At 43.7% G+C, this 71,344-nt stretch overlaps 2 protein-coding genes across 4 annotated transcripts; both read left to right on the plus strand.

The window, feature by feature from the left end:
• The first annotated feature begins 6,934 nt into the window (after positions 1 to 6,934).
• LOC130478092 (putative lysosomal acid lipase/cholesteryl ester hydrolase) lies at positions 6,935 to 26,089 on the plus strand. The gene is made up of 9 exons (XM_056850212.1): positions 6,935 to 6,958; positions 9,355 to 9,472; positions 11,806 to 12,004; positions 12,776 to 12,885; positions 14,268 to 14,404; positions 17,932 to 18,078; positions 20,145 to 20,216; positions 23,800 to 23,871; positions 25,853 to 26,089. Exons 1-9 carry the CDS (start codon positions 6,950 to 6,952, stop codon positions 26,084 to 26,086), a joined length of 1,098 nt encoding a protein of 365 aa, XP_056706190.1. The 5' UTR covers positions 6,935 to 6,949; the 3' UTR covers positions 26,087 to 26,089.
• A 12,290-nt stretch (positions 26,090 to 38,379) lies between these two features.
• On the plus strand, positions 38,380 to 59,811 carry LOC130478091 (putative lysosomal acid lipase/cholesteryl ester hydrolase). 3 transcript variants are annotated; one of them, XM_056850209.1, is made up of 9 exons: positions 38,380 to 38,481; positions 43,669 to 43,794; positions 45,290 to 45,480; positions 46,394 to 46,503; positions 50,906 to 51,042; positions 53,375 to 53,521; positions 54,771 to 54,842; positions 56,913 to 56,984; positions 59,556 to 59,811. In XM_056850209.1, the coding sequence occupies exons 1-9, from the start codon at positions 38,380 to 38,382 to the stop codon at positions 59,787 to 59,789; spliced, it is 1,191 nt and encodes a 396-aa protein (XP_056706187.1). In that variant the 3' UTR covers positions 59,790 to 59,811. The 3 variants fall into 3 exon arrangements, with proteins under 3 accessions (XP_056706187.1, XP_056706186.1, XP_056706188.1); XM_056850208.1 differs by having other exon boundaries at positions 43,669 to 43,786; positions 45,282 to 45,480; positions 50,906 to 51,046; positions 53,379 to 53,521; XM_056850210.1 differs by having other exon boundaries at positions 43,669 to 43,783; positions 45,378 to 45,480.
• The last annotated feature ends 11,533 nt before the right edge of the window (positions 59,812 to 71,344 follow it).

A 71,344-nucleotide genomic window follows, 5' to 3' on the forward strand; every position in this document is an offset into this window, starting at 1 on the left:
GCTGCCCTTCGTCTGGACCGGCCCGATCCTGCTCGAAAGACCTTGCAAAAGGGGGAGGCGTGGAGAACTTAACTGTGAAACGCAATTTTTAATAGGGTCATTTAAAGGATGTTCTTTGGTTTAATTCCCTATGTATATCTTGTATTATGGCTATGTTAAGGTATTGAATTAACAATGTTAGACAAGATAAGTATACACCAATCAAATAAGATGGGGGTTAGTTTTGTTAGCAAAAGTATATACAATTTAAATTGAGGTGGAAGAGAGTGAGGGGGAAGTCATTTTATGTTCTAATTACTATAATTATTTCCTTTTTATTACCTTATCAGACTTTAAATAATTGATGTTTTATATATGTTAATGAAATGAAGAAAACAATAAAAAAATTATTATAAAAAAAAAGAAAGACCTTGCAAAAGGGGTGGGAAGGGTAGCTTTGCAGGTTTGCTGTCAAGTGCGGGTGGGGGGGAGAGAAGAGGGGTAGAATAGCGCTGAACGAGAGATGGATTATAGTAGCCAATAGAAAGACATCTGGAAAAAAAATTACGGTTATCAACCTGTCTTGAATGCTGGGGTTCGTCCTCTGCTCCCCCCTTTACCGCCTTTCCCCCTCCTTTAATTTCTGCCTGGCAGAATTGGGAGCAAGGCTGTAGTTGCCCTTAGTATGGTAGTAACTTCAGAATCTTTATTCTTTATGGCTTTGCTTTCTGGGATCATTTCTAACCTGTTCTTCACACAGTGTTCACGTTGCTGGGGACCATGCTTTTTGCAGAGGTCCAGCCGCACAAAAGAGTATATGTACCGGTACTATGCATATAAGGAAGAAAAAAAAAGGGGGGGGCAGACAACTGTAACAAAGATCAAACCCAAGAAATAAGAAGTTGCAGAGAAATAGTATGTACGCACATAAGGCTCCAGGCAGATGTGCAGAAGTTGTGTTCCTCTCTCTGTGCACTTAATGTGCTCATGACAGAATATTTGCACAGGGCTACAGCAGAATTGTGAGTTAAGTAGAATTGCTTACAGTTCTCTGTCCTGCACCTTTTAAACACACCAGGTATTTTCCACGTGTGGATAGGCATGTGTTGCTGTTGAGGCTGCCAGAACAGCGTAGGAGTTGTGGTGCTTCCGCATGGCAGACTTCCCAGTTCTTGGTCCCAAGTAGTGGCCATTCCCCCCACCCCCATACACCGCCAGGGCTTTTCCAGATTTTGTTTTTAAAGTTGGCAGTTGAATATCATTATAACAATGTGTAAAAGGTTCTCTGAATTCCCAGCTTTCATTTGGAAAAAAATAAGCCTCTAGTCCCTTTTGTTGCGGAGGTATACACTTTTCTTTGTAACTCTGCAAATGGAACTTGCTAGAGGTGTTTGCATTTGAAAATGAAAGCTGAGAGTTCAAAGAACCTGTTGAAGAAAGACACTAAAAATACTGTCCCAAGCTACTGAATTCTTTATTGTACAATCGCAGGAGACAGCAAAAGCAGAATCTCGGGGGGGGGGGTTATCTCTCCCAAGTACATAGTCCCCCAGATAAGTCTGCACAACTAGAACTTAAACTTGGAATTTTCCAGTGAAACATGCTTATTGTCTTTTCTCTACAGCTGGTCAAGGCTTGATTCGGACCAGTTTGTTCTAGTTTCAAGGTCACTTATTTCTGCAGTCACATCACATCTAGCCGATGTGGCTTCACATTCTGGTTCATTTTTCCTTCCACTGTTACATGCATTGTTATGTTATTATTTACCAAATGTATATGTCTTTACCAGCTCCTTTCTTTTGCATTGCCTTGATAAGGTTCACTTCCATACCTCATGAAGGTCAGGGCCAACTTGTGCTGATAAAACTAAACAGTGAAAAGCTCATGACCCGGTCAAGCCGTTTTCCTAGTCTGTTGCCTACCCTAGTGTGTGGTGAGAGACTGCTGTCCAGCCTTGAAACCACTCCTCGTCGTCAGAAATTACTGAATTGACCTGTTTTATCATGTGCGCCGACTTGCCATTACTGGTTTGTAATCGTTTTGGAATAGTGCTTCTCAGTCAGAATGTCTCTAGCTTGCTCTTCATTAGTGTCTATGAGACTGAAGTTGGTTACCGTATATAATGTTCCTGGATCCTTATTCTACAATCTGACCAGCAGTATTGACACAGCTCAAACAACGCTGCACCCCAAAATTAGTTTTTGACCACCCCAACTCATTCATCCGTGAAATCAGAAGGCAGTGCTGGGCAAGGTGCCATACAATGGTGTCTAGTCCAGAATCTCATTTTTGCCCATAGTGTCTTCTGTCTTTGCTGTTACTAATGAAGTTACTCCTGTAGGACAAGATGGATTTTGCTGCCCACTTGTGTCACATGATTTCCAGTTGTCAGATGCTGCCTGAGAAAGAAAGGGAGAAGTGAATCTTTCAGGGAAAGTTGGCGCAATTGGGAAATAACTTTTTAAAAAGCCTTGTTTTTCTTCCTATCAGTTGCTTCCCCTTTATTTTCCTTGTTAGACTGTGTGAAGGGCCACCCACAAAAAGAAGGCTCACTCCAATAGTATTTATACTTTCCCCAAAAAAGTATCAGATGGGTTATGTTTTCTGATAATATCAGATCAGTGTCTTTCATTGAATAGACAGCTGAACACAGACTTGGGAATTCAGGACCCATTTTTACTATAGAATTAGTTCCAAGCTGTAAGTAAAGACCAAATACATTCTTCCCTGGCAGGCATTTTGGATAGAGAACTATTTGGGGTTTGTTTTGTGTGGGGGTAGTGGGAGAACTGCTTGATCCTTTTGCCACTTGCCACTTTTATGCACTTGTCTTCAGCTATCCATCTGAAAAATAAGGCCATAAAAAACCTGTGTAGACAAATGCAGTGACATAAGTCGTTTTGGTTAACAATTAAAAAAATTATTGCATGGTGAACTGATCTAATTAAAGTTCACACATTCCTAGGGCAAGTATGCTGATTGTCTTAACAGCCTGCTTTTATAATGCAAATAGAGCCTTTTGTTTAATCAAGGAATATAATCTTTTGATTGTGCAGAGCATGCATAGCTTTTGCACTGCAGAGTTTTGTGTGCTGAGACTTCTCAGTGCTCGTGCAAGATAGGGCGGCCCACCTCCAGGTGGGCCTGGAGTTCTCTGGGAATTACAACGGATCTCCCAACCACAGAGATTAGTGTCCCTGGACAAATGGCTCCTTTGGAGAAAAGACTATATGGCGTCAAATGGCTGCTGAGCTCCCTTCTCTCCCCACACTCTTGTCTTCCCCAAGGCCTCCCCCCAAATCTCCACGAATTTCCGAAGCTGCCTATCCTGTGCTAGGACAGATCTCCCCTCTCTAGTTAATTAAAATATTTTATTTCAATTCAAAGAAAATACACATTACAAGTAAACGACTATAGGCTCATCATCTAACATGTATAAACTTTATACTTAAGCATACATTAATTACACTGCCCTACAACCACCACCCCCACAAGAAACATATGTTAAAAAAGATCACATTGCCATGTTTTCCCAAAATCTAAATACACAGAACCACCTTTCATACAAATTCCAATATCTGTTGCTGCGCATTTTGATAACCTTTACAATTATTCCAATACAATGCAAATAATTTCCAAGTACCCGCAAATTTAGCAGCAGACCAACCTTTCAGAGTCCACATGTATCTCTATGATGATACCTTTTAAATTGTCCATGTGAACCATACTTTGTTTAACCACAGCTGGTCTTTCCATTTCTGTGTTAGTGCCATTCTTGCCACAATGACTAACTGAGATAACTGGCGCTTTTGAGGCAAATTCATATTTGCAGAGTAGTTATTCAATAAGTAGCAGTTTGGAGAGCAGTTGAATGAGCATTGCAAAATAACTTCAGTTTCTTTATGCACACTGCTCCATTATTTTTTGACAACTGGGCAGGTCCACCATACATTAAAAAACAAGGATTTACCTTTCCACACTTCCAAAAAATGTCAGAACTTCCTGAAACCCCTAGACAATCTTGCGGGGGTCAAATACCAATTATAATGTATTTTCAAACAATTTTCTCTGATCCCCCACATTTAATGACACCTTGGAAATCCTGTAAAATATTTCGTCCCATTAGATCAGTTTCCCACATGGTTTTACAATTCTACTTTGACTCTCTCTCCCCCACCCCCCACAAGTCCTTCATACATTTTTGCCCAAAGCCCTTTAGGATGACTGCCCACCCAGTATCAATAAGCAAGATCTCTTATTTTAAGGGTAGGGCTTCAGTTGTTTGTTCTAAAGTATTCCATTGACTAAAGTGAGACTTGCAACCTAAATCTACACAGGCTTACATGAACCTAGTGACTGGAAATTTCCGTAAGGAACTGCTAGTAGTTATTGGGGAAACAGTGTTTCTCATAGAATAGAAAGTAAATTGCCATGCTGTTTTGCCAGTAATGACCATAACAGTGTGGCCAGACTTCAAGGGTTGGTTTCTGCAGCAAAAGCCCTGAAGAGGGGTCAGGGCCCGTTCCCAGGCTGTTTTGGGCTTTGGGGGAGGATTCATCAGGGCCAGTCCTGGCATCAACCACTGGGCAACTGGGTGCCATGTGACTTGCATGGCTCACCCAGGCTGCTTGCTACTGTTCATCAGCAGCCACCCCACAGAAGCCAGTATAGTGAAGTGGTTAGTGTTGCAGACTAGGGTTTGGGGGACCCATGTTTGAATCCTTACTCTGCTGTGGAAGCTCACCGGGTGACCATGGACCAGTAATACACTCTCACCGTAACCTATCTCACAGTTTTGTTATGAGGATAAAATGAGGTAAGGCGAATCATAGAGTTGAAAGGGACCAGCTGTACTTTCTGGGTTGTCTTCAAGGGCAGCCCCACGTAGAGCATGTTGCAGTAATCCAACTGTGAGGTTAACAGAAGCATGGATCAGGGTGGCCAGTCTGGGTAACAAAAGAATTAGTGAATCCGATGCAGCTGATAAAAGGTACTCCTGGCCAACCTGCTTTTCAAAGAGCGAGGCAGAATCTATGAGAACCCCCAAGCTCCTAACCTCCTCTGAAAAAGCCAACATCATTCCATATAGGACTGAATCCACTTGTCCATCAGTCTTACTGACCAGCATTACCTCCGGCTTGTCTGGACTCAGCTTGTTTTGCCTTTGTCACCTGACCACTTCCTCAAGGCACCAGTTCAGAACCCAGTGAAAATCCAAGTTGTATATGTAAATCCATATTTATTCATAGCATAGGCCTGGTTTTACCAGGCTGTCGTAATAGATTTGCATTCTCCTCTGTAATCTTTAGTAGGGGGGAAAAACCCTCTTTAAAAACAGTTTTACTGAGAGAACCTTTGTTTGCTTTTTTGTTTGAAGCATTTTGAACTTTAAAGACAATTATTCTTTGAAACTAGCTACTAGAAAGTCTAGTTAGGAATTCTCCTTGACCCACATTAACCTAGAATTGAGAATGACAATATTCTTCAAAAATATTGTCGAAGGCTTTCACTGTCAGAGTTCATTGGTTCCAAATTCCAAGACCACGGTTACACAGCCCGGATAACCGACAAGAACCAATTCTTCAAAAAGTTATTTTTTAAAAAAATTATTTAAGGTAACACAAATGTACATTTTGCCCCCAACACAGAACATGTGAACTTTGAAATTATTTCCACCAATTATGAAGTAGGTCCCATTCAGTGGTCATCCTCAAGTTTTAAGGCTTTTTTTTTTAAAAGGAGGGGTAAAAATACACACTCTCACATCCAGAGGCTGTTCCTAAGACACAATTCCTCAGCACTGCAACAAGTTGTGTGAGGCCTGTCATTAAAAGGCACAAAAAGCAATTCACAGCTTGTGCATGCACAAGTTACAAAACAGATCCTACCAAACTGGTTGGCTTACAGCTTCACAGCCTTTATATTTACGGACTAGAGGTTCAAAACTTAATTAACTCTTAATATTGCAAATTAAACCTGTGGCCCTTGGCAGGATAAAAGCCTTAATCTCCTGGTTTAAATGGGGAGCAAACTCCTTAAAGATGTATACACATCACACTGCCCTACTATTAACCTACAGGTATATTTGAAAACCACCTTTGAACAACCCCACAGGGCTGCCGTAAGTCAGCTTGACTTGATGGGAAAAAACAAAAATATTTGCCTGTGTTCATAACTACAAATAACAGATTCCAATCTACTTATTTTCCTTGTAATTTGCTGCTGCTGTTAAAGCCTTTCCTCCTCTGCGATCCTCTTTAACTTTTCTCCTTCCAGTCCAGTACCTTTGTATAGCCGTGTCCTTGAACCAGGGGTCCGAGCAAAATGAATAACAGAGTAGAGGGACTTCCACAGGACTTTCTGAGTCTCAGTGAGCATCACTAAGGGTGCTTCACACATGGAACTTTCCATGCACATCAAAGATGTGAATTGGTGCATTGGTCCATCACGAAATCCAAACACAAACCCCCCACGTTCCCTCATCCCACCCAAACTCCCCACCAGGCTAGATGTCAAAAACGGGGAGGGGGATCTTTCAGGCCACGATCACCTTGCACCCCAGTAGAACTCTCTTGCTGACCCAAAGAGTCCATGGACCCCTGGGAAGAAGGAGCAAATAGAGAATAATCAGTGCTTTCGTGGAAGCAAAACATTTATGACTGTGGTGTATGAGCTGTTTAAAATAGGGCCCGGTACACCTAAGGTGCCTTGTTTGCTATTTCTAAGGAACACATTTTGGTTTTAGCTGCACATTCTGTTTGTTGACTTTGTGGTAAATTATTATTATTTTATTAATTATTAATGTGTTTTTTCCCTGAGGACGCAATGTGGTATTTCTGTGCTGAGAGATGAATTTTGTTTTTACACAGGCCCAAAGATGTGGCTTTTCCTAATTGTGTCAAGCTTGGCTCAAGGTCTTCTGAGTACAGAAGCATTTGTGCGAACAAAATATGTGGATCCAGAAGTAACCATGAATATTGTAAGTCACCAATCTGGTGTTGTTTATGTTCTCTTCTAAGAAGTCTCCAAACATCATTATTTCTGAATGTTGCCCTGCTGAATGTTTGGTGTGTGAATTGCTGCATCAGGAAAAAATCCCATATCTCCCTCCCATTCTGTTAAACATTTTTTTTTTGTTTCAGGGCAGGAGGACACGTTCTGGCTGGAGAGCCAGCATGGTGTAGTGATTAAGAGCAGTGGACTCTAATCTGATGAACTGGGTCGGTTTCCGCAGTCCTCCACATAAACCCAGCTGGGTGACCTAGGGCTGGTCACCACTCCCTTCGAACTCTCTGCCCCACCCACCTCACAAGGTGTCTGTTGTGGGGAGAGGAAGGGAAGGAGATTGTAAGCTGGCTTGATTCTTAAAAGGCTGAGAAAATCAGCATATAAAAACCAACTCTTCTTCTGGCTGGCTAGCTGGTTCACCTCTCTTGGGGGTTGTTTTAAACTCAGTGTCATCTGTTTTTTGGTATAGGCTTCTTTTGTTTGGGGGTCATCATGTATTTGAAGTTCTCTTCCTTTTGAATGAATACAGTGCTTGGTGGATGGTAGTGGATTCAAGGTTCACTTGTGGCTTGAAGATCCTCTTTCAGCAGTTGGTCTTATGATCTGATCTTCTTCCTTCTCAAGCCCCAGTCAATTTATGGTTCCAAACTTTCTTGACAAAAATGTCATGGTCATGTGATTAGTTTTTGATACCTTGATCCCACACTTTTTTTTCTTGTGGCCTTATTACCTTGATATGACCATCAGATTATCACGAGAATGCACTCTTACTAACCAGAAGCTTCTGTTTTAGAGTACCTTCAGAATTCATTAAGCTGTATGCCATGGTGGAGTTCCATCACTGGAACTCCTAATGTGTGTTCCAGCTAGGGTTGCCAGGTGCCTGGTGGTGGCGGGCAAACCCCCGGCAATTCACCCCTCTGCCCGCCGACCACCTGAGGGTCGGCGGGCAAACGTGCATGCGTGTACACAGCGCCCGCATGTCACTTCCAGTTGTAAACTCTTAGTTTGAGTGGTAAAGGGCCGCTTGCGATGCGGCACTTCCAGGTGTCAACACATTGCAAGGGGCCTTTTACCACACACACGCATTCCCCCGCACTCTGCCCTAAAAGCTCCCGCCAGAGGAGAGAGGGGACCTGGCAGCCCTAGTTCCAGCCCTAAATTCATTCAGAGGTTTGGGTCACAACATTGATTAATGACTCCCTGTGCCATTTCTCTTTTTGAAAATGCCTCCCTCCCAACAGTTTTTGGCCTTGTGGAGGGTGGAGAGAGATGATTATGGGAATCTTCCTCTCTTTTTTACCTGGGCTAAAAACAGCGTGTTTGTGTGTGTGGATGTAGAATCACGGAAACAGCATGGGATGGGGAGTTAAATCCTCTTATTGTCACCACCACGACTGTTACTTTAGGTTCAAAAGACATTGCGACTGGATAAACAAAATGCTGGAACTAGCAGAAATGGCTAAACTTACAGCATTAGTAAATCTAAAGGAGAACACCGAATTTGTGGGAGAATGGGAGGCATGGACAATATATTGTGAAAATGAATTAAAGCTGGGAAGGCTTAAAGGTTATATTTTGATCTAATTCAAACGAGAGAAGTAGAAATATTAAGGATATTGATTTAGATTAAAATTGTAATTAGAGTGATATAAGAAATATATTATAATTAGAATTTAAATGCAAAGGGGACAATTAAATTATCAAATAGATAGAGGAGGGGAGAGGGGAAGTCAGTGAAATACTAGCATTAATTAGTTTGGTTAAGAAAAAATGTTTATCATATAATAATATTGAATGATGCAAATTATTGTGATATAAAAAAATAAAAAAAATAAAAAAAAGACATTGCGAATTCTGGTTACAGAACTCAAAGTTATGTCTTGTTTGTACAATGTTAAGTCTTTAGTTATACTGAGCTATCATCTCTCGATGAGCCCGTTCTCTTTTTCAGGGAGAAAACTGAGGCAAAATAGACATTGAGCCTTTCTGCTTTCTCTCTGTCTTCTGTCAGAGTCTCTCCATTTTCACCCAACAGTGGGCCTATGGACTCTTTTGCGTTTGCTCTTCACATATCTGAAGAAACTTGTAGCGAACTTTTCTTGTTGTGGCGAGTGTTGGTTTAAATGAAATGCACTCGAGACTCCTGAGCTGGTTGCCACAATCTCTTTTTACAGTTGGCAAAGGAGTGATTGCCTTGAGCAGAATGAAAGGGTTGGTGGTTGTCTATTTTTGCTGCTTCATCCCATTTTTATGGGGCTCGACAGCAATGGCTTCCTTGGGAAGAGAAAAACAATAAATGTAAACCTTCCACATTCGCTTTTTAGCGGCTTCCGCTGAAAGCTGCCTGTGCTTTTCCTTCTCCAGAGCGAAATGATTTCCTTCATGGGATATCCCAGTGAGGAATATGAGGTAGTGACAGATGATGGGTATATCCTCAGTGTTAACAGAATACCTCATGGGAAAGGAAGCCAGTGGAACAAAGGTTAGTATATCATACATATGTGGAGCATTTTAATACTGTAGGTGAAGAGCTTTTTAGGAAAGTTGTCTATGTTTTGTTTTGCAGAAGCTTGGCTTATATTAAGAGTGGCCAAAGAAAGCATATGTAATTTGTTTGATCCTGATTAAATGCATGCAAATGATATATTAAGGAATTCTCCCCCCCCCCCCCGTTAGGACCTGACCGCTCCCGCAGAATAGATCTTCTTTCCAGAGATCTTGATAGGGGTAGGAAAGGAAGGGTTCGGCTATTGTAATGTAACTTGTTTCTTATCCCAGTATTGGCTTAGCCTCTGCTCTCGTTGGGAAGTAAATGCACTTGAGAGTCATGCAGTTCTTACACATCTATATTTCAGAATCCTGAAAATATGTCACATTATTTTAATAGCTCACAGTGCTATAAAAAGATTTAGGGAAGTTTGATGTGGCAAGGGTTGGGGAAGAGGAACGGAAACGTTAAGTGCCAATTACTTGGCAACCTTTGGGTGTCATGACTGCCTGCAATGAGAACTACTTCAAAGTCCATGCTGACTTAAGTCATTTACAGTCCTTTTCAATTGCATTCCTGCTTGACGTGAGTCACAGTCAAATATGTGTGATTTCCCTCCCCCCTCAGAAATCATTAATTGCAAATGCCACGTATTCAGTGATTGCAGGGAGAAATGTGGTGTCCTTATTTTTAGATAGCTGTATACATTAAACAGTTGATTCTCTGCCCACTGAAAGCTTAAAAACTAGCACAAAGTGGAAGCCTGTTTTATTTTATACCATGTATACCTTGCCTTTCTGTCCTCATAGTGGCCATCAAGGCAGCTAACAAAAAAAACACCATACATGATAAAATTACTTCTTAAAAACCATTAAAACCTACAGAAAACCCCCAGTCATCAGTCCATTCACTTGAAGTTGTCCAGCCACCATCTTTTCAATCACCTTGCTCAAGAATGGAAAATTAGAGACTGGTTGAGACTTATTGAGATCTCCTTGGTCCAGGGTAGGCTTCTTTAGAAACAGATGCACCACCACTTGTTTGCTTGGGGAAGGGCTGTGGTTCAGTGGTAGAGCATCTGCTTGGCATGCAGAAGGTCCCAGGTCCAATCCCCAGCATCTCCAGTTAAAGGGACTAGGCAAGTAGGTGATGTGAAAGATCTCTGCCTGAGACCCTGGAGAGTCTGATTCAGTAGAAGGCAGCTTCATGTGAAGTCTGTGGTCTGTGAAGCTTCATGTGGTCTAATTCAGTAGAAGGCAGCTTCATGTGAAGTTAGGGCGACCATCCCCTCTCTCAATGGCGTTATCTACCTCTCAGACCTAGACCACCAGGAAATGAGGATCCTGGGCTGCCAAGTCCTCCACGTTTGCGCTTTTTTGAAATTTTTCATGAATGAGAATTCCACCCACAAGGAAGCAATAGAATAGCCAGGGGTTGTCCAGTAGTTCGTGAAGTTTAAGCAAGGGATCCTCTTTGGAGTAGTGGTTGGAGCCTCTTATTCTCCATGTTGGGCTACTGTAGCTAACATGTCTGACTGGGGCTTCTTCTCCTTTCTCCTTGCTCTTGTTATGGAGGAGTGGGGCTGTGGGAATATTTCCTTAATTGATGCCCTAGCTGTTTCAATTGAACCTAAAACTTTGTATTGGGTACATATTTGGACTCCTAATCAGTAGGCAGTAAGCCTTGGGAACACGTCGTCCTTGTTCCCAGATCTCAGGGTTGCCTTTAATGTGCATGTTTCTTCTTGGCACATTCAAAGATGTTTATTGCTTAATAAACCATTAAGCAAGGCTTTGTAGTGTAGAAGGTTTCAGGGCATGCAGTCAGAGAGATGCACGTAAATCAATAGGTGTTTTCCCACTAGACTCTCTGATGCTGGTGATTCCCACACCTGCAGTTCAGATGGAAGCTTCATAGTTCCAAATAAGTGTTCCTTTACCTAGATTTCTGCAGTCTGAAGTGATTCATTGCAGGCCACTTGTGCAAGGTCCTTCTGTTAAGCTGTTGGCTATATACTCTGTGTGAGAGGGAAGGTGGCATAGTATACTAAGCAGAGTAAGTACTTAGCTAAGCAGAGTCAGTACTTGGAATGGAGACCGCCAAGGAAGATTCTGCAGAGGAAGGCAAACCACCTCTGCTTCGCATTGTAAGCCCCTTGCTGGGGTTGCCATAAGTTGGCTGTGACTTGACAGCGCTGTACACACACATGCTGTGTGTCTCATATCTGTAGGTGATGTGGAATGGTCACCGATTCTAGCATAAAAGAGTTCTGATGGATCAAGCATCGGCAACAGAATGTGAACACTGTTTAAATGCTCTCCTTTCAGATCCTAAGCCAGCTGTGTTTCTGCAGCACGGCTTCATTGCAGATGGCAGTAACTGGGTGTCAAATTTTGACTACAACAGCCTGGGATTTATGCTGGCTGATGCTGGCTATGATGTTTGGTTAGGAAACAGCAGAGGCAACACGTGGTCTCGAAAGCACAAAAACTATACGGCGAATCAAGAAGAATTCTGGGCTTTCAGGTACAGTGAGCTTGTTAAATATAACTCTGTGTTAGTAATACTTGGTTATGTGCTCTAGTCAAACTCTTCCTGTTGCCTACCTGTGGGGAATTGCATGCTTATAGTAAGTATGTCATTGGTGGAATAAGTAGGTTTTATGACCTAGAACTGAGTTTGGTCAAGGTAGGCTGTGATGGGACCCAACCAAATGAAGTAATGCCTAGTTTGTCTGGGTTAGCAAGGCTCACTCAGCTCATGTTTTTTCTTTTCAAACTGATTTTTTTACACAATTGTATCTGCGATTTCAAACTATGCCCACGTAGCTTCTTGCTGGTCGTTTTTCAAAAGAAATCCTGGGCTCAACGTTATATCTGTATATGTGGTAGCTCAGTGGAAGATCTACTCCCATTACATCCTGGCCTGCCCTCTCTACACCGAGCCTCGGAATAAGTTCCTGGCAAATAATCTTTCCACTTTTCACTTATCTGATGCCAGTAATCTAATTTTCTTGCTGTCCGATATTGACCCTTTTGTTTCCCAGAAAATGGCACTTATGGCCTTGCGGCCAGGAAAATCAGGACAAAGAAAGCTCTCGAATGAGGAAAGGAGCCAAACTGGTGTATTTTAATCTTACGACTTTTAATGGTTTTATACATATTTTAAGTTGCTGTAATGTCTTCATTCATTGTAAAGGCCTATGGCCATGCACAGTAAACATGACCAACTGACTGCACAATTGACTACACAATCCAGATATATTTAATGTGGTCTGCTATTACTCTTCCTTTACAGTTTTGATGAAATGGCTAAATACGACCTTCCAGCCTCCATTAACTTCATCCTGAACAAAACTGGACAGGAGCATGTATATTATGTTGGCCATTCACAGGGCACCACAATGGGTAGGTTAACAAGCTTCTTCATGTCTGTTGGCAATTCTAATAGCTACAAATTATTTTGTTTGTTTCCTGCTGCAGGTTGCTTCCTGCAGAGAATTTGGTTCTAGTGCAGTAATTATGTATGAAGCCACTGGGTGCAAATGAGGATTCATTTGGTTGTCTGAGAGTCATTGTGTGAGTTTTGTTTGTAAATGCTTCTGGTTTAAGAAGCTGAATCAAGATGAAGCATAGTAAGAGTGTAATCCTGTGCAGAGTTAATCCTGTCTAAGACCATTGATTTTGGTGGATTTAGGCCTCTGGAGTAACCGCTTAAAGGTAGTCCCCTATGGAAGCACCAGGTCATTACTGAACCATGGGGTGATATAACATCCCGACATTTACTAGGCAGACTGCGTTTACAGGGTGGTTTACCATTGCCTTCTCCAGTCATCTACACTTTCCCCCCATCAAGCTGGGTACTCATTTTACCGACCTCAGAAGGCTGAGTCAAACTTGAGCCGCCTACCTGAAACCAACTTCCGTCAGGACTGAACCCAGGTCGTGAACCAGAGCCTTGAGCCAGCTACCTGAAACCAACTTCCGTCAGGACTGAACCCAAGGTCGTGAACAGAGCTTTGGACTGCAGTACTGCAGCTTACCACTCTGTGCCATGGGGCGCCAGTAACTGCATAGGGTCCTATAATTGAGTTGCTTATAAATGCTATAAACGCTACTGTCTCCATTTGTCATAACAAATTCTAAGAATTTATCAAAAGATTCTGTATTATGTACAGTAGTCCTGAATAACTTGTATGCCCCCTCCCCATGCTTGATCAACTCCTATTGTGTTCTGCTGGGTTTTTTTTTTTTTTTTTTGCCAATACCCCAAAAACCAGAGATGCTGTCAAACATTTGATGGGTTGAAAGACAGGGTTGGTGGGTCAGAGGTTATGCAAGGCTGAAGGGAAAGAACAGTGAGAGTATAACAGGGTGGGACTTGATTCTCCAGCTGTTGCTGCTGGGCTTCATTGATTCTTAGGGAGGTGCTGAATACGCTGTTCAAGTCACTATAGATGGTATTGCTGAGGAAGAATACAGACTTAAATGTCTTCTGACTTTTATGGCATTACAAAAATCTCAAGTTTCTGGCTGTAAGCTCAGATAATGATGATAAATCATAGTGTGTTCTGTTACTTTTTGTGATAGCCTAAGTTGAATATTTTCTCCTCCTATGTTGAAGACTGTGTAGCTTATTTAATCTATTTCCTTGCATTTTCAATCGTAAATGCACTTTGCCGGATTGCTCTCATTTGTGATAGAAGTAGGAAAAGTATTCATCTTGCAGAACACTGTGTTGCTTATTTAATAACTGTTTCTCTGATCTCTCCCCCCGCCCGTCTTCCCAGGTTTTATTGCATTTTCAACCATGCCACAGCTAGCTAAGAAGATCAAAATGTTCTTTGCATTGGCGCCGGTAACCACAGTAAAGTTTTCAAGCAGCCCTCTGACCAAGCTTGCAGAGTTTCCTGAACTGGTGCTCAGAGTACGTATTTTGGACAAGAGGTTTGCTTGAGGCACAGTGAGCAAATAACAGTGGGTGCTGCCGAGGACAAGGGAATGTGTTTCTTTCTTACTCTGCACACACTTGAAGAAAAGTCCAGGCACACAATTTCAACAAAAGCCTGAAGGAAACACTAGTTATCAAAGGGAACACAACTGACCTGCAAACATGTATACTGTTCTTAAACACCTGCCAGTGCTGCCTTCAGCAGGGTTACATCATTCTTATCCACTGAAGTCAGTGAGCTTAGAAACATATAACTGTGCTTAATATCTCACTATATGCTGTCCAAGTCAGCCAGTCCTGCCAACATGTTATCCAGGCACCGGAGAGCTCTTTTCACACTTTATCATTGACTGTAGTGGACTACTAAAGGCCTGAGCTAGGATGAAGAGGGAACTGTGATACTGCTTTGCTTGCCCTTGTGTGCTACCACCATAGCTGTGGTAAATCACAGCTATGGGTAACTCAGCTGGCTTTGCATGACTACTCAAAGGGATGGTTATGGTGACCTTTACCAGGTTATGTCAGGCTATATAGCAGTGGTTCCCACACTTTTTGGGCCACCGCCCCCTTGGTTCCACAAACTCAACCCCAGTGCCCCTTACCCTATCCTATAAAAAGCATTCAAAATAGGGGGTTTGCATGACTCACTAAAGAAGATAATTGTTACTGTTTTGAAAATTTTATTGTTATTAATTGCTCATCAATTCAAAATCAAAACTTTTTAGTTGAAATTTATTCAACAAAACTGATGAACTTGATCCAGTGGTACCAGCTCTTCAAAGTCTGGAAAAAAATTCTGATAGCTTCCACCAAATTTGCCAGCATGGTGCCATAGCTTGATCTATTGTAAATTAGTGAACAACACAGTTGAAGGGGCCCACCTCTAGCGCTCCTGCTGCCCCCTTGCCTCTTAGTGCTCCCCTAGGTAATCCCACTGCCCCCCAGGGGGTGGTACTGCCCACTTTGGGAACCACTGCTATATAGTGTCAAACAAAACATGGTTGTGACGGGAGGGAGCTAAGCCAGTGGGCTGCAAAGTAGTGTGGAAATAGTCACGTTGCTGATTGGATTTGCATGCACAGGATGCGGGTTGCTGTGCCCACCCCCCAGGCTCAGAGATGCTTGCTGATCACAGGAGGCTGTTTGTTGTGTGCTGGTCTTAAGTGTGATTGCTACATGCGTGAGTTTGGCCTCCTCCTGTGCTTGCACATTCCTTTTCCCCTCAAGTGTAATATACCAGAGCAGCTGCGTTTGTGCATACTGTGATCCTATTCCCACAAGTGGTGTTGGAAAATCAGCCCTTAAACATTTAACTAATGGGGTTTCCACTGAAGAAACGTCTTTGAAATGGAGTATATTTGTATGAAAACCGTACATTCTCTCTCTGGGGAAGGTCATCTTATGATGGGTGTTTCCGTCCCCTCTCACTCTGGGAGGCAGGTCAAAAGAACTTCCTGTCTATTGGAGGAAATGCCCCTCTTCTTCCAGTTCTTTCCTGCCTCGCTTGGGAGAAGCAGTGTATTTACAGCTCTCTGCTGTTAGTCTAGGGAAAGATCTTTCTTATCTCTTCATTTTTTTCTTTTCTCTCTGGTGTTAAATAAACTTTATTAAACAGACATCTTTTTCCCCCCTATTAAGGTCTCATGGCAGGTTTAATCTCCCTGTAAATTTGGCCCTGACAGTTTCAGTAGCTTTTCATTTATTCTTTATTTTATTTTTAAACATTTATAGCCCTCCCTCATTCCCAACCAGGCCGCGCTCAGGCCGGGTAACAACATCTAAAACCACATGAAACCATAAAACTTCAGCATTAAACACAACGATCATAACAGCTATAAAATATCAAGATGGCAAACGTATAAAAGGACAGTAGTAGCCACTGTAGAACCGGTTGAGCAGTTGAACTCTCACAGGTAGCAGAAGGTGTGTGTGTGTGGGGGGGGGTGAAATGGGGAGGCCAGCACCAATGTAAAGATTTAATGGGAACAGGATGACATCACGTTCTTCGTTTGCTTGTGCCTCCCATTTGACAGGTTATGCTGTATTGTGCAAAATAAATATATACACACTTATTTAAAACATTTCTGTGCATGCCTGTCTCCTGAGCATCTTATGAAGGTCGCTGAACATCTATGGTAGGAGCAGGAATAGGCAGTTCTAAGGGTATGTGAGACTGTCATGTGAAATTTCAAATATTGTTGACTAAAGGGCTTGAAACAGGCACATAGTAGAGGGAGCTCTTGTTTTTCTCCCGCTGTGCCTGCCCTGCTCTGTGGACCAGGGCTTACTAAAGGTGCCTTTTTGAAGGCAGCTGAGAACTTCTCTGTCCATAAGTTCTTCAGTAATGGCCTCTCCCTGTTGCAGTGGCCTTCCTGGCATTCTGTTGTTGGTCTTTCGGAGACCGTGCAAAGCCAACCTATTAAAATGGACTTTTTTGGTACGGTTTTTGATGTGATGCTCTGGTGTGTTGGGTTTGGTCTGGATTTCTGTTGTTACTTGAACGCGATACTGTTATAACTCAGGACTGATCTGTGTTCTTTTAAATAACATTGTGCTATGCCTTGAATGCACAGGAAAAGGTGGGTTAAAATTCCTTATGTGTTCCAGCACTTATTGCCTGCATGGGTTGTGCAGTCCAGATCCTACGTGTTCCAGCTCAAGAGCAGCTAATGCATTACTTTTGTTAAGAGTTGAGGAGAATTATCTTGGATAGAGCATGACTTTTTTTCCTAACAGAACAACTGGATAAAGTTGCTGTCTGTCCTATTTCATCACTTGAGCAAATAACTGCCACCAGCCTGTTGGTCTTAAGGAGGGTAGTTGGTCAGTCCTAAGAAGAAAGGGACCAGTCCTGGCTGGATCTAACAGAGGGCCACCTAGGCCAATATTCTGTTGGTACAGAAAGCATCCAGAAGTCTGAGAAGTTTACAATGTGAACATTAAGCTGACAAGAGCCTTCTAATTCAGACTTGGATAAATAGAAAGAAAATATTTTTGCAACAGTGCAAGAAAAGTCAAGTTTCTGCTTGCATGTGGCTGCCGGGTGCCATACTCCTTATACATTTGTTCTGGTATTCTGGTGGTGATACAGCTACAACGATGGGTTGCATTTTTTTTTTTTTACTGGCAGTTCAGTGTAGGTTTGCCACTTGAGTGAGCTTGGCAGTAAATTACTGCTAGAAGATCCAGCTGTCCCTTGGCCCCCCTCTTCCCCCACATTTTGATCCTGACCTTCCTCCAAAGTTATCAGGGCAGCTAACATGATTTGTCTGACTCTGTTGGATCTTCACAACATCCCTGTGAAGTAGGCTAGGCTGTGAGAAGAGGACTGGCTGAGGATCAGTGATCTAGTCACCTGGATGGATGGACGGGCAGGCATTTTGAATCCCAATCCGAGTCCAGCAGAGGACAGTGCAGATGATTATCATTAAATGATTTATAACATTTTGCTTCTTGATTCACAAGAAAATGACCATGTATATCCATTTTGCTTGATTTGGCAGGAAATGTTTGGAGCTAAGGCATTTCTTCCCCAAAATGCATTCATAAAGTGGCTTGCTACCCACATGTGCGACCACGTCTTACTTGATGACCTTTGTGGCAATCTCTTCTTTCTGCTGTGTGGGTTTAATGAAAGAAACCTAAATTTGGTAAGTTCCTTGTGTGCCTAACCAATGTGTCTTTGCAGGGGTTACCAAGCAGACCATTCCTGGGTGTTTGTGAAGCCCCTTTGAAATGAGGGGAAGGTCAGAATTCATCTGCACGCATTGAGTTCTGAGGGCTTAGACGCATGACTGGGTCGTGGCACAATGCAGTTCCCCACAAAACTGGCACAATTCCTAGATGGCACTTACGTCCCTATTAAAAAATAGTGAATATTCTTTTGGCCTTTTTTGTGACTTCACTAGCTTGTGGACCTAATTATTGGTCGTTGCCCCTTTGGGATAATGCAGAAAGGCTATGGTGCTTTGTGTATGTATGATGGCTACAGTCCCACTGGACTATGGCATGTGGGACTATTTTGTCTAGTATGTAACGCGTGTGGGAGTATTTTGTCTAGTACGTAACTCACGTGAGACCACTTCCAGCAACAGTAGAATAACGTGGCACAGGTAGTAGTGCGATGGCAGAAACTTGGACTACAGATACTCCAGCCTGCAATGCCATGTATGCAAGGCATGCTTTCTGTTATGGGCGAGAAGCTGTTTGCCTGAAGAAAACATTCACTCCTGTATTAATGCCTGAAGTTACACTCAGGGAGGAAGCCAATGAAGTATGCAGGGCAGATTGATGGGATGAGAGCCAGAACCGTATTCTAGCTTTTCACTCAGGACCAGGATGGATAGGAATAATAGAATCACAGAGTTGGAAGTGACCACAAGGGTCATCTAGTCAACCCCCTGCACAATGCAGGAAATTTACAACTACCTCCCCCCCACACGACTAGTGACCCCTACTCCATGCCCAGAAGATGGCCAAGATGCCCTCCCTCTCATCATCTGCCTAAGGTCATAGAATCAGCATTGCTGACAGATGGCCATCTAGCCTCTGCTTAAAAACCTCCAGGGAAGGAGAGCTCACCACCTCCCGAGGATTTTAATATTTCCCACTTGGAGACCTAAAAATGGCACAGAACCCTGTGGGGTGGGATAACACACGTTGGTGGGAAGTGGGGAGCTTGTGTGCCCACAGAGCCCCTCCCAGCTGGGAAATGAAAAGTTAAAACAGTCTGAGGAAAGCATGCCAACAACCAGGTTTTGATGGTGGGGGGGGGGGGAGATAACAGAAGCTTATGTTGTACCAAGGCTGGAGAGCATTCTTAAGTTTCCTGCTGCTTTATGCCCTTTATTTGGGGCAAGGGGGAGAATGTCAAGGTAACATCACGCTCTGTGTAGACTACTTTGCTGCTGTCTTTGGGGTTTATTTCTTAGTACTCTGCCATATCGCTCATTTCATTCAGATGTATTCCCTTTTCATATGTGTTGGCCTTTTCCGTAGGATGTATGCTAGTTGATAGAAACCTTTTGTTATAAGGTGGCTTGACTGTACTGGGTCTTACCCCTGTGGCTCAGATACGCTGACGCACGTTCCACCTTTATGGTGACTTGAGGCACTAGGAGGGTTTTTGGGAGCAGAGGACTTGGGTGCTCCTTAAATGGTTGCAGCCTGCAGGAGAAGAGACACCCTAAAACCTCCATGTGCTTGGTGAGGCAGGGGTTTCCCAAAAGGGGTTGGGATTCCTCACAAGCATACACCTTGGGCAACCTGAGATCTCTCAACTTCTCTCTGTCTTCAGAACAGACATTGGGGGCTGAGCAAGAATTCCTGAGTGGGACATGATAGGCTGCACCGTGGAAGAAAACCATGTCTATCCGTCATAGAAGGAAAGGATAGTGCATTACCTGTACTAAATGTAAAATCATGCATTAATCATTAAATTGGAATGGCCTTTTCTAAAAATGTCTTGTTTGGTTAAGAACTACTTTCTCATGTAACTTTGAAGTAAGGTGTGTTTCAGTAGAGATGACAGGAAGCGTCCAAACTGTGCTTATTTGCAGCAGTCTGCGTGATATTGAAATCCAGGTGTTGTGTTGGTAAGAGCCTGCACTGTGTTCTTTCTGTTCAAACAAAACCGGTATTGTAGGGGAACTAAGTGGCTTTGCCTAACTAATGAATAACCTTAGCCTTTCTAACTAAGTTTCTTACACTGTTGCAGACCCGAGTTGATGTATATTCAACCCACTGTCCTGCTGGAACATCTGTCCAGAACATGCTTCATTGGTCTCAGGTGAGGCCTTTTGACATCCTTGGAAATAATGAAACCTGAATCATGTCGTTTGCTGCATTGATTTGATATTTAGAATGGGTGGTTTTGAAAGAATGGGGTGGAAATAACTACTACAATGGTAGGATAACGCAACTCTCAGTAGTTTCTCATTTTAGTATTGTGTGTCTTCTATTCAAAATCCAATAACCAATGAGGAGTATAATACCGGTTAAGCAGCAATAAGGTTAACAATTATTTCTTCCCTTGCAAAACTCCCATCATTACCTCAGAAGCACACACATACTGCAAAATGTTTGTTCCTTGATTAGAAATGTCACTGGTATGTAGATCCAGAGAAGCTGCTCTTTCTCCTATCAGACACCAATCCTGATGTTTCCTACAAAGTGCCACTCTTTGCTTTAGCAGCTAAAAAAATCCGAGCTAAAGCTGTTTTTAATCAGGGAACTTAACATATTTAAATACTAGTTTCTTGTGCGTCAGATTGTTTAATGTTATTTTTGTGTTATGTGTGGTGGATTGTGATGGCCTTTGGCTGCAGACAATAACTTTATCACTCACTGGTATGTAGAATGCACAAATGCCACATTTCTGTAGCGTTTTGGATATACTTGAGAGGCTGATGAATAATTGCAGTGTCTGTAGGGGCCACTGAGTTCTGGTACAACAAAACAGAGCTAAGCAATAGTAAGACAGGAGAGTACCTTTTAACCCCAGTTAAACAACCCAGCAAAGACATGTAGTAGCAATGGCACAATGTAGAGAAGCAACGCTTCACAAATCTCCCTAATCTCCTAGTACAGGAAATAAAACTTTTACTTTGCTTGATCTGTGGTACTCTGGGAGAGTATTCTTTTAAGGAAAGAGGGAGAGATTTAGGGTTTGCTTTTTGGTTTTAATTATTATTGTAAGCCGCCTTGAACTATGAGGAAAGGCGGGATATAAATGTTTCAACAAATATTCAGAGGAAGGCTACTTGCTTATTTTTTGAAGGCTTTATACCTGAAACTCTCCATACACAAAGAAGTTTCCCGTCTCAAAAACAAAAGCAAGAAAAACAAAACAGCAACTATAAAAAACCTGAAGCAACAATTAAAAGCAAATAAATCAGTGAACAGGAATAATGAATATTTTTTTTAAGTCATATTACCCATGACGGGTGTGCATTCAGCTGAAACCCAGCCAAAAATATACCTGAAAAATACTTCTCCCAAATATTTGTGGAATTTTTCAGGAAAAAAAATGGTCCTGAAAAATATTTGGGATTTTAGGAAGATTGGGAGCAAGCATTTGCAAGCCCCCAGGGACTGTTTTTTCTTTTTTCTCTCCCCCCCCCCCCCGACTTGCCTTTGTTCTTGCACCTGGGGAGAAGTCGACAAGGTTGCTTCTGTCAGTTTCAGGTTTCCTTGTCAGTTTCAGGAGTTTTTTTTTTCTTTATATGTGTTGCACTTCTTTTGTTCCCTTTGCTGTTATACTGTTGCTCACTCAGTGCTTGGATTTCTGGATGCACATTAGTCCTCCTGTTGAGCTTTCACTGACAAGCAGGCACTGGACCCTCCTGACAGAACTGTCATTGGCCATGCTGGGCTTGCAGAATCCTTTGCTTGAATGTGTTCTGCTGTCAGTGCTACTCGGAATGCACATTAGTCCTGTTAAGCTTGCACTGCCAGAATACCCCTGGGTTCTCCTGCCCATTCTGTACATTGCCGTTCATTCTTCTGGGCTTGCAACACCCCCCCCTTCAGTTTCCACTCCAGATATCTGGTTTTAAATTAGTTTTATTGAGCTTGCATTGCCACAGGGGCACTGGGTTTTGCTGGGCATTCTGCATTGCCATTCCTTCTGCTCAGCTTGCAAAAGTGCACCTCCCCTTCAGTTTCCACTGTAGAGATCCTCTGGCAAAGTGAGCCGAACAAAATCAATGTCAAACCACAGTGGCTCTGGGGTTCTGCTAGATTTCACTGAGTTCTGCAATGGTTCCGTTGGGCTTGTGTTGGTTCTTCCATGGGAGGCATGATTTGACCAGTGATTGTTGCTTGCAGGCATGGAAGCAGCTTGGAGGTTTCTTTTTCCTGCATAGGAAATAATGGAGGATGGTTGGGGGGACACCATAGAATTGGACTTCTTGGTCCAATCTACTTGAAATGTGGGGGTTACTTAAAGGACAAGCGCCAGCAGCTCTGCTGCAATTTTGGCATCTGTACTGGGAAAAAAAAAAAACCCAGCCACCCAGAAAGTTTCCCTGTAGGGAAAAATGGACCCGAAAAATTTTTGATTCCTGGAAAAAAATCGAGTATCATATTGGTATTGGAATTCAGGAATATGGGTATTTTTCTGGTCCAATATACCCAATCCAAAAAATACAATTTTTTTTGCACATTCCTATTTCCCACAGTTAAATTGATTGTGAGAACCAAGTGACAAGGGGTGTGTGTGTAGGAGTATGAGTGTGAAAAGGTTTCAGAGCAGATGTTGAGAAGAGGAGGATTTGGGTCTGTGGTACTAGGAGAATTCTCACCTTTCTCAGTTTCCTCATTAACATCACGTTGTATTGCTCCCCGCCCTTTGTATCTTAATTGCAACTAAGGAAGACCCATGGCTCAGATCCAATTCCAGGACTCTGTTTTGAGTCCTTTAAAATCATTAGGGAGCTCTAGTTGTGCATAATTCTCAATATGTAGCGTGGCTCTCAATTTGCTTTTGACACCTGAGACTGGTAAAAAAAAAAAAACATCCCCCAGGTTGTATAATCTGACGTGGTTTCAGTTCACATGCCTGTATATGTTGCCGTTTGAGGATTTTTTTTTAACACTGTACTAATCCTTCACAATTACTTCATGTACTATTGGCCTTGAAGCTACACTGCCTTAAATATTCCCTCAGAAAGCCTTGGCACACCTAGAATCTAGTGCACTTGCAGAATCACACAGTACAAATAGTCTGGGTTTTAAAGCCTGTTAAGTATCTGATATGAAACTAGAATATCTGTCATGACATTGTTGTACACTGAGCAGCAGAGGATAGCTTGGCAAATCTAAAAAGGAAATACGATGGCGTGGTGATATAGGAGGCCTTTGTGTTTCACACGCTGCCTTTGTGAATGGGTAGGGTGTTTGACAAAGCCATTAAATTAGCACTACAAGTATCTTGCAAAAAGCTGCCCAGCTGAAATACTGAATGTCTTTTGGGGCCAACTCAGTTGCTTAAAAAGGTTTAGCTTTCATAAATCTTGCTACCTTGGGCATTGGGAGAAAAACACATGTATGAGGGAGAGGTTCCTACATGTGGTAGTTAGAAGGGAAGGGGAATTCAGAGGCTTGAACAGATTAATATTGGACAGCAACTGCAAAAATGGGCATCAGTTCTGGTCTCCAATCCCCCCCCCAATGCCTATTGCTTTCATTAATGTCTGTCCAGTTTAGGTCTTTAAAATACTAGCCTTCTCCCTAAGATGAAGAAAAGGTTAGTAGCCAATTGGTGCACAGCCTTAACTGCCATTTGTATATCCAGATGCTTGTAATTCCTGCCTGCACTGGTGCTGTGATGTATTTATAATGATGTGTACTAATATGCTTTTTTTTTTAAGGTGATAAAATCTGGGCAGTTCAGAGCTTTTGACTGGGGAAGCAAGGCAAAAAACATGGCTCACTATAACCAGGTAAGAATTCCTCACCATTGTCGAGGGACATTTCTGATTATTATGAACTAGTTCTGACAAAATTATAATGTAAATAGTTACTTGTGCATGAGTAGAAACTAGTGATGCCTTGCAGTAGGTAGACATAGTACTCAGAGGCCAGAGTACAAAGTATCTATGCTGGTTCAAAGGAAATAACTTGGTACGTAAGCCACATCAACAAGGCCTGTGAAGAGGGGACGCGTGCATTTTCTAAATCTTCCATTTTGATTATGAAGAAGAGTTGGTTTTTATATGCTGACTTTCTCTACCACTTAAGGAAGAATCAAACCGGCTTACAATCACCTTCCCTTCCCCTCCCCACAACAGACACCCTGTGAGGTAGGTGAGGCTGAGAGACTGTGACTAGCCCAAGGTCACCCAGCTGGCTTCGTGCATAGGAGCGGGGAAACAAATCCAGTTGACCAGATTAGCCTCCACTGCTCATGTGGAGGAGTGGGGAATCAAACCCGGTTCTCCAGATCAGAGTCCACCGCTCCAAACCACCACTCTTAACCACTACACCACGCTGGCCCTTTCTCGGTATGGATTGCCAGCTTGAGAGTGGTGCCTATGGCATGTTCTCGAGCTAACAATCTCACGGGGGAGGCAGCTGTGGCACATAAGCTGTACTTCTATTCTCTTCCTTTGAAAATTTACGCTAGTGTGGGCTAGACTAAAGCAGCTGCAGTCAGCCTTGTTTCCCCTCACCATTTTAGTTGTTAAAGTATAGCCAGCTAAGCATTCCTCTGCTTAAATATAAAGTGGGAATGCTAATCCAGTTAGAGGTCTGCAAATACATTGAAGGTTTTCAGTGACCTTGTAGCAAAGAGGACGGAAGTGTGTTGTTTGTCATAGGTTTGTATTATAGGCAGTATCCGGTGGTGTCTTGACATTCACAAACACACTCTGCCCAGCCAGTACAATTGGAAAGGGCAGCTCTCTTTACTAGCATAATGCTATCCACATCACAGCTGTAGGAACACTCATCTAGGCCCCTCTGTGTGTGTGTGTGTGTATGGGTGCGGGGGTTGGAGCAGGAAAACAAGTTGAGAAATGGTTAACTGGTGCTTCCTCCACCAACAAGGGAGGAAACGGGGGTGGGATTCCAGGGAAAAGGGACCTTTGAGTGCCTGGGAAGTTGGGCCCGGAACAGTTGGTTTCTGGCTATAAATTAAGCAGGAGGCTGCCAGTACCCTCCACTCACCATCTTCCTCCTTTTCTCTCCACTTCTCTGCATGTTTGCACACATGAAGAATGGTGCCCCCCTTGGCCCATTTTTGCGTTAAATGCCCCCCTTCCCTGTGCTCAGCAATGATGGAAACCCAGAGCCCACCTAATCTAAGTCCAGCTTGGTAATTATTAGCCTATTCATGTTATCCTTTGATTTGGTGGGAGGGGTGGCTCCTGGCAGCCCTGTTCCCCTCCTGCCACTTCTCCAATGAACACTTGAAGCTGCCTTGTACTGGATCAGGCCCTTGGTACATCAAAGCCTGTATTGTCTACTCAGGCCAGCAGTGGCTCTCCAGGGTCTCACGCAGAGGTATTTCACATCACCTACTTGCCTAGTCCCTTTAACTGGAGATGCCGGGGATTGAACCTGGGACCTTTTGCGTGCCAAGCAGATGCTGTACCACTGAGACACAGCTCCTCTCCACACCCCCACACAAAGTTATTCTTCCTTGAGGCTGTTTTGTTTTTTATAACAAAAAAAAGTCTGTTGAGGAATACCACATGTATTTGTGTATGTAAAGTAGGCCTGAACTGTAAAAATTGATTGAGGTTTCTCTCAAATATTGATGTGTTTCTGTCTGAAATGGGACTTGACATCTTATCTTTCCCAATCCCACCCACCCCATGAGATGACATGCTTTCTTGCTGTTCCATGCAGCTTTAATCAGGAAGCCTTTGCTGTGTTAAATATGACAAATAATTATTTTATTTCCTCCTTTTTTATTTTTAGGCCACACCACCTTACTACAAAGCAAAAGAGATGAGTGTGCCAACGGCTTTGTGGTCCGGCGGTCATGACTGGCTCGCAGACCCCAAGGATATCACTCTGTTGCTGCCACAGATCTCAAACTTAGTTTACCACAAGAATATTCCTGAATGGGAACATCTGGATTTCATCTGGGGCCTCGATGCTCCAGAGCGCATGTACAGAGTGATGATCGAGCTGATGCAGAAAAATCCATAGATCTGTTGGGGGACTTGGAGCTGTTGTTTTGAAATGCTTCTTCAGGAAATCAGTATGCGGTGCTTTGTTGTTGCTTTAATTCACCATGGGAGATGCTTTAATTCACCATGGGAAATAAGTTTCTTCTTTTAAAAAGCATTACAGTATTAATCTTTCTGTCTACATGCAATGCAGCGATATTATAGGAGATGGAATTGTTGCACTGTTTGTAAGTACAGGTTGAGCATCCCTTATCCGGACTGCTTGGGACCAGAAGTGGTCCGTATTTTGGATCTTTCTATAGTTTGGAATTTTTGCATGTACATAATGAGATCTTTGGGGTGGGACCCAAGTCTAAACACGAAATTTATTTATATTTTATATATACTTTATACAAAGCCTGAATGTAATTTTAAACAATATTATAAAAATTTTGTGTACATTGAACCATCAATGGTACTGCTGAGGGCCTGTGAGTAATGCCTGCATGCCGGCTCAATTGGTCTGGTTTTCGAATCAGTCTGGATACTGGATGTCCAGATAAGGGATACTCAACCTGTACTTTAAATCTGCACGGTCTCCGTGGATGTGTTCAAACAAACTAGGCTGCCTCCTGTCATAGAAAATACAATTCCTTGCTACAAACATTCCAGCGCAATGAACGTTGGAAATGAAGCTGATGTTTTAAAAGTATCTGTTGATGGGAGGTGCTGTTTAAAATTGCAGCAGAACTGATAATAATGACACACAAGCATCTTGAGCTGACTCACTGCATGCTCCAAGAGGAAAGCAGCACTTAACTGGTTAATGGTGCAGCATGCATCTAGCAAAACCCAGGCGTCCCCTAGGATTCTGAGACTTGGAGCATTTAATCCACTTATGCTGAAGTGCATCCTTTGGACTTCTCTAGGATTGCTCAGGATAAAAGGGCTTTGATAGCTGTCTTCTTACCATGTGATAATATTCCCTTGACTGGAAACTTGATCTTAAATGCATTCCGTTGATACATTTCTTAATTGAAATTTGTTTCCAGTTAATTAAATGCGAGCCATGAGCACACACTAGTGCACTGGTAGAAGTAGTTTGATAGCTGAAGTCTTTCAGCCCGGCCCTAAGCATTTTCTGTGAAACTTCTGTTCTTCGGCTTGCAGCCTTAAGGTCTGTGGCCCTGTGCACACATTGTACCCTTTTCTATATGAAATAAAAATAAAGGTCAATGGTGCAAAGGCTTATTACTCAATAAAAATTCCCTATGCATTTCGCCCAAGGGGCTTCTTTAGGGGCATCTGTAGTTACTGCAGCAGTCCTTATGAGCATAAATTCTGTAGCGGAATTTATGCTCATAAGGACTACTGCAATAACTACAGCTTCCCCTGAAGAAATCCCTTGGGCAAAATGCATAGGGAATTTGTATTCTGAATAATTTTTTTACCCATTTTTGCACCATTGGCCTTGGCCTTATACTTATTTCCTGTTACGGGTACGGCCCTTTTAATTTCCCTTTTCTATATCACAGGGTTATTATGAAAATAAATGCTTAACTTTTGAGAACTCAGGACAGAGGCTGTGTGCAGCCTGTGAACTTCTTACATTTTTAGCTGCTGTTAAAGATATCTATTTATCTGTGCTGAGGAAATGTGCTTCAAAGGATGGGTTGGCTTCCAAAGAAGCTCTGTCGTCTCTGCTGTGCCTTTTCTCTTGCTTTTAAGATGAAAGCTAAAATTCTGCACTGAATTGAAATTAACCCCTGGAAACAAGAACTTAACATGCTGATGTTGTTGATGGAGATGTCTGCACTGTTTGTTTTTAGACCTGGACACTTACTGTGGTATATGTGTTCTATCTCTGAAAGTGGAAGACTCATTTTAACCGATGATTGTAAATATGCAACTTTCCCCCCTTGCGTCGGTTTTGAATTTCCATTATAAGCCATATTCTATAGGTTTAAGTGTTAAAAAGTTGGAAGAAAGCACATTTTGAAACGAGAGCACATTTTATTTGGAATAAAAATCAAATTGGAAACCAGGGGTGGTCTGTGGTATTTTTCCTCAACAGATTCCATTGTGATTCTTGTCAGAGAAGCTCTGTCTTTAGAGACTTCAGTTTCAAGTAACATAAATATTATATAGGAAGGAATCCACAGTATCGAGATAAGGTGGCCTGGTGGTGAAGTCTCTTGTGTGGAATGTCATTAATAGGAATTTCAGGTCAGTGGGAGTACTTATATAAGGTTAACTTAAAATTGGAGGCCAGTGCATGCTTTGGAGATGTTGCACAATACATTTGAAGTGCTGGAAAATCCAGATGTTATTGAGGTGGCTATAAACAAAGGCGTGCCATTACTAGCAGTTCCATTAGTCAAGACTCTGCTTTCCTTTCTCTGGTGGTTCTTAAGGTGCTGCAGTTGGGAGAAGCTCATCCTCCAGGACACAAGCAACGTTGTGAGCTTTTTCCTGACTCCGGTGACTTTCTCTTTCCCAGTGTGCCTGCCTGGCAAGCAGACAGGACGTTGTGAGCCTGTTCTAACTAACAGCTCCACTCCAGTTTTCTTTACTCTTTGTGCACAGACTACCAACAGCCCATTGCTTCCAAATACAAAGTTCTTTTAAACCTGTAAAAGCACAGTATTTTTACATTATTTCCTTGGCAAAGCGCATGAGATGGTGGCTTAAGTTTATGGTCTCCATCTGAATGCGAGCATGGGCCATGCCTCTTTGTTACCATACCATCTAATTGAGGTGCTTGTTAGCAGAAGTAGGGATTAAGAGTCCAGCCTTGGATTGGTGTAAATCATTCCTTATTGAAGTTGGAGGGTGAGAGATTCAAAAAAGATAAAGTATTTCTTCACACAACACATAGTTAAATTGTGGAACTCCCTGCCCCAGGATGATGTGATGGCTGCCAACTTGGAAGGCTTTAAGAGGAGAGTGGACATGTTCATGGAGGAGAGGGCTCTTCATGGATACTAGTCAAAATGGATACTAGTCATGATTCATACCTATTCTCTTCAGGATCAGAGGAGCATGCCAATTATATTTAGGGTGCTGTGGAACACAGGCAGGACAATGATGCTGCAGTCCTAGAGGCACCTGGTTGGCCACTGTGTGAACAGAATGCTGGACTTGATGGACCTTGGTCTGATCCAGCATGGCCTTATGTCTCAGAGGGTTGCTGCTTTACCCACTGTTGTCAGAGTGGGACTTTGGAGAGCTTAGGTGTTATACTGGATCCAACACTATAACGGGAGAAGCAATTTAATGTAGCTGTAAAAAAATAAAGGCATTCTACAAGCTTCCTTTAGCCCACAACATGGCTCCAAACCTTGACTCAGCTGATCTGACCACATGGATCCAAGCTATGGTTGTCTTGAGGCTAGACTACTGTAATGCACTCTACATGGATCTGCCTTTGACAGCTTTTTGACTCCAGTTGGTGCAGAACGTTACAGCTCAGTCACTATCAGGCTTCACTTGGAACGCATGTCACACAATCAGCTCAGCACATTCATGATCGTCACTTTGTCTGCAAAGGGCAATATCTAATCTATCTGACTCAGTATCTGAATACGTACTCCTGAAAATCCAATGTTCAAGTACTGAAGGCTTCCTGGCTGTAGTTTTTAATCTAGAGCCTTGGCCTTGACACGGGTGAGATCATAACTATCCTTCCCCATCTTGTCATGTGACTGTGATGTCCTGTGACTTCTTGTTATGTGTGTTAAAGGCCAGACATGAAAATCAGGAGACAGCTGATTTAATACAGACAACAGAGTTTAATAAAAGGTTTCCTCCTTTGCAGGGAATTGCAGCAGCTAGAGAACTTGTACCCAGAGCTTCTATCCCACCCCTTCTGGTTCATGGGAGTAATTATCACTTAAAACAATGGTTTTAAATACGAGATGTACTAAAATAAATGACAAGAATGCCCATTGGGAACAATGGGTGTGACGTCTGAAGGGATACAGATAGTAACCCAGCTGGGAACCTGTTGACTCTGTTGTAGATGCTGTGAAAAGTTAGCTGAACGATTGCTGAATAACTGCTAGAATAAATGATTTAATATCCCAAATTGGGAATATAGGAGAGTTATATATGCAGTTATACTAAGTATCCCTATGGGGACCTTGTGGAAAATATGCATAAGTTGAATTTGGAACAAGTGCATGCACTGCTGTTGATATAAGTGGGACTGAGGAAGACTGCAAAACGATCGTATCCCTTTTTACTCTTCAGTTTGAAGATACCATTTTTGGACAGCTTGATATTGGATACCATTTGTATGGACTTCTTCACAAATATTGTGCATACTTTATTTCATTGGCACTGTATATATCTTTCACTTGTTGCTTGTCGTTAATACAATTTTGTTATGCTATGGTTGTGTCAGCTGTTTCCTGTACTAATTACCTGGAGGTTGGCAACCCTACTACCTAGCCACCAGGACCAATGAACTTTTGCTGCTGAACACATTCGTGGTGAGAGTTACAACAACCACGCCTAGGCTTGGCTTTATTCCATTAAACCTTTTCAATTAAATTTAATTGCTAAATTGTTTTTAAAGGACAGTTGGCTACACACACCACGCTTCCGAAGCCAAGGCAGGACATATTACCTTAGGCTAGGATTGCCAGATCTCTCTTCGCCACTGGTGGGAGGTTTTTGGGGCAGAGCCTGAGGAGGGTGGGGTTTGGGGAGGGGAGGTACTTCAATGCCATAGAGTCCAATTGCCAAAGTGGCCATTTTCTCCAGGGGAACTGATCTCTATCGGCTGGAGATCAGTTGTAATAGCAGGAGAGCTCCAGCCGCCACCTGGAGGTTAGTCAGTACAGGAGCGAAATCGAATTTAAAGTGCAAAAATATCTTTATATGCTACTGTGTCTAATCTTATACATCAATATTGTAAGTCACCTATAAAATGTATACAACACACAAATACAACAATAAAACAAACATACAATCAACCACCTCAAAGGTGAAGGAAGAAAGGGAACAGTTCATATATGGTGTGTCTCGAGTACAAACATCATTCTTCTGAATGATACTTGATTTAAAACATATTCTACCTACCTACCTGCATCGAGAAGAGCGCAGAAGAATGATGTTTGTACTCAGACACATCCTATATGAACTGTTCCCTTTCTTCCTTCACCTTTGACGTGGTTGGTTGTATGTTTGTTTTATTGTTGTGTGTGTTGTATACATTTTATAGGTGACTTACAATATTGATGTATAAGGTTAGACACAGTAGCATATAAAGATATTTTTGCACTTTAAATTCGATTTCGCTCCTGTACTGATTTCCTAATCTCCCCGATACTAGTACAGTGGTGTCTATTTCTCCGCCACCTGGAGGATGGCAACCCTACACTTAGGCGAGGGCTGCGGAGGCCTTTACCCCTGACATCTGGATGGCCCAAGCTAGCCTGATCTGGTCAGATCTCAGAAACTAAGCAGGGTCAGCCCTGGTTAGTATTTGGATGGGAGGCCGCCTAGGAACACCAGGGCTGCTGTGCAGAGGAAGGCACTGGCAAACCACCTCTGTTGGTCTCTTGCCATGAAAACTCCCAAAAGGGGTCGCCATAAGTTGGCTGCGACTTGATGGCACTTTACACACACACACACACACAAGGGATAGTAGTTTATTGATGTATATCCTAAAGCCGTGTTGGCGAACCTATGGCACGGGTGCCACTTCCGGCACTCGTAGCCCTCTCTGCCGGCACGCGCGGTTCCTCCAAGCCGCTGGCCTTTCCGGCTCTGCCCTGCCTGGATGGGGGAGGCTGTAGCCCAGGGGTGGGGAACCTCCGACATCATTGGCGGTGGCCCCCGGACTCTCCCACAGAAGCTGCCGCCATTGCCGCCACTGGAGCGTGCGTGGCCGGCCAGGTGGGTGGGAGAGCGGGGAACAGAAGCCGAGCGCCCACACTCGGCATGGCCGGCGGCTTCTCCGCCGCCCTCTGGGCCTGTGCGGGTGGAGGGGCGTGGCTGGCCGGTGGGTGCGAAGGAGGCGTCCTCTGCCCTACCCTGCTCGCCTCTCACTAGCCTGCCGCCGCCGCCACACCCCACCGAGTGGCAAATCCAAGGCAAAACCTCCCATGCATAAATGGCCTCTTTCTTTTTCTGTCTCCCTCTGTCCTTTTCTTTCCCTACTTTTCTTTCTCTCCCTTGCTCCATTTCCTTCTCCCTTTCTCTCTCTTTTTCTTTCTTTCTCTCCCTCCCTCCCTTCCCTTTCCTTCTCCCTTCCCTTCTTTCCTTCCTTCCTTCTTTCCCTCCAGCGGCTTCTCCGGCGCCCTCTGGGTCTGTGCGGGCGGAGGGGCGTGCAGTCCTATTCTACCTTTGAAGTGCCCACAAGCCATCCTCCAAACACCTTTCCATTTGTCTTGATATGTAGAGAGAAAACACTAAGGAACTAGTTGCCAATCTCCAGGTACTAGCTGGAGATCTCCTCCTATTACAAGTGATCTCCAACCAATAGAGATCAGTTCCCCTGGAAAAAATTGCCACTTTGGCAATTGGACTCTATGGCACTGAAGTCCTTCCCCAAACCCCGCCCTCCTCAGGCGCAAAAACCTCCCACTCATGGCAAAGAGGAACTTGGCAACCCTAGCCTCTCCCTCTGGGCCCCCTCTGGGGGTGGTATTCAGGTTAAATTGCCGCATTGGCACTCGGCGATAAATAAGTGGGTTTTTGGTTGCAGTTTGGGCACTCGGCCTCTAAAAGGTTCGCCATCACTGTCCTAAAGGGTAGAAAAATAAGAACATAAGACAGGCGTGAGCGTGTCCTGTCAGTGCTTTTTAAAGTTAGTAAGCTTAGGACCCTGACATCTGGATGGCCCAGGCTAGCCTGATCTGGTCAGATCTCAGAAGCTCAGCAGGGTCAGCCCTGGTTAGTACTTGGATGGGAGACCACCAAGGAATCCCAGGGTTGCTGTGCAGAGGAAGGCCCTGGCAAACCACCTCTGTTAGTCCCTTGCCATGAAAACCCCCCAAAAGGGGGTCGCCATAAGTCGGCTGCGACTTGACGGCACTTTACACGCACACTCCGGGAGGAAGGGGCTAGGTCAGGGCGCGATCCCGTGGCTACGGAGGACCGCACTCCGCCGCAACTCGCCGTCACGCCCCCCCCAGTGGCAAGTTTCCAGTGTTCCCAACGGCGCCGTGTGCTTCAGCAATGCTGGGAAAGGCAAGGCGGGGCCCGGCTTGCATGGAGAGAGAACAACCCGTCCTTATGGCTTGCTTTGCGCCGAGCAAGCGCGGCTCCCAGCCTCCCGCCCCCCTGCCTGGGCAGACGGGGCGGCCGCGCTTGCCCGCCTACCCCGACGGTGCAGGAGGCGCACAGGGGGGCTTGGCGAGGGTTGCGCCGCTGACCCTCCCTCCTCGGCTGGGCTCTCGCTTGTCTCCTTCCCCGCCCTTGCTCGGAGTACCCGGTGAGTGGATCCCGCCCCCGGGCAGCCTTGGAAGCGCCTCGCCTTGCAGGGAGGTGGGAGGAAAGCTGCTGCGCCGCCGCCTGGCTCGGGGGAGGGGGGATGCCGGAGGGGTCTTTATCTATCTATCTATCTATCTATCTATCTATCTATCTATCTATCTATCTATCTATCTATCTATCTATCTATCTATCTATCTATCTATCTAACTAGATATAGATATAATTTTTTTATTATTTTTCTATACTGATTAGACAAAGTATTCAGCAGTCAATAGAAGTGAACGTCAGAGTATAAATCCTAATTAATAATTGTTGAAAATGCAAACATATAGAGATAAATATATATATATATATATAAAGGCTTCCCCTGCACCTCCCTCAATCTGATCATTTATTAGTACTCGCCTTTGTTTAAGATTCTAATCCTAATACTGTTTCTAACGTTTGCTGTTTCGTTTACCTCTATTGGAATAAAGAAAAGGAAAATAAAAAAAGAACAGATATAAAAAGCATTATTTTTATAATATAAAATGGATTAGATAATAAGTATCATTTTTAACTTCCTTTAAAAATGAATATTCTAATTCCTCCATTTCTCCCACATATCTAATAGGTATCAGTTATGTTAATGCCATTAATTATTCTATTTTTATCAAAGCCAAGCCATTTGTTCAGTCCTTTTTGATTAAATCCCAAGCCGGATTTAATAGGTATCAGTTATGTTAATGCCATTAATTATTCTATTTTTATCAAAGCCAAGCCATTTGATCAGTCCTTTTTGATTAAATCCCAAACCGGAGGGGTCTTTTGAGTCCTCGTAAGTTAGCCTGGTTGCACTGTGTGGGGCCGGCTTGCTGCAACTTCAAGCCCGGGTGTGCTCTGGCTAGGGTTGGCCAGCGATGCCCCAATTGCCATTGATGCACGGGAGGTTTTGCTTTGGATTTGCTGCTCTCTAGATGCACGTTTCCCCCATCCCACTGAGGGAAGTGTGGAATTTCAATTTATTTGATTTAATCCTAGCATGTTAGTCATTCACAAGATCTATAAAGAATATGGGAGCACCAAAAGTATTATTTTAAAAAGGCACAAGTTTGTGGGATAATATCATTTTATTGAAATAATATTTGCAAGTTGTAGTTATCTATATAAGCTAGTAGGGAGCAGTATATCCTAACAAAAGTTTACTTCTGCTAAGACTTTTGCTAAAACCTTTGGAATAGGTGTCCACTCTTAAGATTATGTCACAGACTGGTGCAAGATAGTACAAATAAACAGGCTGGGTAAACTGAGCTCATGGGGCAGGCATATCACGAGGCTACTGCATCATGAAATCTGAGAGAACAAAAGACTTCTAAATTGTATAAAAACTGAAATGGAAGGCGAAGAGTCCTATTTTCCAGAAGAGTCCTATTTTCCAGAAGAGTTCTATTTTCCAGCCACAAGGCTAACTTTTCCCTTGCTAGCAAAATAAATTACCTCTTGCTTCTAAACAAATAAATAAATCCTGAGTCGTCTCTGTTCATGGTAAATCTGGCCAGTGAACAGGGGAGTGGCTATTGCATCCAACACCAATTCTCAAAACTCTGCATTGGGGCTTACTGTTGAGTTTGGAGAATTGGGGTGGGGAGAATGTGCATCTAGAGCAGTGGTTCCCAAACTTTTCCGGCCACCGCCACCTTGGTTCCACAAACTCCACCCCAGCGCCCCCTACCCTATCCAACAACACAGTTGAAGGGGCCCACCTCTAGCATCCCCCTGCTGCCCCCTTGCCTCTTAGTCCCCCCCCTTGGTAATCCCACCGCCCCCCAGGGGGTGGTACTGCCCACTTTGGGAACCACTGATCTAGAGAGTGGCAAATCCAAGGCAAAACCTCCCATCCATAAATGGCTAATGAATCAATGTTTTCCGAAATGTCCTATCTTTAACAGCCTTGCTCAGGTCTTGCAAACTGAGGGCTGTGGCTTCCTTTTTAGAGTCAACCCATCTCTTGTTGGGTCTTCCTCTTTTCCTGCTGCCGTCCACTTTTCCTAGCATGATTGTCTTTTCCGGTGACTCTTCCCTTCTCATAATGTGACCAAAGTACGATAGCCTCCGTTTAGTCACTTTAGCTTCTAGGGTCAGTTCCGGCTTGATTTGATCTAAAACCCATTCTTTTGTTTGTTTGTTTGTGGCCATCCCAGGTATCCAGTAACACTCTCCTCCAACAGGAAAGGTTAAAGGGAAAGGGGCAGGATGATTAAATAACAGATCTTAACTTGATTTTTTTATTTACTAACACGATTAACATAGTGCACGTTGCAACGGGATACAGTGCAAAAAACAGGAATAAGTAGAATCAGGAAGACTGTCCAGCCACTGCACCTGCCCCAGAACACTGGCCTGCACTATCAATTAAATATAGGTGAAATACAAATTACCTGGGAATATAAGCACCGGGTCATATAAATCAAATAAACGGTGATGTCACATCCCGACGTTTCCAAGGCAGACTTTGGTTGCGGGGTGGTTTGCCAGTGCCTCCCCCAACCTGGGAATAAGCCCCATTGAATTAAGTCTGTCTCTCAAAAAGCAGTAAGGTGTACAGAAAAATCGGGGGGGGGGAAAGCAAACTCACAATAACAGGATGCTTAATGAAGGAAGGAGAATTGGGGAGATGTGAAAAGTGGATGTTATCATCCAGGGAAAAGAGGCAGGTGAGTCCAAAAGAGATGGTGACTTCCTGCACCAATTGTGGAATGTTCTTGGATGCTGAAGTCCCAACTAGCTCCCGCTGTCTCTTCCCATTCCATCCCATCTCATGCTGAGGCTTCCTGAAAGAGGTAAAAAGGAAGCAGGTGAGCAAAGGCAGATTGGGCAACTGAAATGATCTGGAAATGATTTCCAGAGTGGCCCAATCCAAGCTCCAGGTCAGGTTGAAGTACAGATCCTTAGTAGAGCAAAGGGTACAGAAGTGACTTTGGGAGCAATCCTAAATAGGTTTCCTTAGAAGTAAGTCCCATTTTACTCAATGGGGCTTACCCCCAAATTTCTGTTTCTGTTGCATATAAGCTTTCAAAAATGTAACATAATATTAATTAATTACAAGGTATCTTAGTTCTTTAACATGCATTTTAATGGGAATTACAACTGGTTATCTTCCTTACTAAACAAATATTTTTCCGTGTGTGTAGTATCATCTGCAGACTGAGAATTCATGTCATGCATATGATGAAGTCGGTTCTAAGCATGAAAGATGAAACTACAATATATGTGGCAAAAGATTCCTTTTTGGTTTTGCCACAACAAGTTAACTTGGCCACCCCTCTAGAATTTGTCTTTTCTCTGCTATGTGCCCGCAAATAGGCTGAAGTTGTTATGGCTACTATATTAGCTAGTTGTTGACATTTTAAGGCTCTATTGTAAACAGTTTTATGTAGTGAATGGTTTTAAATTGTTTTAGATCGTTATTAGCTGCTCTGAGCCTGGCTTCAGCCAGGAAAGAGTGGCCTATAAATCAAATAAACTAAATTAACTAAACTTAGCATGAATGTAGCAAAAGCTATCTCCTTATAGTGGGTTTCTAAAGTCCATGCAGGCAAACTGGACCCAAGGTGGGGTTACATCATTCTTGTCTCGCCCACAATGCCTCTATGCTTTTCTGTTGGAACAAAACATTCTCCTATGAAAAGCGTGTTTCTCTCTCTTGCATTAAAAATAACGCTTGGAGCTGATCAATTATTTCTGTTACATTTAAAGTTCCTAGTAGGCTGCATGTTCTTAGTGTCTTAAGACATAGTGTTAATTTTTTATTAGATTTTAAAAGTTGCTGCTTACCCAAAGGGTCTCGCAGCAACTTGCAACATTAAAACATTATAAATGAATTAAAAACAACACTAAACTGATAACAAATATCAAATATTAACATTAAAATATGAAACTATTAAAATATGTGGCTAGCACACCACAAGAGCCTGGCCCCTGGATGGCTTGGTTAGCTGCCACCAGGGGAAGGGATTTCTCAGTTGTGGCCCCTACATTGTGGAATGCACTCAGATGACACCCATGCCCTGCCAGACTTGTTAAGATACCCGAAGGCATGCAAGGCTGAATATTGGGAGCTGAGAGAATATTGGTGAGAGAGAGTTGAAAAGAGAGATTAGTTGAGTTGGGAGTTAGGCTGGCTGATGGAAGGAAGCTGTGAATGAAGAGTAGTTTTGGGCTGACTGAAAAATTGTAACAAATGGTAACAAAGAAGCCAAATGCCTGGCATAGGGAAATAGTTCATAAGTTCAGTTGAAAAGAAACTTTGTAACCTCTACCTGATTTACTCCAAAGTTTTCAAACCATAAATAAAAGTCAACTCCTTGTTCATTTAACCCTGTGGGCTTTTAAAAGTAGTTTCAAAAGAACCGAAAATAACCTGGTGTTGAGGGGGGGGGGGGCAAAAAAACCAAAGCAAACACTGAAGGGACAAAAAAGCATGTGGAAATCAGGGGATAAACCAAAGCAGTATGGGTCCAGAGCAGATGATAAAAAAACACATGTGGGAAAGCCCTTGGTGTCTCCTTTGGGGTCTGTAAATCTCCATACCTGACAAACATTTGCTCCTCTGCCTCTCATCCATCCTTACAACTGTGTTTGCCAAACAAGGCCAAAACGAACTGTGCTTGGTAACCAGGATCAGAGCTTTTCTAGAGGCAAGCATTTTAGGAGGGCACACACCACAGTGGTACACTAGGACCCTTGCTGGCCACTGTTTCTATGGAGCAAATTTTGGCTTTAACTGCGCACTCTCCATGCTTTAGTGTGGGTTGTGTCGTAAATTATTAATCTGGTCCCCCCCCCCCCCCCAAGGAAGCCGTTTTGGATTTCTGTGCTGAGAGTTGAATTTTGTTTTTATGTAGGCCAAAGATGTGGCTTTTCATAATTGTGTCAAGCTTGGCCCAGGGCCTTATAAGCTCAGAAGTATTGGGGCAAAGAAGACCTGTTAATCCAGAAGTAACCATGAATATTGTAAGTCATGTTTATGTTCTCTCCTATAGAAGGCATCTCCAACTATGATTATTACTGAATAGTGTTCTGCTGAGTGTTTGGTGGGCAAATTACCACGTTCGGGGTGTGAAACCATGCTAGTTTTGCCGTCCCACTCTGTTACACATTATTGGTGCCTGTTTGTGGCCCTTGTTCCCTCCATCGACTGGCAACTGGGGTTGGGGGTGCCCATGCCACTGGACATCCAACTGCTAGTAATGCAGTACCAATGAGTCATATCAGATGCATATGTCCTCCATCTCTGCTGCATGTCTTTCCATGGTATCAGTATCCAGGTCTGGATGTTGCATACTTTGCACTATATTGCTGTCAGTTGGATGCATGTTCGGATGTGAATTTGCATTTTAATGAGTTAATTAAATATGAGAGCATGATGGCAGAGGAACATCAGAGCAGTGGCATCTGCCATGAATAGGGTTGCCAACCTCCAGGTGGTGGCTGGAGATCTCCCGCTATTACAACTGATCTCCAGGTGACAGAGATCAGTTCACCTGGAGAAAATGGCCACTGTGGAAGGTGGGCTCTATGGCATTATACCCCATTGAAGTCCCTCCCCTCCCCAAACCCTGCCCTCCTCAGGCTCCACCCCCCAAATCTCCGGGTATTTCCCAACTTGGAGGTGGCAACCCCTAGCCATGAAGATGCATTCTCCCTTGTACATGGTCTTGCACTCACAAAAGGTTGTGAACATTTCTGAAAGGAGCTCAAGAATATTAGGTGCGGGACAGCATTCTTCAGTGTCCTTGGGAAGTTCGATGCCTGTGTAGTAACTAAAATTGATATTGGGAAAATGCCTTTCTTCATGGCTCCTACTCAATTTGCTTCCTTAGTTTCTGTTTTGAATGGCCAAGTGTCAGATCAAAAGCATAGCAGCTGCTGTCTGGGCCTGCGTTACTGGACCCTTCAATAGAATTTTGCCTATGATCAGTTCCATCTGAAAAGACAATTTCATAGGGACGCTTGATATCTTAGATTTCATACACGTGCTGATAAGATTTATTAAACATCCAGGAAGATGGTCCGTGGGCGTAAAAAAGCAAAGAATGTAAAGCATATCCATATAGAAGATTATACAACTACTGTTAATAAACATACATCAACAAAAGGTGCAGTTAACAGCAAACAGCTGGATTCGAGTCGAGCAGCACCTTAGAGACCAACAAGATTTTCAGGGAATAATCTTTCGAGAGTCACAGCTCCCTTCGTCAGATATGTTGACGACGGTGCTACTGGACTTGAATCTAGCTATTCTACTGCAGACCAACACAGCTACCCTCTGAAACAGCAAAGAATTTCCAGCGTGGGTGCATGGTGTGTGGGATCACCCCCCAAAAAAACATACAATGAAGTGTCCTCTAAGCAGGGAATCCATTACATGCCAAGTGACCTTTTGAACAGTATTGTGGCCACACTGTTCTTGCTTATGTCTTGAATCTCGCACAACATGCTCATGACCTATTATTAATTATAATGCTGCTTCGCTGGTGGGAGGTAGTGGATTTGTGGTTAAGAACAGTGGTCTATGTTCCCCCATTAACTTTGTACATTTTGACAATCCTCCGAATATCCCTAGAAGCTACAAGTAAAAAAGGGGGGCCGAAACAAAACAAAACACAGCAACCCAAACTAGACAGCTTTATATAGGTATATTACTACAGGGGTTAATATATTGAGAATACAGAACCTTTATTGGCATTTACGGGTTAATATATTGATAAGTGCTCTTCTTTACTCTTCCTGATAACCTTCTTTACCTGCATATGTCATTAATGTATCTGTTTTTATGTCATCATTTTTTACTTGTGGTTTGAGGAGCATTCCATGATGATATAGCAGACAGGCAGTAGTGAACTCAATGTTAAGAAAAACTGATCTCTGTTCTCTCTTTACGCTTTTGGTTTCAAGACCTAATCTGACTTCCTCCTCATGTCCCCGTCAACAGACTTCCTTGACAAAAATGTCAAGTGTCACAAGACTGATGTTGATATCTTTACTCTCCCACTTCTTTTCCCCCCTTCTGTTGTACTTCTTGCTTTGATTTGCCTGCAAGGTTCTCACAAGGTTTACCGTCTCACTAACAGAAAGCTTCCCTTTAAAGGAGTGGGCTCTGGGAGCCACAGGTTCAAATCCCCACCCTGCCATGGAAGCTTGCTGGGTGACCTTGGGCAAGTCACACACTCTCAGCCTAACCTGCCTCACAAGGTTTTTGTGAGGATAAAACCGAGCAGAGGAGAAAGATGTGAGCAACTTTGGGTCCCCATTGGGGAGAAAGGTCATTAATTAATTAAGTAAATAAAGGTAATTAATTAATAAAATAACATAAACTGCTGTAATCTTGAACTGCTATAATCCAATGTAGTGTAGTGGTTAAGAGCGGTGGTTCGGAGCGGTGGACTCTAATCTGGAGAACCGGGTTTGATTCCTCACTCTTCCACATGCGTGGCGGAGGCTATTCTGGTGAACCCTGTTGGTTTCCCCACTCCTCCACATGAAGCCAGCTGGGTGACCTTGGGCTAGTCACACTCTCTCAGCCTCACCTACCTCACAGGGTGTCTGTTGTAGGGAGGGGAAGGGAAGGAGATTGTAAGCCAGTTTGATTCTCCCTTAAGTGGTAGAGAAAGTCGGCATATAAAAACCAACTCTTCTTCTTCTTCTGTACCATGACTTGAGCTCCAAATATGTTTTCAGCAACAAACCTCATTCAACAGGGTTTAGGTCATGGTTTTGGGTAAGGTGGGAGATTAACTTTTCCTCTGTCGGTGCTGTTTTCATGTTTGAAAGTCTCCCTAACAACACCTTTTGATGGGGGACGGGGGCGGGAGGGGAGCAGCCATGACCTGTGTATCTGCCTTTTTTCTCTTAATGTGTGCTAAGAAAAAGCTGGGGATGGCTTTCTCAGTCAGAGAAAGAGCATGGTGGGAGAGTTAACTCGCCTTACCTCCAGCACCATAGCTGCTGTTCTGTCACAGAACTGCAGTACTGTCCAGCTTGATCCTTAGTTCTGCAGATGGTCACCTCTCTATTCCCGTTGCTGTTTTCCAGACCATTCCAGTTTGCTTTTGATTGTTCTTGTAAACCATGAAGCTTAAGGTCACTTGAGTAGCTTCGTAGGTCCCACTTGGATAGTCACAGTTGGTTCAAGTGAAAGAAGAAGAAGAAGAGTTGGTTTTTATATGTCGACTTTCTCTGCCACTTAAGGGAGAATCAAACCGGCTTATAATCGCCTTCCCTTCCCCTCCCCACAACAGACGCCCTGTGAGGTAGGTGGGGCTGAGAGAGTGTGACTAGCCCAAGGTCACCCAGCTGGCTTCGTGTGTAGGAGTGGGGAAACCAATCCGGTTCACCCGGTTAGCGTCCACCGCTCATGTGGAGGAGTTGGGAATCAAACCCGGTTCTCCAGATCAGACTCCACCGCTCCAAACCACCGTTCTTAACCACTACACCACGCTGGCTCTCATTACTGGAAGGATATACTAAGTTATCAAAGCAGAGCCCCACACTTTTCTTACAGCACTTTTCACAAACTTAGAATAGCTTTCGCAGCTTCCAAACTATGACAACAGCCATGTCAACAGCTAATAACACCTGAAAACATGTTGTTCAGTGTGGTGAGAATTTCTTTGTATTGAACATTAGTTTGTATTAAACATTATTAGTTTGAGTTACGAAAAACCTGAATCCTATATACCTGAATATTATAATCTGTAGCTTAGACTATGGCCTTCATGAAATAGACCTTTAACTGACCCTAAATTCCAAACTAACCCATGACCTTAAAGGGGAACAGGTTAGGGCATTACTAGGAGTCACTCAGCTAAGACACATTGGGTGCCCCCGCATTATGTTATGAGAACCACAAGGTCGCTGAGGCCAGCAGCAAATTATCTGGAGAATTGTTTTTGCAGGTCTGACGGGTAAACAGGGAGCTTGTCAGGGACCCCGGATCCAAGAAAAAATTATTTTGGAACATTATATTTTAAAACAAGATTAGCCATGATTTGTGCAAAACTCATATCCTGAGCTTGTCAGGGACTCCGGATCCAAGAAAGAATTATTTTGGAACATTATATTTTAAAACAAGATTAGCCATGATTTGTGCAAAACTCATATCCCGAGGAATTTGAACGGGAGGGGTCCAGAGGAGACCCTCTCTTACGGTTTTACCTATAGAACAGGAACCAAATTGCCACAGTCTTTGTCAATAGGGAGAAGACCTGGGTTTCCACTTGTGATTCCCATCTTCTGTCTTTCCTTGGAATGATCCAAAGCGCTTTGATTAGCCGTGTGTCTGTTCTGTGTGGGTCTGTGACATTTATCATTAAGTGTTGCTTTGACTTCTGTGCTTTGGTTTCTGTTCTTACATTTTCTTGAAAGGTTTAATAAACTGCATGAACTCTGTTATCTGTTTTGTGTGCTGTTTACACTATCTTGAGTGCAAGCTCTATCTAATTTTCCTGTAAAGACTCTGATTCTTGCTTCTGGTGAGTTAAGCAAGCAGAGAATCCAATCTCAAGAACCTCCCCAGGGGGGAACTTGCAAATTCCTCCCACATTCAGCACCTGAGTCTCCATGGAGGCCCTTCCTCATTTCTCCCCCTCTTTATCGGGAGCCTAGATGTAAATTCCCCCTGGCAATCTTAGACAGTGTTGAACCTGGTAGAGCAGCCAAGAAAAATATTTTTTCTTCTAATCAATGTGTCACTCGCTGGCATGGCTTCATTATTTGCATTGGCTGCTCTGAAAATTTGAGCTAAAGTTGTTCTTGGGGTTTACTTTGTGTTTTTGGGCCGAGCTGTCTTTTTGCTCCTGACTGATTTTCATCGAATTTGTTTTTATTGTTCTCTTGCTAATCCTTCTATTGCATGCATTTTAACGTAATGTGGGATTGTAATGGCCTTTGGCCATACACAGTCAATTTTATTAAGAACCAAGACACCTGGACAAACTGCTGGAATTGCTTTTAGCTTTGTTCGCCGTTAGCAAATAAACGATTGTCTTGAGTAGGACAAATGTTGTTTCTCCTTCCACTGTTTCAGCAATGGCAATATCTCCTCTGTTGTGTGGGACGAAGAAAACAAACGCTGTAAGCATTCCACATTAGCTTATTAACTGTTCCTACCAAACGTTACCTGTGCTATTCCTTCTCCAGAGTGAAATTATTTCCTTCAGAGGATATCCCAGTGAGGAATATGAGGTAGTGACAGATGATGGGTATATCCTCAGTGTTAACAGAATACCTCATGGGAAAGGAAGCCAGTGGAACAAAGGTGAATATGTCATATATATGTGAAACGTTTTAATACTGTAGGTATGAGCTTTTCAGAAAAGTGGTCTATGTTTTGCTTTGGAGAAGTTTGGCTTGTGTCAAGAGTGGTCAAGGAAAAAATTGCAATTTGTTTGATCATGATTATACATACAAGAAAGTGATATATTAAGGAATTCGATTTTTTGCTGTTAAGCACTGACCTCTCCCACAAAATAGTTTTTCTTTCCAATGATCTTGGTAGGGAAAGGAATGGCTAGTCGATATTGTAATGTTACTTGGATTGGGCCTTTATTTAATGTAGTGCATTCTTGGCATGAAGTTCACGTTTTAGAGTTCTGATTTTTAAATTTTGTTTGTTGATGGATGTCAGTATGGACAGTGGTTAGAATGTTGGACTAGGATCGGGAAGACCCCGGTTCAAATCCCCACTCTGCCATGGAAGTTTGGGTTAGTCACATGCTCTCAGACTAACCTAGCTTTACAGGGTCACTGTGAGGATAAAACGGAGGAGAAGAGAATGATGTAAACCGCTTCAGGTCTCCATTAGTGAGAAAGTCAGGGTATAAGTGAAGGGAAATAAAATAAAGATATATGGTGAGAGGATGCTTAAATGGTTAGCTGGCAACCACTGGGTTTCATGAATGCCTGCATACAGTGTCCTTATTGACTTAAGTCACAGCCTGACTTTTCTTGGTTAAGTCCAGGAGAATGGAGGCGAACTCCAGGCACTTCAATTGCAAAAGCCACCTTTGTCGTGATTTCAAAGAGAAACACAAGAGTCCTCATTTCCACATAGGTGCCCACATTAATTAGTGGAGGCTCTCTGCCCATTGAAAGCATAAAACTAGTAGAAAATGGAAATGAAGCTATGGGGCTTCCTGCTCCTCCACGTTTGTGCTTTTTTGCAACTTTTTCATGAATGAGGAATTTGCTCACACAAAACGAACAGGGTGCAAATCAACTAAGAGCAGCATAATTCCAAACATAGGTTGAAATTTCAGCATCCCTTTACCTAGATTTCTGTTATCAGAAGTAATGTATTTCAGGCCAAAAAGCCACTACTTGTGAAAGCTCCTTCTGTTGGCCAAATCTGTAGGTGATGGGGAATGGTTCTTGCATTAAAACGTTCTGGTGGATCATGCATCAGCAACAGAATGTGAACAAGAGAGCCAGCGTGGTGTAGTGGTTAAAAGCGGTGGTTTGGAATGGTGGACTCTGATCTGGAGAACCAGGTGTGATTCCCCACTCCTCCACATGAGCAGGGGATGCTAATCTGGTGAACTGGATTTGTTTCCCCACTCCTACACATGAAGCCAGCTGGGTGACCTTGGGCTAGTCACACACTCTCAGCCCCACTTACCTCACAAGGTGTCTGTTGTGGGGAGGAGACGGAAGTCGATTGTAAGCCGATTTGATTCTTCCTTAAGTGGTAGAGAAAGTCAGCATATAAAAACCAACTCTTCTTCTTCTTCAATGTTAAAATGCTTTCCTTTCAGATCCCAAGCCAGCTGTGTTTCTGCAGCACGGTTTGCTCGCAGAGGGCTCTGACTGGGTGTCAAATTTTGACTTCAACAGCCTGGGCTTCGTGCTGGCCGATGCTGGCTATGATGTTTGGTTAGGAAACAGCAGGGGTAGCACTTGGTCTCGAAAGCACAAAAACTATACAGTGAAGCAAGAAGAATTCTGGGCATTCAGGTATTAAATCTAATTCTGTGTTGGCAATTCTTGATAATGTGCTGCAGTTGAGCTCTTCCTGTTGACTACCTGTGGGGAATTGCATGCTTATAGTTAAGTATGTCATTGCTGAAATAATTATTTTGGTGACAAGGGATGAACAATGGCCTCGATGGTAGGCAACCTTTTTGGCCTGAGTGCTGAAACCTGCACAGTGCCCTCCGGTGAAATTGATGGGTGTGAGAGAGTGGTTGTACTGGATCAGATTTACTGGCAGCAAGGTGAGCCCCAGGGGCTTTGCCAGAGGTTGGTGGCCCTGTGCGCTGAGCAAAAGGCTCTTCCATGCTTTGAGGGGTTGCCTATCCTTGCATTACTATGTGATGAGCAATTTGTTTCCGGTAGCTCATCGCGAGGGCTGTTATCAACAGTGCTGCTGCAAATACCTGGGGAAGAAAAGCTTTGTAATGGGCAACTATGTAGAGTGATTTTTACAGGGCTTACTAGCTCGATAATTCAATGCATCAACTGCTCCTTCCTCTTTACTGAGGAATCTTCTATGTCTACAGGTTTTCCTCCAAGGATCTTAGAGCCACCTATGTGTGATTATTCAATTTATGACTTGTGCAACAACCATGAAAAAGTAGGTTGATCTTACATAGGGTGACTGGCTAATTTTGAATTTGAAAAATACTTTACAACCCTTACAGTTCCAGGAAACAGGGTGCTACAATCTCTTTCTTTAGTGGAGGAACTGAGCCTGCTGGGTCGCAACTTGATATGTCCCTGGCAGAACTATGACATGGACCCTGGTCTCCTAGAAGCTAATCTATCACACTGGTGGGTAGCAAAGCCTTTTAGGAAACTGAGGCTTGGATGATGTGGATCCTTTTGGCATATGTTAAATGTAGCCTCTGCTATCCCTCTTCCTTTACAGTTTTGATGAAATGGCTAAATATGATGTCCCAGCTTCAGTAAACTTTATCCTGGACAAAACTGGACAGAAGCGTATATATTATGTTGGCCATTCCGAGGGCACCACAATTGGTAAGTTAACAAGCCCCTTCACACCTGTTGGCAGTTGTAATAGTTACAGGTTCATTTGGACACTTAATGCTGTGTTTTACTTCCTGCAGAGAACTAGGAGTTAGTACAGTCATTACTCATGTAGCCACTGGACACAAAAGAAGACTCGTTTTGTTCTGACCATCTTTTTGTAAGTGCTTCTTATTTTAAGAAATGTGTCAGCTTTCATGTGCTCCTAAACTGAATGAAGATGGAGCATATTAATACTACAATCCTGTGCAGAGTTACTGCAGTCTAAGCCCATTGATTTCGGTGCATTTAAGCTGCTGGAATAACTGCACAGTGCTGCACTGTAAGGCCTTTTATGCAGGGACGTTTCCCCACGGTCACCCCCACCGGACTGCTTCGGGCTTTCTTTTGGTTATGAATGCCTTTTCCGCCCATCAGAGGCCGCCTCGCTCTCGCCCTGCCTTTTTTGCCTGTGTTTTCCAGATGCCATTTTAGCCAAAATCTTGAAAATGCTGGCAAAACGTGCGGGGAGAGCGAGGTGACGTCTGATGGGCAGAAAAGGCATGCATAATCAGAAGGAAGCCCTGAAGTTGGCGGGGGTGACATGGGGAAATGGCCCTGCATAAAAGGCCTAAGTTGCCTTGGGTCCCTATGTTTGGCTGACTTGAACACTTGGATACTATAAACGATCAGAAGTGTTCCATCACTTGTCATAGCAGGTTCTAAGAATTTATGAAAAGATCCTGTATGATGCAGAATAGTCCAGAACAACTTGGTACAGTTACAGCATCTCTTCTGGGATGCGGAGTTCAGTCACTCTGTGTTCCTTTGTTCTTTCACTAAAATGAAAAACCCATGCAAAGTCCCATCCAAAATCACTCCATGTGCTGGTCGAGGCTCACAGTTCCCCTGCAGGCTGACAGAAAAAACCGTGAAATCTTAGCAGCGTTAGAGCTAAATTTGAAAAAGCTCTGCGAATGTCCGGTGACTCCAAATAAGATAAGTAGAAAGCTGCAGCTCCATAAGCCGGAGTAATACCATGAAACATGGGGGAACAGTGTCTATTAGCTAGGGGGGTTAGGGTCTGCATTTCTATATCTAGTAGGCACTGACGTATCAATCTAAATGCTTGCTCTTTCCCAAGCATCAAAAGAGAATCAAATGGGATACCGACAGACTTGATTTTCCTGATAATTAATTTCGACCACTGGCTTATGTAAGAATCTCCCAGCAATGCAGGTATATAGCCAGGTATTCAGTTAGAAAGTGCAGACGTAACCAGAATTTAATGGTCTGGATCCAAGCTCTGGTCTCCAAAAAACCCTGTCCCGTCTCAAGGCACAGAGCTGCATACCCTACGCAATTGGGGACACCAAGAATGCGGTATAAGAAGGTGGACTGAATCCTCTCAATGTCCTGATTTAAGGCACTTACCCAAATAGGAACTCCATATAGGAGTTGGGAGATAAATTTAGCTTTAAACACTCGTAAGGCAGCAGGAACTAATTGGCCACCATAAACATAAAAGAAACGAATTGTGGCCTCGTTATTACGTTTCGCTGAGGACACAGCATAGTTCCTGTGAGTTGTCCAATTGCTGTTGTATTGGAAATTCAGGCCCAAGTATCTAAATTGTTTCACTTGTTCAATTTCGTGCCCTTTAATTGTCCAACTTTGACGTCTCCAAGATTTAGAGAAGACTAGGATCTTAGATTTCTTGTAATTGATAGATAATAAGTTGGCATTGCAGTAGCTTACAAACATGGACAGCAGCCGCCTTAGCCCCTTCTGTGTTAGTGATAATACCACAGCATCATCGGCATACAATAGTAGAGGGATGGAGGAAGGGCCCAGCTTGAGGAAATGGCCATCTACTGTTCTTAACGATGGGTCAAGGTCATTTGTAAAGAGGTTAAAGAGATAGGGGGCCAACACACACCCCTGTTTCACTCCCTGGTTGGTAGGAATCTCTCTGGTTAGCTCACCACGTGAGCCATAGAGAACCTGGCAACTAGTTGTTAAGTGCAATTTTTGGACAAGGAAAAGGAGTATCTTGTCTATTGAGGTTTTGCTCAGCTTGTCCCACAGGAGTTTCCTGGGTATAGAATCAAAAGCGCTCTCTAAATCAAGGAAGGCTGCATAAAGCTTCTTCCCACCAGGGCCACTGTATTTCTCAGCCAAATGGGTTAGGGTAACACAGTGGTCTCAAGTAGAGTGACCAGCGCAAAACCCAATCTGTTCCCTACCCAAGATTTTAAAACTAGTCATCCATAAAGAAAGTTTATCTAAAAGGTGTCTTGTGTATAATTTGCCAATAATGGACAGGAGGCTAATGGGGCGATAATTATCTGCCAGATGTAAGTCACCTTTTTTTTATAAATGGGGACTATTATAGCCCTAGTCCAAGCTTCGGGCATTCTCCCTGTTCTATCAATAAGAGTAAAAAGAGTGGCAAGGAAGTGGCCCACCATATCAGATTTTCTTTAAACAGTTCAGGGGGGAGACCATCAGGTCCTGGAGCCTTCCCCATTTTGAGCTGGTTAATCAGGGAAATAATGTCACTGCGGCTCACAGGAGGCCATTCAGGGAGGTCTAAAGGACCAGGGTCTGATAAATCAGAACAGCTGTCTGTAACAGTGGAAAAGATTTTAGTAAAATGGTCCTCCCAAACTTGAGCTGGGATTAGACAATCAAGGGGACCCGATCTCCCAGAGAGAGCACCTGAAACTAAGGCCCAAAATTGTTTATTATTGTTATTCAGTGATGCATTGTATAGTAATTTCCATCTTTCTTTGAATGTTAGCTTTTTTTTTTTTTTTTTTTTTTTGCAATAGTAATCTGAAGCTGCTTTTTAAGTCTAAAATAACTGACAGGAAGAGTTTTTGCTCCACTGGTTCGATATAAGTGGTATAAAGACCATAACTGGGATTTTAAGATCTGACAGTCCCTGTCAAGATGAAGCTCATAAATGCAGTGAGCTGGATTGTTGATTGTAATAAAAGTGGGAGAAAATATTCACCTTGCTGAAGACTGTGTCGCTTTTATAATAACTATTTAGATTGTAGAATCATAGAGTTGGAAGGGGCCATACAGGACATCAAGTCCAACCCCCTGCTCAATGCAGGATCAGTCTAGAGCAGAGGTTCCCAAACATTTTGAGTCATGGAACACTTTTCCAGAGAGAAATTCGTCACAGAGCACTAATTTTCACCTAACACCTGTATACTAAACCAAATGACAGTAGTATTTTTCTTTCCAGTCTCTTCACGGAGCACTAGGAGATGCTTCACAGAGCACCAAGTGCTCCTTGGAGCACAGTTTGGGAACCTCTGGTCTAGAGCATCCCCGACAGGTATTTGTCCAGCCTCTGCTGAAAGACTGCCAGTGAGGGGGAGCTCACCCCCTCCCTAGGTAGCTGGTTCCACTGTTGAACAATTCTTACCATTAAAAAAAATTCTCCTAATATCCAGCCAGTACCTTTCCACCCATAATTTCAACCCATTATTGCGGGTCCTATCCTCTGCTGCCAACAGGAACCACTCCCTGCCCTCCTCTAAGTGACAGTCCATCAGATACTTAAAGAGACCAATCATGTCTGAGAAGACTGAGAGGGGACATGATAACCATCTTCAAGTACTTGAAGGGCTGTCATATAGAGGAGGGTGCCGAGTTGTTTTCTGTTGCCCCAGAAGGTTGGACCAGAACCAACGGGTTGAAATTAAATCAAAAGAGATTTCATCTAGACATCTGGAAGAAATTTTTAACAGTTAGAGCGGTTCCTCAGTGGAACAGGCTTCCTCGGGAGGTGGTAAGTGCTCCTTCCCTGGAGGTTTTTAAGGAGAGACTACTAGATGGTCATCTGTCAGCAATGCTGATTCTATTACCTTAGGCAGTTCATGAGAGGCAGTTTATGAGAGAGAGGGCATCTTGGTCATCTTCTGGGCATGGAGTAGGGGTCACTGGGTGTGTGTGGGGGAGGTAGTTGTGAAATTCCTGCATTGGGCAGGGGGTTGGACTAGATGACCCTGGTGGTCCCTTCCAACTCTATGATTCTGATTCTATGTCCCCTTCAACCCCCTCTTCTCCAGACTAAACATTCCCAAGTCCCTCAGCCTTTCCTCATGGGGCTTAGTCTCCAGGCCCCTGATCATCCTCATCGCTCTCCTCCGCACCTGCTCCACATCCTTTTTGAAGTGGGGCCTCCAGAACTGCACACAATACTCCAGGTGTGGCCTGACCAATGCAGTGTAGAGCAGAACTATGACATCTAAGACACTGCTATCCAGAAGGGCTACCCAATCCAGTATGCACGTTTCTCATTTTTGTCACCCAGATGTAGAACTTTGCACTTATCCTTGTTGAATTGCATCTTGTTCACATTCCTCTGCTCTCTCTCCCCCACCCTTCCTCCCAGGTTTTGTTGCATTTTCATCCATGCCACAGCTAGCTGAGAAGATAAAAATGTTCTTTGTGTTGGCACCAGTAGTCACGCTAAAGTTTTCAGTCAGCACTCTAATCAAGCTTGGGAAGTCTCCTGAACAGCTGATCAAAGTATGTATCTTGGCCAAGAGATTTGCTTGAGTAAATAACACTGGATGTAGCTGAGAACTAGGAGATGTGTTTCTTTCTTACTCTGCACACACTTGAGGAAAAGTCCAAGCCCACATTTCAACAAAAGCCTGAAGGAAACACTAGTTATCAAAGGGAACACGGTTGACCTGAAAACATTTATACTGTTCTTAAACATCTTCCAGTGCTGCTCTCAGCAGGGTTACATCATTCTAATCCACTGAGCTTAGAAACATATAACTGTGCTTAATATCTCACTGAAGCTAAAATGACTAAACTGAGGCTATCGTATTTTGGTTACGTGATGAGACAACAAGAGTCACTGGAAAAGACAGTCATGCTAGGAAAAGTTGAGGGCAGCAGGAAAAGAGGAAGACCCAATAAGAGATGGATTGAATCTATAAAGGAAGCCACATCCTTCAATTTGCAAGATCTGAGCAAGGCTGTCAAAGATAGGACATTTTGGAGGACTTTCATTCATAGGGTCGCCATGAGTCAGAAGCGACTTGATGGCACTTAACACAACACACACAATATCAACCTGTTGCTGTCTAAGTCAGCCGCTGGCGCTTAATATCTCACTGCATACAATGAGATATTAAACACAGTTATTTTTCTAAGCTCATTGACTTCAGTGGATTAGAATGATGTGAGCCTGCTGAAGGCAGCACCTGTCATAATTACCTGGTCGGCAACCTTCCCCAAGCTATGAAATAGCCCAGGAGAATTTAAAACCAATTTGGAGCAGATTACCTAACGTTTATAACCTCAGTTGGGCAGAAATGAATCCATTAATGTCAGGACTATTGTCCCCTGGACAATGAGACACCTTATGTAAAAAAGCAGCTCACTGTTCTTAAACACCTTCCAAGTGCTGCCCTCAGCAGGGTTACAGCATTCTAATTCACTTAAGTCAGTGAGCTTAGATACATATAACTGTGCTTAACATCTCACTGTGTGCTGTCCAAGTCAGCCAGTCCTGCAACATGTTAACGTGATACTGGGGGAAACTTGTTGGTGGACCTGTACTGTTACTTAGTCAGTTACTGTAGTAGACTATCATAGAGCTGATCTTAGATGGTGAGGGAACCGTGTGATGGCTTTACTTGCCCTTGTGTGCTACTAGGAGGACTTTGTTTACAAAAATTTCTAAACAGAAAGAATAAGAAGGGGAAAAACTCACACACGCTTAAAGAAAAGACCAAACACGCATTTCCACAAAAACCTGAAGGAAATGCTGGTTAGCAAAGGGGACACGGTTGACCAGAAAACATTTATTCCGTCCTTAAACATCTTCCAGTGCCGTCCTCAGCAGGGTTACATCCTTCGAATAGAGTACCATGGTCAATCACAGGTACAGGTATCTCAGCTGGCCTTGCAGAACTACACAAAGGGATAATTATGATCCCTTTGATCAGGCTAACTGAGCCCCGTGGCTCAGAGTGGTAAGCTGCAGTACTGCAGTCAAAACTCTGCTCGCAACCTGAGTTCGATCCTGACGGAAATCGGTTTCAGGTAGCTGGCTCAAGATTGAATCAGCCTTCCAGCCTTCCGAGGTTGGTGAAATTAGTACCAGGCTTGCTGGGGGTAAAGCGTAGATGACTGGGAAAGGCACTGGCAAACCACCCGGTAAACGTAGTCTGCCTAGTAAACATCAGGATGTGAAGTCACCCCATTGGTCGGTAATGACCCGGTGCTTGCACAGGGGACTACCTTTGCCTTTATATAGAGCTGTGTATCATCGGCATATTGATGACATCCAACCCCAAAGCTACGAACGATTTGTCCTAAGGGCTTTACACAGAGATTGAAGAGCATGGGGGATAGAACTGCGCCCTATGGAACTCCACAGGGCAGATCCCACACTGGTGATGTGGCTGGTGGCGATACTGCTGCAGTGATGAGATATGTTTATCTTGGCAGCTCGGTGCTGCTTGTGTGGCTGGGCCAGTCTCTGCCACTGTAGGTAGCACTTGGGTGAGTGCCCAAGTAGCTTGGCAGTAAATTACTGCTAGAAGATCCAGCTGCCTCTCTGCCTCCCACCCCCCAATTTTTATCCAGACCTTCTTCCGAGGTGCTCAGGGCCTTGAACATGATCCCTCTGTCTCCATTTACTCTCCACGACAACCCTGTGAAGTAGATCAGGCTGAAATAGTGGGACTGGCTCAAGATCAGTGACCTAGTGACCTTCATGGCTGAGCGGGTATTTTGAATCCCAGACTGAGTATTTGAAATATTTTGCTGCTTGATTCATCATGTCAAAAATGTCCTAAGAAAACTCACCTTCGTGTACCAATTTTTCTTGTTTTGTCAGGTAGTGTTTGGAACTAAGGGGTTCTTTCCCCAGAATAAAATTATGAAGTGGCTTGGTACCCACATTTGCAACCACATCTTACTTGATGATCTTTGTGGCGATATCCTCTTTCTGTTTAATGGGTTTAATAAAAACAACCTAAACATGGTAAGTTCCTTGGTTGGCTAGTAAATATATCTTTGCAGGGGTTACCAGACAGAGGTCTTTTATGCATGGCTGTTTCACTCCGATGACTTTGGGTCTTTGTGTTGATTATGGATGCCATTTCCAATCGGTAGAGGTCGCCTCGCTCTCCCTCTGCATTTCACCACATTTTGCCTGCACATTCAAAATTGAGATAAAACCAGTCTCTGAAAATGCAGGCAAAACACAGGGAAATGTGGGGTGGGTGGGCGGGGCAGGAAAAGGCAACTTCTGACATTTGGAAACAATATGCATCATTAACACAAAGACTCGAAGTCGTCGGAGGGGTGATCTCAAGGGAAACAGCCATGCATAAAAGACCAGAGACTATTCCTCAGAATCCAAGTGTGGGTGGAGGCTCTTTAAAATGAATGGAAGGCAAGAATTCAGCTGCATAACTTGAATTTTATGGAGAGACAGCAGGGCGAAGGACTGAGTCATGGTACAATACAGTTTCCCACAAAACTCTGGCACAATTCCTAGCCGGCGTGTTTATTACTCTTTTAAAAATGATGAATATTATTTTTGCCTTTTTGTGATATTACAAGTTTGTGGCCCTAGTTTTTGGACATTGGCCCTTTATGCTAATCTATGAAGGTCATGATGCGTTTTTTTTAAATGGTGGCCACAGTCCCACTGGATTATAGCATCTGGGAGTATTTTTTCTAGAATGTAATTGGTGTGAGACAGATCCCAGGGATAGTGAGGATAATCTGATGAAAGGAGTAGTTTTGTTACAGAAACTTGGTCTACAGATACTCCAGCCTGGTATGCCACCTATGTTCAATATGGGCTGTACCATGGAGCCATGGCAAACAGTTACTTCTGTAACTGCCCTTGGAGTAAAGTCATGCATTAATAATTAAAATTGAAATGCCATTTTTAAATGACATTGCTTTTATTTCGTTAACGTTACACCAAGAGCTACAGTTAAATTAACAAGTCGAGGTGACTTAGCTGAAGAAATGTGGGTAGTTAGTCTGTAACTTTTGAGTGAGTTGCATTTCAGTAGGAAAAGTTACTAAGACAGTACTTATTTGCAGCAGTCTGTGTGATACCTGCATCTAAAGTTTGATGTCAGCCTGCACCGCATTATTTATATTCATGCAAAACTAATACTAAAAGGGAACAAGGTAGCTCTTACACTTTGATGAATAAACAGTATTTTTATTTGAACCTGCCTTTCATGAGTAATTTTCTTCCAATGTTTCAGACTCGAATTGATATATATTCAGCACATTATCCAGCTGGAACATCTGTCCAGAACATGCTTCACTGGAGTCAGGTAACCTTTTGGCATCGTTTGAAATCAGCAAATCTGATTGGAGACATTTGCCGCATTGTTTTTTACATTTGGTATGGATGGCTTTGAAAGAATTGGGGAGGGGGTTGTAACGAATAAAAATTAAGGCTACCACAGAAGGATAAAGGGCAGCTTTCAATAGATTCTCCTCTTAGTACTGTGTGTTCATAATCTAATAAATCAGACTCTTGTAAGACTATTACATGGTATCTCAGAAGCACAGATCTCAAAAGTATTTGGTAATTGATAAGAAATATCATTTGTATATGGAATGCACAAATTCTGCATTTATGTAGCATATTGGATACAGACTCGAGAGGTGGTTGAAAAATCTGGGTGTTTGTAGGGCCACTGGATGTTGGTAACATAAGAGAAGCTAAGCAGTGTTCTGATGGGAGAACACCATTTGACGTGAACAAGACAACCCTGCACCTTTGTGTAGCTGCAATGGTGCAAGGCATAGCATCTTCCTAGGCCCCTAGCACAGGGCAAAAGAGTTGATATTCCTTGGTCTGTAATACTCTATATCGAACAGGTGTAGGAGGGACATATGTTCACAAGGTTGGAAGAGACCACAAGGGCCGTCAAGTCCAACCCCCTGCCATGCAGGATCCCACAATCAAAGCACTCCCGACAGATGGCCATCCAGCCTCTGCTTAAAGACCTCCAAAGGCGGGGACTCCACCACCCTCCGAGGCAGTGCATTCCACCATCGAACAGCCCTCACCTTCAGAAAGCTCTTCTTAATGTTTAGGTGGGATCGCTTTTCTCTTAGTTTAAATCCATTACTCCGTGTCCTAGAACAGAAGCATCACCAGAGATAGTGCTCTGTGTCTGGTAAATAAGTTCTTCAATTTAGAAATGGGCTTGGTTGAGTCATCTGGAGCCACTGCTGAGCACGCAGTCCCTGCTGGATCAAGCCGAATGATTTGCAGGATTCTGAGGGATTTGTAGTTGTTTTTGTGCATGCAGTCGGGCTTGTTGGATTTCACCCCTTCAGACTTCGATTTGGTGATTTAGTTCATAAATCCTCTTTCAGGCTTACTTGCCACTGTTCTATTTCTGTTTCTCCAAATGCGTGTAAAATGTTGTTGTAGTTTGGCACCTGGTTGGCCACTGTGTGAACAGACTGCTGGACTTGGTGGGCCTTGGTCTGATCCAACATAGCTTTTTTTATGTTCTTATGTGATATTTAAAAAATTCCACCTACTGTCACACATGAATCCTTCACAAGTATATATATTCCCCCAGAAATGGCCCTGGCACACCCAGAATCCTGAGCGCTCACAGAATTATACAGCTGATGGAACCTGGGTCTTAAAGCTTTTTTCCCATTAAGCATCTGATATGAAACTAGAATATCTGTCATGGTGATGTTGTAGATTGAGCAGCGTAGGGAAGTTCTGCACATCTGAAATAGAAATCTGAGGGTGAGCTGAGAGGAGATTTTATGTTTCACCCACGCCCCCCTGTGTTCTGTAAAGTTATGAAACTAGGGCTAAAAAACTCTTGCCCAAAGCAGCCCATGGAAAAGATGAAATGCAGAGGTTTTGGGTTGATGAATATGGGAGAGCAAAACTGGATGTCAGATCTGCTCTTGGATGGCCCTGCATATTTTTTGCCTGTCCTTATATCTGCCCAGTCCTTAAGATTTTAACCTTTGCTCTTCTTGAGAAGAAGAGCCAATGTGGTGTAGTGGTTAGAACCTTGGACTAGGTTCTGTTAGTCCCTAATTCAAATCCTCACTATGCCATTAAGTTTTCTGGGTGACCTCGGGCCAGTCACATACTCTCAGCCTAACCTACATCACAGGGTTGTTGCTGTGAGGATCAAATGGGGAAGCAGAGAATGTTGTAAACCACTTTGTGCCATCACTGGGGAGAAAAAGTAGGATATTAAGGGAGTAAATAATCCAGAAGAAAAAGAATCAGCCTGTTTTGTTGTATAATCTTAATCATCGTGTGAATATCCAGGTGCTTGTGATTTCTGCCATGCCAGTGCCATGATATATTTATATGAATGCATATAAATATGCAATTATTATTATTTTAGATTGTCAAGTCTGGGCAGTTCAGAGCTTTTGACTGGGGAAGCGAGGCAAAAAACATGGCTCATTATAATCAGGTAAGAATTCCTCAGTGTTGAGTACTGTGAAGGAAAGGACTCACAAGGCCCATTCCCACATGTTCCCACATGTTTCCACATGTTCTGGGAGGTCAGAAAACCCCACATCTCAACTCAGCGATGCCGCACCTTTCCCTTACTGCTGACGGGTACCAAAATGGCTATGTCAGGATCAGGCGTCTGTCCCTAGCATCCCATAAGCAAACGCATCTAGGCAGGTATTCCTGAAGCAGTAATACTTTATTAGGAGCAAAAAGACAGATTAAAGGACTGGCTGCCTAGAGGCAGGTGAGGCTAGTAATGAGGAAACATAGGCAAGTTACATGTTTAAAAGCAATACAGGCTGTGAAAGTAAACATGGCCAAGCAGCCCCGCGATAAGAGGTTCCCAGAACGGGAAAATCAGCACAGCTGTGGAAAACAGGATGAGCAAAACTGTACACAGATGCTAACAGGCATGAGAACCAGGACTTGACATGTAGCCAGAAACTGGCCTAACTCATGTCAAGAGCCTTTACTCCTGCACGAGGGATCAAGGCCTGACAGGCTAGGCCGGGGCGGATCAGAGGCGGGGTGCCCGCTTCTGGCTCTTGATGGCAAGAAGCTGACACCTGCGCCTGCCATCAAGAGCCTGGGTATGATCCTTGATGCCTCCCTATCAGTGGAGGCTCAGGTCACAGCCGCAGCCAAGGCAGCATTTTATCATCTCCACTGGACTAGTCAGCTGGTGCCCTACCTTTCCCACCACGATCTAGCTACGGCGATCCATGCGATGGTCACCTCCAGACTGTAACTCACTCTACGTAGGGCTGCCCTTGAGACTGACCCGAAAACTCCAGCTGGTTCAAAATGCCACAGTGCGGGTCCTTACGGGGACCCCGCTGCGAGCACATATTCAGCCAGTGCTGCGACAACTGCACTGGGCTCCGGGTGGCGTATTGGATCAGGTTCAAAGTGCTGGTTTTGACCTTTAAAGCCTTACACCATCTGGGACCAGCATATCTATGGACCTCCCCTGGTACGCCCCCAAGAGCGCATTCCACTCCACGAGTCGAGGAGAGTGGACAGAGAGCCTGGAGCCCAGAGGGATTGCCAGGCAGACATCCAGGGCAGGAGAGAGGCAACTGGGAAAAGCCCTGGAGGTGGTGCTCAGACGCACACTGGTCCCTCTCTGGAAACACACCAAATCAAGAAACAAACTGACACTTGAAGGACTAGAGAGGCTTGTTTCAATTTGTGCAAACCTCAAGTTTTCCAGAGACCTGCGTGAGGATAAAAATGAAGGCTCAGAATCAGAATTTTCATCAGTTGATTCTGATCAGAGACTTGAGATGTGGATACTTTTATTTTGAAATGTGAATAATTTTGCACATAGTCAAAATGCTATAATGTATGTGCTGATAATGCACTACTGAATTGTTCACTGTTGTAACGTTATAACCTTTAACAACATATCAAAATATGCTTCTGGTTCTGTTGTGAGTGGGTGACCCTTTTTCTGACCAAATAATATATTTCCTCATAGTTACTACAACACTTATGTTTTCTGTTTAAGTCCTAGTTCTGATATCTGAAAAGTAGGGAAAAAATAAGGTATTTTTGAGTAGGGTTGCATCAGCTTGCAGCTTTCTGTCAAGTATTAGGTACATTTGCAATTTTGCTTGTAGGAAACTAAAACATTTATAACTTACATTCCATAAAATATGTCAAATATTGCAATTGCATATGCTAAGTAAGTTAAGAATCATGCATTTTATATTAGCAAAGCAGTAAAATTAGTTTGGGTTTGATAGGACAGTAAGAGCCCATTCCTGAAGGGGGGTAGATTTGTGACAGCCAGGAGGGGCGTAGCCACACTGCCTACTCAGAGGCTTCCCAGTTGCCGCAAAGACAAAAAAAGAATTTTTAAAAAAAGGGGGGGGGAATGCCCCATTGCACAAAGTGAGGCTGTGCCCCCTCCCAAAGGTGGCGCAACTACGCCACAACTTGAGGCGTGGCATTGGGGGCGTTCCCAAGGGTGGAGCTGCCTTTGGGCAGCTTCCTTACCCCATTTGCCCCAGGGAACCCCCCCCATGCCAGCACGGGCTTTCCCTTTTAGGAAATCCCTGCCACCGTGGCTGTACTGGCGGTGGGGGCTGGTGGCTCCCAGACGCTGGTGTGTTTGCCCCTGTGCCCGTGTAGGTGCCACCTTATTTGATAATAAGCTGGCACCTATGCTGGTGTGGGGTCATGCCAGCTCCTAAGGAGCCTCACCACCCCCCAAGGAATGGGCTGCCCGTATTGCATATATTTCAAATTTTCCCCAAAATTCTGTTTTCCTGGGGGAAAGGGCAGGGAGGTTTCCCCCCATGAGAATTTTACATTTCTTGGCCTGTCGTTTCATTTTTACAGAGTTCCCTCTTGAACTCAAAAATGATTGCTTTGAACTTTTGGGACAACTTTCCGTTGACATGAATGCTTAATAGCTTTGTGATCAGGGTTCCCCATCGATGCAGTTGGAGATATGCTTTCTTGCTGTTGCAAAGCAGTGTTGTGTTAACAAACAATAATTTTATTTCCACCTCTTTTTTAGTCAACACCACCTTACTACAGAATAAAAGAAATGCATGTGCCGACGGCTTTGTGGTCCGGCGGTCATGACAGGGTCGCAGACCCCCAGGATGTCGCCCTGTTGCTGCCTCAGATCCCAAATGTAGTTTACCACAAGAATATTCCTGAATGGGAACATCTGGATTTCATCTGGGGCCTTGATGCTCCGCAGCGCATGTACAAAGAGATAATTCAGCTGATGCAGAAAAATCCATAGGTCTGTGGGGTGCTTGGAGCTGTAATTTTTGAAATGATTCTTCAAGAAATCAGTGTGTGGCACTTTTTCATTTCATTAATTCACCATGTAAAGGTATTTCTTCTTCTAAAAACCATTAGGGTATTAATTTTTTTGCAGTGTAGCAATATTGCTGGAGATAGAATGGTTGAACTAATCATAGAAAGTATTTTGATTTCTCACAGCCTCAGGAGATGTGTTAAAAACGATGCAGCCTCCTGTCAGAGAAAATGCAATGCCTTGCCATAAACCTCCCCAGGCAACACGCACTTGGAAGGAAAGCTGATGTTTTTAAATTATCTATTGAGGCACAGTCTTGTTTTTAAAGCTGCAGCAGAACTGGTAATAAGCTCTTGGAAAAATGATTAGTCACCTCGTGGGTGCGTCTAGTGTTAGTAGCGTCAGTGGAAACCTACATAGTTCAGATCCCTTGAGCTGACTCACTGCATGCACCAAGTGAAAAACAGCACTTCAGTGGTTAATGTCCAGCATGCGACTTGCAAAACCTGGGCATCACCTAGGATTCTGAGACTTGAAGCGTTTAATCCCCTTATGCTGAAGATTCTTGGACTTTCCTGAGGCGGCTCAGGATGAAAGGGCTTCGATAACTGCCTTCTTACTATCGTCATTTATACACGGGAAGTTTTGCCTTGGATTTGCCCCGCTCTGGATGTATATTTTTCCCATCTGAATTCTCAAAACTCTGCACGGGGGCTTATTTTTGAATTTTGAGAATTTGGATGGGGGAAATGTGCATCTAGAGAGGGGCAAATTCCAGGCAAAACCTCCCATGCATAAATGGCCTATGTGATCGAAGTACAAATTAAGTTCCTGTGAATTAATGAAAAACAGTTGGGTTTCGGTACTTTCAGAAGACACTTCTATGTGGTCAGAGTTAAATGTATAAGACGTGAAATTGTAATGTTTGAAAATGAAGTTCACATATCTCTTATGAACAGGAGGTTTGTTTCTGCAATACTACTGTGAAAATTGATGCATTTATTTCTCTTCCAACATAACATTTTTATTGTTTATTAGAATTTAAGGTTTTTTTTTTGAAGATAAGATAATATTCAATACTCACTTAATGGGAATCTTGATCTTAAATACATTCTGTTGATTCATTTCGTAATTGTGTTTTATTCCAGTTAATGGTCTCAATTAGTGAAATGTAAATAGTGGGCGCACAGTAGTATACTGGTGTGAAGTTTGATTGCTGAAGTATTTCAGCCCAACCATAAACATATATTCTATGAGACTTCTGTTCTTGGGACTGCAGCCTTAATGTCTGTATGTGAACTATGTATCATTTTCTATATCACAGGGACATGAGAAAAGATACAGTTAACCTTTGGGAAAACTCAGAACAAAGGCAGCATGCAGTTTGTGAACTTTTAAAAATTTTAGGTGCTGTTCTTCATTTAAAGAAACACACGTGTTTTTCTGCACTTTACTCTTGCTTTTAAGATGAAAACTTACATTCTACACTGAATTGAAACTAACATCTGGAAACAGAAACTAGAGAGACTCTCTCTCTCTAGAGACTTTGATTTCTAGTAATACATATTATATAGGAAGGAATCCACAATATCCAAAGAAAGGAGGCATTTTCTCCATAGGGTTGCCAACCTCCAGGTACTGCTGGAAAAATGGACACCACTGGGCAAGTAACACAAGGTTTTGGAAATTAGAAAATTTCCAAAACCTTCAGATACTAGCTGGAGATCTCCCACTATTACAACTGATCTCCAGCCGACAGAGATCAGTTCACCTGGAGAAAATGGCCACTTTGGCAGTTGGACCCTGTGTAAAAAAACTGGGTCCCCCAATTTCTTTGGTTACAATTCCTTGGTTCAGACCAGGGCCTGGTATAACTTGATATTAAACTCAGGAGGCCTAAGAGGGGCAAATGGTTCACTCAGCAATTTACAGCCGTGGGAACGCACTTTTGTTTTGAAGAATGTGCTTTGAAGGAAGGGGGCAGAGCACACCAGATGCAGGCAATTCCACCTCCCTTCCTCCCTAATTGAAGTTACCCTAGTACAGTGTTGGCGAACCTATGGCACGTGTGCCAGAAAGGGCACTCAGAGCCCTCTCTGTGGGTGCGCGCGCCGTCGCCCCAGCACAGAGTTCGCCTGAGTTCATTACTAGAAAGCCAGAGGGGCTGCTCCCTTCCCCCTCTCCACGCACACCTGAGGGCATTTCTCACATCACCCGCCCCTCTGCCCAGCAGCCCAATGGCAGCGCTTCCTCCCTCCCCTGTCAGGGGTAAGGCGTGTCAAGGAAATGGGACCCCCCCACACACAATTCCTTGTTGCTGAAAAATCTTTGGTCCAGGCCTTTGGCCTGGCTGGGGAAATCAAACTGCAAGACCTTCCAGGATGTGGCTCAGTTAACATTGGTAAAAAATGCAATTGCTTTCCCCATCCGCCGGACCACTTGTTGTCATAGTAACAAATGGTCCTGCAGTTAACTCTTAGCCTGCCTCAGGGAACCCCAGGTGATCTGCTCTGTAAGCATTTGTCACCTTGGTGTTTTCTGTTGCAAGCCGGATGTATCAATCTTCGGTCAGTTGGCATCTCCGGAATCTCAGTGAGGTTTGAATTCCCCCCCTTAAGATCCTGGAAAATAAAAGAGGAACACACACAACTGTGCATGTGGTGGTCTGACAGCATGTCAGATACCATCAATCCATCTGATTCCTGGGGCAGGGATATGCCAAACGGAACTCTTGGAACATTTATTGAATGCTGAACTGATGTGCATCATCGCTTTTGGAATGGGTAACATTTTTGTAACTTGCTATGCTTTTGACAAACTCTTGAACCTAAGAATCCTACTGTGTAGCCAGAAAAGACACTGCTGGGGTGTGGAAGACCAGTTACTCTCCCTCTGCTCAGTAAAAGAGGAACACCCACTTACCCAGCATGTAATTAACCTGTGGAACTCCTTGCCACAGGATGTGGTGATGGCATCTAGTCTAGAGGCCTTTAAGAAGAGATTGGACTAATTTCTTGAGGAAAAGTCCATCCATCACGGGTTACTAGCCCTGATGGGTATGTGCTATCTCCTTACTATAGATGTGGGCCACTGTGAGATACAGGAGATGGACTGGATTGTTCAAAAGCATGCCAAATGCAAACTTTTACCTTTCCATAAAAAGTTGTTTGTATCATTGAAAGCGCTGTTACTGTGTTTTTCTTTTAAGACAAAAGATGTTAATGTATGAGTTGTTTTTTCTAAACTAAAACCTCAGTAATCAGGTTAAATTGCCATGTTGGCACTTGGCGATAAATAAGTGGGTTTTGGGTTGCAGTTTGGGCACTCGGTCTCTAAAAGATTCGCCATCACTGCCCTAGTAACAAATCTGTCGTCCTTGCCCTCCTTATCTCTGCCTTGAGGATCTCCAGGTGTTTTGATTGCTGCAGAATCAGAAATACCTTGGTCATCCTGATGTGATGTGGGGGCAAGGGTGTCACATCAATCAATTACAGGTTTATGGCTCTCTTTGCATTCTCATTGACGTATTAGGGCCCACGTGACTGAGAATATAAAGATAAAAGTAGACCTCATTCATACAGAAATCATGAACGTTATGGCTATGGCGGGTCCTTGCCTGACTTCATCACAACTCATTTTGATTTTGCCCTTATAGGGGGAAGTCTTGTCCAATTGACTCTGGAAACTTGCATGCTGTAAACCAAGACGCATGAACCTTTGAAGAAACTGGTAACTTGTAACAAAACCTCTTGAAATCTTGCCTTAAACTTTGCCAAACGTTTGAACCTAAGAACTTGACTGTGTAGCTAGATATATTAAGCTTTGTTATTTTGTGCTTTAAATGCTTCACGAATTTTCCTTCTGTAACGAGCACAAATCTTAAAATAAATCTTTAACCTATATTGGTGTGTCCTTTTGACTGTGTGGATCCCAGGGCTAAATCCGAAGTGCCTTTTTTGTTTGTGTGACCACTTACCAAGGCTTAAAACCTTTTGTTAGCATAATCCTCGCCTGCTGGGCATCCTACCTTGCAGGAGTGGCGCTGTGCTCTAATTTGGAACTAGCCGGGGCTAACCGTTTGCATAGGGGCTGGTGGCAGCTACGTGCTGAGCAACAGGAGAATTCCTCGGCTGGGTGTTTTGTTTGGGAACTCGCTCTTGTCCAACCTTGAAAGAGGCCCTGCCCAGCGGAGGCTGGGCGGCGTTCCTCTACACCCTGTGGTATTTTTTGCACAGTAATCGTAATTTTCAGAGTTTTGTAATCCAGATATATGTAATCAAGTTGTTTCTATGATATGATATTCTGATATTGACACACACTAATTTTGTTTTTGTATTTATTACATGTTATCCTAATTACAGTGTTAATGTTTGAAGAAGTCTTGGCTTTGTAGTTTCTTTTTTGTTGTAGTACTGGTGTCCTCTCTCCTCTTTCTTTCTTTCTTTCTTTCTTTCTTTCTTTCTTTCTTTCTTTCTTTCTTTCTTTCTTTCTTTCTTTCTTTCTTTCTTTCTTTCTTTCTTTCTTTCTTTCTTTCTTTCTTTCTTTCGCAGCTCAGGTTGGAGCCAGAGAGGAAGGGGCAGACTGCACCCCTGATGCTTTGGGACAGGCAGGTGGCCTGAGAGGGAGGGGGAGAGGGAGATTGAGAGAGAAGGGATGGGGGGAAAGAGGGGGAAACACTGATACAGGAGGGGTGAGGGGTGAAGGAAGATTGATAAATAAGGGGTTGGGGCAGAAAGAAAGAGGGGGGAACACTGACAGGAGGGGGAAGTGGTAAGAAAGCAAAGGGGTTGCTCCTTCTCCACAAGTTTCTTGCGAGTCCCCACAAATTTCTTGCGAGTCCCCACTTGTTTGTGTGGATACTTAAACCCACAGATTGTGCCCACACTGACAGAAAACAGATAGTTCTGCAAATTTAGGGGACCCCCCAGATTTGCAGAAAAATCTGAAAAATTCCAAAATACTACATTGTGGGGGTTTAAATACCCCCCAACAACAATGTCTGCACGCACAGATGACTTACTAGATGGGCCCAGCCTCCAGTCAGCCCCCTGGATCTTCACCGCCATCATGGCTTCTGATGACGACGTTGACATGGCGGCTCCCAGTGGCCCAGCTACCCAAAATACAAAAATGTTGCCTGCGCAAGCTGAGGCAAAACTCCTGTTTCTCCACTGACACCAGGCTGTCGAGGGAACTGTGAAGCATGTGGCATTAACTTTTGTGGTAGCAGTAAGGAGAAATATGGTTGTTAAAGTACTAAACCCTTGAAGAATGAAAAATCAATCAGGCTCCTAAATATTTTGGCAGATTGCTCAAATGAAAGAATATTGGTAAAGTCCTGCACTTTAGATTGCTGAGGACGCATACCATTTTAAACATTGCTTTTGACTTCTGCAGCATCGAAACCATAAAGTGGAGATATTTTCATAAACTCAGATGAAGCTCATAAATGCAGTGTGCCGGATTGTTGCTTGTAGGAGAAAACTCACTTTGCTGAAGATCATGTTGCTTATATAGTAATTATTTCTCTGCTCCCCCCGTTCCTCCTAGGTTTTGTTGCATCCTTATCCATGCCATAGCTAACTAAGAAGATTAAAATGTTCTTTGCGTTGGCACCAGTAGTCACACTAAAGTTTTCAGGCAGCCCTCTGATCAAACTTGGAAAGTTTCCTGAACTGGTGATCAAAGTATGTATTTTGGCCAAGAGATTTGCTTGAGTAAATAACACTGAATGTAGCTGAGAACTAGGGAATGTGTTTCTTTCTTACTCTGCCCACACTTGAAGAAAACACCGAGCACACATTTCAACAAAAGCCTGAAGGAAACACTAGTTATCAAAGGGAACACGGTTGACCTGAAAATATTTATACTGTTCTTAAACCCCTTCCAGTGCTGCTCTCAGCAGGGTTACAGCAGTCTAATCCAGCATTCTAAAACATTGAGTTTAGAAACATGTAACTGTGCTTAATATCAGTCAGGGGTCCAACCATGACAGTTAACAATGAGGAAACAGGGTGAGGGATAGGTGTGCTTTCAATCCCAGACCAATGACCAACAGACTCATTTCCAAGCATAGACAGAGAAGCCCCAGTATCAATGAGAAAAGGAACCAGAGCATCATCAACATCCAGAGTAACCACTACTTGGTGGGGATTTTCAGAAAACAACAAGGAAGGAGAGAGAATGGGCAGAGACCTAGTTCCTGTCAATCCTCAGAAGCTTCTTCACAAAAAGTCATAAGATCAATGAATGGCCTCGGAGCAGGTCTTTTAGGGACACCCTTTTTTCCAGTGACCAGGTTCTCTACAGTAAATACAGACACTGGAGCCAGTTTGTGGGTGTTGCTGGGCTGCTACTTGCACATGGGTAAGGGAGACTGGTGGGCAAACCTGTGTGTTTGAGGACATTGGTGATTTGGTGGGTAAGGGACACACTTCTTTAATAGCCTCTAAACTTCTTGCTTGGACATCTCTAAGTGGTTGATCTTGCTTGGAAATGAGTCTGTTGGTCATTGGTCTGGGATTGAAAATATACCTATCCCTCACCCTGTTTCTTCATTAACTGTCATGGTTGGACCCTGACTGAGCAGCATGTAAGTCCTTGTTCTGATCAAAATTTGTTGGGCAGAGACCTGTGGTGTAAACTGCATGCCACGGTGTTGTCTTCCCCTGAGGGAACCCCCACCCCTTCAGTTTCACACTTGATTGCTGCGCTAACACACTGTACCCAGGATGAGCCATCTTCCTGGCCAGGGGATGTGCTTTCACAGGTACTGACCTCCTTGTGGGCCACGCATCCTAATGAAGCTGGGTGCATGGCTAGTGCTCAGCCTGTTAAAATCACTGCACGGTCTGGCAGGTCTCCCTCAGTGCCACAATACCCACTTTCCCAGCAGGCAGAGGAGGGCATCATTCCTGTTACTCAGCCTCTGTTGGACCAGGGCATCTTGACTGAGACATGTTCGCCTCGTAACACTCCTATCTTGCCTGTTGAGAAACCTGGGAAGCTCACCTGGGAAGGTCTATAGGTTTGTTCAGGATTTTAGAAAAATTAATGAATATGTAATTCCTACTCATACGACTGTTCATAATCCCTCAGCAGTCCTCTCTACAATCCCCAGCACAGCACTATGGTTCATTCTCACGGACATCTGTTGTGCTTTCTTTTCCATTCCTGTTGATCCTGACTCACAACATTTGTTTGCTTTTACTTATTAGGGACTGCAGTTTACTTCGACTGATTTGTCTCAGGGCTATCGTTTCCCAGCCCCGTAGGTGTGATTTAGATAACATTTCTCTTCCCCAGGGTTCCATCCTTGTGCAGTATATTGATGATCTTTTGCTAGCTACCCAGTCTAAAGAAGCTTGTCTTGCTGACTCTCTTCACCTTTTACAGGAACTAGCAAAGTGAGGCCACATGATTTTACTTCCTAAACTGCAGTTTTGTACTCGGTGTGTTGTATATTTAGGCCACAACAGGCTAACGTCAACCTACTGATGATCGTATTAATGCAGTGCTGGTAATTCCATAATCTTGCACAAAATGACAACTGAGAATTCTGGGGGGGTTTGTGGGGGCGGGAGCTGTGGGTTATTGCAAGAAATGGATTGTGGATTTTTCTGAACTAGCTAAACTGCTGCAAGCATTAACCCATGATTTGTCCCCAGATCAGCTTCCTTGGCCAAAAGACTGTGCAGCTGTCACTGCAGCCTCCTCCCTTGGAATTCCTGATTATAACAAGCCTTTTGTCCTCTGTCGGCATAAGTCAGATGGGATAGCTGCTGTGGTCCTAGTCCAGCTGTTTGGGACTGCTAGCTGCCCTCTTGCTTATTACAGTGCCACCCTTGATCCAGTGGCTGCTAGTACCCCTCCCTGGTTGTGGCTGAAGCTGCAACTCCACTTCCCATTGGCAGAAACTGATTCTTTAGTTTTAACTGTCCAGATACCTCTGTTGTGGCTCTTCTCCAAAGTGGCAAAAATTCAACATCTTACTAAATATGAAAAGGTCTTAATTGCTGCTGATCATATTACTCTGGAACGCTGCTCACCACTCAACCCAGCTTCCCTTTTTTACCTGGAAGGTGAAACCCATTCCCTACCTTCACATGACTGTCCTGATCTTACTGGTCAGCTCTTCCTTCCCGAGGAGAAGGAGTAGTAGTAGTTGGTTTTTATATGCTGACTTTCTCTACCACTTAAGGGAGAATCAAACTGGCTTACAATCATCTTCCCTTCCCCTCTCCACAACAGACACGCTATGAGGTAGGTGAGGCTGAGAGAGCTCTAAGAGAGCTGTGACTAGCCCAAGGTTACCCAGCTGGCTTCATGTGTAGGAGTGGGGAACCCAACCCGGTTCACCAGATTAGCGTCCACCACTCATGAGGAGGAGTGGGGAATCAAACCCGGTTCTCAAGATCAGAGTCCACCACTCCAAACCACCACTCTTAACCACTACACCATGCTGATCTGTCTGATGTGCCGTTCAATAACCCAGATTTCATTTTCTTTGTCGATGGGCTTTGCTTGCAAGATGACTCTGACATTTTACGTGCAGGCCATACTGTTTGTGCTCCATCTGAAGTCATAGAAGCTCACTCCTGTCAGGTCGCTGAATTAATCGCCTTGACTAGGGCTTGCAGCCTTGCTGCTGACTCCTTTGTCACTATCTATACTGACCCTCAATATGCCTTTGGTATCTGTCAGTCTTTTGGTCAAATTTGGAAATATAGAGGGTTTCCCACTGCTTCTGGAACATCTGTATCTAACACCAGATATGTAAATGTGCTACTTTCTGCTGTTTTACTGCCATCTACTGTCACTGTAGTGCACTGGCGTGCGCACACAGGCGTGTCTGATTTTATAAGTCTTGGAAATGCTTCTGCTGATCAAGCCGCTCCACTGCAGCTCTCTCCAGTGGCCCCTCACAACCCCTTCCCACTCTGCCCCCTCTTCCTGATCTCGTATCATTGCAAGCCAGCGTGGAGTAGTGGTTAGGAGCGGTGGTTTGGAGTGGTGGACTCTGATCTGGAGAACTGGATTTGATTTCCCCACTCCTCCACATGAGTGGCGGATGCTAATCTGGTGAACCAGGTTGGTTTCCCCGCTTCTACACATGAAGCCAGCTGGGTGACCTTGGGCTAGTCACAGTTCTCTCTGAACTCTCTCAGCCTCACCTACCTCGCAAGGTGTCTGTTGTGGGGAGGGGAAGGGAAGGGGATTGTAAGCCGGTTTGAGTCTCCCTTAAGCAGCAGAGAAAGTCGGCATATAAAAACCAACTCCTCTTCTTCTTTCTGATCTCGTATCATTGCAAGCGACTGCTCCCAAGCGTGACATCTGGCACCACCCCTCCTGCACTCCATGAACCGATGGCTTACGGTGTCACCCCAGTGGCTCCCTGTGCTCTTATCCCTCTCCTTGCCTTAGTGATCCCACTCTGTGGCACACTTGTCAAAATGGGGAACACACAAGTAAGTTTCTCTTTACCACTACACCACACTGGTGCAGGCCCTCAAGGGCTTCCTGTCTCAGGCCCATGAAGGCATGGAGGCCCCATGCCTGGTCTGAGGGTTAACCTTTCACCATCCAAATGATGCCCCAGTTTTCTCAGCTGTACTGGTACCATTCAAGAAACGACCTGCACCACTAATGCCATCACAAAAAATCAATGCCTAGGCATTACTGAAAACCAGTGAATGGCCTGTTATTATTTTCAGTGTGTGTGTGTGTGTGTGTTAAGTGCCGTCAAGTCGCTTCCGACTCATGGCGACCCTATGAATGAAAGTCCTCCAAAAGGTCCTGTCTTTAACAGCCTTGCTCAGATCTTGCAAATCGAGGGCCGTGGCTTCCTTTATTGAGTCAATCCATCTCTTGTTGGGTATTCCTCTTTTCCTGCTGCCTTCCACTTTTCCTAGCCTGATTGTCTTTTCAGAGTAGAGTACATAAAAAAACCCCAAAACAACTCAGCCTAGTGCCCATCTGCCAGAGGGAGGAAAATTCCAACTTGGCCCCCAAATAGGTGACCAGCTTGTGCCCACTTGGAAATAAAGAAAGCGAGGGTGGGTATTTCTCTCACTGGGTGGTCAAAAGTGACAGAGATGGGGCTGATGCTGTACCTTATATGGTCTTCGTCTCCCCCCCCATTTCCATCACAAAGAAGGCAGCATCCTGCTATCTGTCTCTCCCCTCCATGTGCTGAGGCAAACCATGTCCCTCCTAACACCTCTTTGAGTTGTGGGCTCAGGAGCTTTCTTGTTACTATTTCTGAAACTGAGGCTGAAGGATGCCAGATAATGTCATCTCTCGATCCCAGTTTTCACTCCATTCCAGTATCCTTCACATTTCAAGAGGTCCCCCCCCCCATTCTACATTTTTTTGGGGAGGCTAAGTAGGATTGGAATAGGCGTTCTTCCTCTGAATCTGCACCACCACCCTTCTCCAAGTCTGGGACAGTTCGAGCTGTGACATAAGGCCCCTTACAACTTCAAGGCAGATAAAGGGGAAACCCAGTTCTTCCTTGTGGGTGGCCGTGTGATTTGGTGTGCAGCTGCTCACTCTGTTTATAATAGGATCATACAGTTAAAGCTAATAAATCCCTGTTACAAGAACAGCAACCAAAGGATTTAGTAAAGTTTGGCTGATGAGTCGAAGAGGATTTGCACTAAAGGAAATGTACAAGTTTTGTTTTCTGATTTCCATGGTCGTCTTATAAAAACAATTTTTAAAAAGGTTTGATGATGAAGGATGATTCATTTCCAGATCTCTACACAACGGGCAGCCCATTCCTGAGCCTTTCGGTGGCCAGGGACGGTGTGGCCGTGGTGCCGCCGTGGCTCCTCCGAAGAGGTTCCCTGGCCTCTGAGAGGCTTAAAAAAGCCTTTAAAAAATTTTAAACTAAAAAATGGGGCATTTTTACCCATTGAGAACAGTGAGCCTGCACCAACAAAAACCTGGCGCAGCAACGCCATTGCTGGAGGGGGTGTTCCCAGCCCGAAAGGGGTCAGGAAGCTACCTACTGGCAGCTCTGCCCCCAGAACGCCCCGGAGGTGATTGCCAAAGTTTTGGAGTTTTGAAGACAATTGCTAAATCATCCGTACCACGTGCGCCTCGATCACGGATGCCAGCCATGTCCCCGCAAATCTTCTGCCAGAGGCCAGACACGACCTGGCAACTTACATACAGTCCAATGGTTGACAAAGTACCTGTGCAGAGTTTACAATGAAAGCCTGGAGGCAAGGGCTCTCTTCTTTGTCCTCAGCTGTTGATATTCAGAAAGTATATTACTTATGAACATGGAGGTGCTATTTATCTAGCATGGCTAATAGCTCCAGTTCCCTGTGTAATTCTTTTGAAAAGCTATCTAACCATCTTTGCTTGTTTGGGCAGCTCCTTTCTGAGATTCACTAGACTATTTTCTGGGCCTGTTTTTTTCCCCTCACGATGCTTTCCTTTGCTATCTCTGGCTCTTGAGTAGGGTCGCCAGGTCTAGGTTGGGAAATACCTGGAGATTTTGGGGGCAGAGCCTGAGGAAGGCAGGGTTT

Source organism: Euleptes europaea, chromosome 5, assembly GCF_029931775.1.
Source record: "Euleptes europaea isolate rEulEur1 chromosome 5, rEulEur1.hap1, whole genome shotgun sequence".
Classification (NCBI taxonomy): Eukaryota; Metazoa; Chordata; class Lepidosauria; order Squamata; family Sphaerodactylidae; genus Euleptes; species Euleptes europaea.

What these genes read in the sequence shown, in the direction of transcription:
- LOC130478092 (XM_056850212.1), top strand. An exon ending in TTCACAGGGCACCACAATGG is followed by an intron (nt 12,886 to 14,267) that starts GTAGGTTAACAA and finishes CCGTCTTCCCAG; the next exon opens with GTTTTATTGCATTTTCAACC. An exon ending in ACATGCTTCATTGGTCTCAG is followed by an intron (nt 20,217 to 23,799) that starts GTGAGGCCTTTT and finishes TTTTTTTTTAAG; the next exon opens with GTGATAAAATCTGGGCAGTT.
- LOC130478091 (XM_056850209.1), top strand. Translation starts at nt 38,380, where the DNA reads ATGTGGCTTTTCATAATTGTGTCAAGCTTGGCCCAGGGCCTTATAAGC. An exon ending in ATAAAAACAACCTAAACATG is followed by an intron (nt 53,522 to 54,770) that starts GTAAGTTCCTTG and finishes CCAATGTTTCAG; the next exon opens with ACTCGAATTGATATATATTC. An exon ending in ACATGCTTCACTGGAGTCAG is followed by an intron (nt 54,843 to 56,912) that starts GTAACCTTTTGG and finishes TTATTATTTTAG; the next exon opens with ATTGTCAAGTCTGGGCAGTT.